The sequence below is a fragment of the Carlito syrichta genome, unplaced genomic scaffold (assembly GCF_000164805.1).
Source record: "Carlito syrichta isolate Samal-C Ts95f unplaced genomic scaffold, Tarsius_syrichta-2.0.1 Scaffold303625, whole genome shotgun sequence".
Taxonomy (NCBI): domain Eukaryota; kingdom Metazoa; phylum Chordata; class Mammalia; order Primates; family Tarsiidae; genus Carlito; species Carlito syrichta.
The window spans coordinates 1,299,026-1,371,114 of record NW_007247721.1 but is presented as its reverse complement, the minus strand read 5'-3'; positions in this window follow the sequence as shown (position 1 = coordinate 1,371,114).

The window sequence follows — 72,089 nt, the reverse complement described above, 5'->3', positions numbered from 1 at the left end:
AATCCCATTCTCCCATGCTCTCCCCCACCCCCAGTTTCCTGCTACTGACAATCCTTTTCTTATAGTATTACCATAGTTGTTCAAGGTCTGCTTATGAGTGAGAACATGTGATATTCAGTTCTTTGTTTATGTGAAAGATCACTCAGTATTATATGTAACTTCTATTTTAATAATTTTAACATCTGCACTAGTATAACTAAATTGACAACGGTTACTTGGACACATATCATTGGATTTTCTACACCATATGTTCCCCATTTTGGAGCTTTTTATCTTGATATAGCTATAATCCAGCTGAAGGGGATCTTGGGACATTTTTTCCAGGAAGGGCATAATGAGAGGTATGTCCACATAGTGAAATATTATACACTTGAGAACATCTTTCTGTGTTTTCATTCACTTTCATGACTTTGCATATGAATGACAACTTGGGTTACAATCTGTAGCACCCACAGGCCTCACACCACTGGTGTCTGGCTTGTAATTGAAGAGAAACCTGAAGCTAGATTTACTATATCCTTTGTAAGGAATATAAGGAAGTTTTTATTTTCACCTCAACGCTTATAAGACTTTTCCTTTGTAATGAAAATTAGTTCAATTACATTGAAGTTAATGCTTTCAATCTTTAGGACAAGTCTTTTTCAGCTTGAGAAAGGTCTCTTTAATTATTTCTTGCATAGTTGTGTCAACCTTAGTTTGCTCTCTCTTCTTCTGGAATTATTACCTGCATATTACATCACCTAGTTCTGTTTTCCAGATTTTTTTCCCTCATTATTTTTGTCTTTGTGTCCTGAGTTCTGGGAGAAATTTTCTTGGCTCATTTAAAAATTTGATTTATCGTAACATCCAATCTGCTGCTCATTGGTGCATTGTGGATTCAAAACTGGTCACTGTATTCTTTCATCTTCTTGCAGTTGTTTCTTGTTTCACAGATGTGATGTCAGTTTCAGTCTTGAAGACACAAATTAGAGAGTATACAATACCCTCACCCATTTCTTAGGAGACGTTCATTAAAATTCCTCAAACATACTCTTCTCATATAATGAATCCTTTCATGTGGCCAGCAATTTCTTGCAGCATCATCTTTACAGAGATAGATCTACTTGGCCAAGTATGGTGGGGAATTAAGTTGTGTTTCATCAAAGACTATGAGCCCAGTCAATATTTGGGTCCAGATACAGAAATGGGGAAGCTTAATTGTAGTATCTTCCAATATCTGAGAAATCAATCTGGTAGAAGCAGGAATGACAATAGGTTTAGCAAAGAGTTTTCTCTTTGGGCCAAAAGGTATTTTGTTTTTCCCCTGTGTTTGCCAGGTCAGACGTGAGAGTCAACTGAATTCATCATTCACTGTGGCCTTGATGGTGTCCTTTCTTGAGGCATTGATAGGATCCAGACGGCCCTCCCTCAGCCCCACTATCATATAGCCCGTCCTCAAGCTCCCATACTTTGGCTTGCCAAGGTCGAGTTGCTGGGGTGATTCTACTTATGACAACCCATCTTCCAGAAGAGTGGAAAGTGCAGAGGCTCCTACCTCCACATTCACTGGCAGAAATTCTTCAAAGCTTCTAGTATCAATGTAAGTTAAGAAAGAATAGTTTCATATCCCCCTGATCATCCACTTCTATGAGTGTCCAAAAGCATATTGGGCAAAGGAGGAGTAAACGTGATATGCTCTAGTTTCATTTTCCTATGAACCCTGCTCTTCTAGACATTTACTACTTATATGCACACACAGTAACCAATATAACAGTGCCTTACCACCCCACCCACCACTTAAGTTTCTCCAGGACCCAAACTTTACCTGTACAATGACCATTTGTACAGCTAATCCTGAATTGTACCCCACATCCTTAAGATAAAAAATTTAAAAATTGAAGACAAACATAATAAACATTATCATGAAAAGAAAAAAGCTTTTCCAGGAGGCAATTTTCAAAATGAGTGCATTCTCAGTTCTCTCTCTGGGAATCCCCAGAAAAGCATCAGCAAGTACTTTTGCTCAAGGAGCAGACTCATTTCCACTGGTGGATGTCTGAGCCTTACTCGGTCAATATCCCCCAGAGTCACAATCCCATCCTTCTCTCCATGGTCTGCCAGGATTGCCAGTGAGAAAAACTCAGTGCCAACGTTCCTGCCCCTTGCATGATCTAAAGGCTCTACCTTGCAAAAGGTTGGGAATTCCTGGTTTAAATCCTCTAGGCTAAGTGTAAACCAACCACCTTGGAACTTTGTTCACAAAAGGAGAAATGCTAGGGGATTCCAGAAGCACCTCTTAATAGTTTATGCTTCTTAATAGCTTCTCATAAATCATACTGATTCAGAAACAAGGACCTCATATTTTTATGAAAAATTTCTTTTCCACCAAAAGTAAAAGAAATGAAGGCCTAAAGAATCTCATTTCACAAATTTCTTCCCTAACCCATAAATGAAATATCACAGAATTGGAAGTGCTCACAGCTAACTTTCTACACAACCAGAGCCCTGCATATGGCATCTCTGAGAGGAGACACCCAGTGTGTTCTCCACTCTTTCTGTACTCCGGGGTCACTACCCCCGTAAGGAGGCTCATTCTATTTGAGGCAGTTTATTGTCATGCGGTTTATCCTTAAACCCTGTCCTTATCTGCCTCTCTGAAACCTCTGCCTATTGTTTTGAATTCTGTCCTTGGAAGCCACACAGAACAAGTGTCCCTCTTCTATACAGCAGTCCATTTATGTATCTGCAATCAACCACCAAACCTCCTTGGAGTCTTTATCGTCCTAAATTCCCATTGACAGCCAGCCTCCAAGTTGGCTTCCAATGACCCCTACCTCCTGGTCTTGATCTTGGTCTCGGTCTCTGTCTCTTTCTCTCATCATTCACTCTGGGGAAAGCTAGTTGCCAGGATGTCAGGATACTCAACAGAGAAGTCCATGTAGCAAGACAGGTCTCCAGGCAACAGCTATGTGAATGAGCCATTCTCCAGCCCCAGTCAAGCCTTCAGATGACAGTATAGTTCAAGGTGACATCTTGACAGGAACCTCAGTGAGAGACCCAGAACCTCCTACCTAACCTCCTACCTAAGCCACTTTTGAATTCCTCTCAGAACTAGTATGAGATAATTAATGTTTATTTATTTAGGTTGCTAAGCTTTAGGAGAATTTGTTACATAGAAATAAGTAATTATTTTGAGTTCCTATGTTCTGTAAGCAAGAAAATCTGTAAACCTATTACCTCAGGATAAATTCTGACTTTTTTTTAGTGCCCTTAAAATAGTCCACAGTATAACAATGACAGCAATAACAACAGTGACAACATTAACCAAATGTTTTGGGTATTGGCCTCTGTGCTAAAAGCTTTACACATATAATCTAAGTTAGTGCTTATAAAAGCCCTGTGACACGGGTTCTACTATTCTATCCATTTTACAGATGAGGAATACAGGTTTAGAGAGGTTTAGGGCCTTGCCTAAAGACACAGGGTTAGAAAGATGTAGAGAGGATATCCAAAATTAGGCAGTGTGACCCTGGAGCTCTTGCTCTAAATTTCTGGGTTATGGGGACAGAGCATGGTAGGAAAGCAACCTTCCATGACTTGATCTCTACACTAACATAACTTAAATCTCCAATTTTGCTAGAAGTCCTGGAATGCTGTTGGATTTATATAAGCTTGTGGTCAACTTAGGCTTCTGTTTTTTTCTCCACTTAAACTGTTGTCGAAATTAGCCTCATGTTCTAATTAAATAATTATTCTTGACCTAAATACCAGCTGTTAAACTGTTAAATGTGTCACTGCTCAATTTAACTTGGTTTGTTGGCTTCAATCCATTGTTCTAACTCAATGCTTTTTTTTTTCTCTCTTTTGAGTCTTTATTATTTTTAAATTATATATATCTATTGTAGAGATGGGGGTCTATGTTTCCCAGGTTGGTCTCAAAGTCCTGGTTTCAAGCAATTCTCCCTCCTTGACCTCCCAAAGTGCTGGGTTTGTAGGTGTGAGCCACTGCACCCAACTCTGAGTCTTTATTCTACCATCCAGTACTTTGGCTATCATTCCAGGCATTGTGTCACATCTAAATTTGATACATTTGTCTTACATGTCTTTCTTGGATTCACTCATAAAATTCTCAACAGGAAAGGAGAAATCCTGCTGGCACACCCAGGAGGCCCCTCTCCAGGTCAATATGAAAACATCAGTGATTATTTTCTGAAGATGCCCAGTTAAAAACTTCCCAAAAGCTCATAGGTGAACACATGTATGGTATGACTGGGGGGGGGTCTATTCATTTAAGGAGGTCACTGTCATTGTTTTATGTCATTGACAAGTCAACTGTGAACTCATAACTCATACTTTGATTTCGTCATGTGCCTTGCTGAAATCAGATTACGTTATCTTTTTTAAAAAATTTTATTTTTTGAGTTGGAGTCTCACTCTGTCACCCAGGCTGCAGTGCAGTGACATGCTCACGGGTTCTTTAAACATCTCTCCCCTCTTCATTTTCTCATGTACCCTCTGACGCTAGACTTAGAACTATTATGCACCTCCCAACCTGCCCAGGCCATATTTCCTTTTCAAATTCTACTTATGTAATCACATCTGGTTTTCCTCTGAATGTGTGACACTCTGGTTTCCTAAAGTTAAACTAGGCCTAGTGATTCCTTTTTTTACTGCTATAGACTTTAAATGTGCACGTAAGAATGCCAACTCGGTGTCCTTTCTGGTCAAGACGGCCTTCACAGAAGCTGGTGGCCCTGTTGTCTTCTTCATCTTCTGAGTGATGCCACCACCAACAGGCAGGCAGAACATTTTTCAGGTGTTCAGTTTGTGGTATGCTAAGATTTCCAGAAAATGTACAGATCTGAAGTTTGCTGTCAAGCCACATTCTATCCTTACGACGACTCTGCCATCAGGATCCAGACAGTTTTAATTGCTCAGATAAACCATCTCTCCACAGAATTAATCCAGGATGATAATTACTTTTGATATGCTCTTCTTTTCAACCTGAATCAAATGTCCATGTTTCTGCTGAGCATGTTTGTTGGCTTGGAGCTGCCCAGCAAACATTTCTTCACTTCTTAATGGCTCTCAGATTTTCTTTTGGGGGATTACTTCTTCCCCACAGGTCTACCCTGGCTTATCACCATGATCAGAATCCCTCTTCTCTCTTATGCCTTCTCTCCCTAGAATATGAATCTTGAGAAGAAAGACAACAGGATACACTGAGGGAGCTTATACATTGCAACCATGGCACATTGAATATGGTTTCTATTCTGAGATGGAATCTGTCGTTCCCGATTCCAGGCTCCCTAGACTCACCTGGGTTACTGTTCCTTTCCAGGTGTGATTCTCCAGCTTTCCTATGGATTCTATGGGCTCCAAATAGCCTCCCAACAAGTTTGCTTTTGTTCGTTACTGGAATTGATTGCTGCAACCAAAGGACCCCAACTGATGTACTCAGAGCAAAGTCTATTCTTCCAATGACATTACAATGTTGCTCCTTCTCACCAGCTCTCCAATGCCCACAGGGTCACAGAATCATCCATTCAGTTCGCTGCAATCATCTATTTACTTCAGTTAAAAAAACAAAAACAAACACGTTCTTAACAAGCCCAGCAGAAATTGGATCACAACTTCAACTTTCAGCTGTTCACTGCCCCTGAAGTGAGCTTGAAGTCTGTAGTGACGTAGGCCATATCGTTTATAGGAACGCTGTGTTCTGCGTCGTCACCACTCATCTTTCCTAATGCATGCTCGCCCTTCCTAAATGGGTAAACGTAACTTCATGACCCCTTTTAATGTTTTGTGAAATTAAGTTGTCCCAGTATCATATCCGAGGACTGAGAATCCATCCAAAGGGACTGAGCACTGCTTAGTTTTCAGACTACCCCTGTCGCCCTCCCCATAACTTTACCATTTGGAGCCTTTACCCTCTTTCCTCCAAATTTCTGTTTGAGGACATATTAATCAGATCAGTGGCTCTTTTGCCAAACATGTGAGTACTTCCCTGACTGTATACTACAGTTCATCTTTTGCTGCAATTGTATTTTTTTTTTTTGAGTTGGAGTCTCACTCTGTCGCCCAGACTGGAGTGCAGTGGCCGCTCCCGGCCACCACAGCCTCGACCTGCTGGGCTCCGGCGATCCTTCCGCCTCAGCCTTCCAAGTAGCTGGAACTACAGGCGCATGCTACCACGCCTGGCTGGGTTTTGATTTATTGCAGAGATGAGGTCTCCCCAAGTTGCCCAGGCAGGTCTTGAACCCGCGGGCTCAGGCAATCCACTCACCTCGGCCTCCCAAAGTGCTGGGATTACAGGCTGAGCCACCGAGCCCGGACTGCAATTGTATTAAGTATTATGTTTTAACAGGCAATAAGCCCGTTTTGATGGCTGTCTATGTTGGCCCTTCTCCATCATGTCTCAGATGAACAGTCAAGAAAGACCAGACTGGATAATATCCAGTCCATCATAAGAAAGGGTTTGGCAGTAGTGGGATGCTGCCAGGGGAAGAAAGGGGGACCTCATAACATCAATAAGGGCACCTGATCTCAAACCTGGTGAAGTGGGGACCAAAGGGAGGTCCAAACTTTATCTGTACGATGACCACTTGTCCATCTAATCCTGAATTATACATCTTTAAAATAAAAAATACATAAATAAATCAAATGATGAAGTATTAAAAAAAAAAGACAGCCAGAGATTTACTAACTAGTTGCATTAGGGGCAACACAATACCCTTCAGCAGAAAGTCACAGTTTGCAACCATATTGCCTCCTCCTGGAATTGAGGATTCTTAGGCTCTTCAATACTCCCAGGATCCAAGTGATGGAATTTAAAGGCAAAAGATCACATAGCAGCTGGGTGTGGTAGTTCATGCCTGTAATCCCACCGCTTTGGAAGGCCAAGGTGGGAGGATTGATTGAACCCAGGAGTTCAAGATCAGCCTGAGCAAACATAGCAAAACCTTGTCTCTAAAAAATAATAATAATAATAAACTAAAAAAAAAAAAAAAAAAAAAAGAGCCTTGTGTGGTGGAGCATGTCTGTAGTCCCAGCTACTCGGGAGGCTGAAGCAGAATCACCTGAGCCCAGGAGTTGAGGCCATAGTAGCCATGGTTGTGCTACTGCACCCTAGCCTGGGTAACAGAGGGAGACAACGAACTCTAAAAAAGAAAAAGAAAAAAATAAAAGCTCACATAGCAAATATTTTGTGTCCTGAATTCTACCCTGCCAAGTCAGGAAGTCTTTGTTTTCTATTGCCCACTGGAGTGGATCTATCCCTCACATACTCACTTGTGACATACCTTCTGCATATGGAGAGGGTCTATATTTTGTTTCAGTTAATGTAGCAAAAAATGCCCTCCTTAGACCTAGGTCTGGAGACCTAGATGGTAAAATAACGAACATTTTAATCTATTCCACAGTGACTCTTAAGGGAAGGAAGGGCACAGGAAACAAAGGCCGCCTTTGATTCTTGTTTGGATACCTCTACAATATACAGGAAGTTCCCAACATACAAATGAGTTTAGTTCTGAGAGCATGTTCATAAGTCCATTTGTTGTAAGTCCAGCAAAATTAGCCTAGGTACCCAACCAACACAATCAGCTATGTAGTACCATATGCATTTAACAGGCTATACTGACACCTGGTGGAGAGAAATAATATATAAAAATCTGCATGTGTGCATCGCAAAAGTTCATACATTGAAGGTTTGTATGTAGGGGACTTACTATACTCTTCTTGGAGTACAGAACCACAACCACAAGTACTTAAGCTCCCTCTCAAACACGTCTAAGCAAATTCCACTCAGGGTCTTGCAACTGCACCTCCACCTTTATTTAGTTCTTGTTCTTAAAAACTTTTAGAATTGCAAAAGCAGCATACTCAAAAAGGCAGAAAACTCAAGAAAGCACAAAGAAAGAAAAGCCCCAAATCACCTGAAAGCCCATCATTCACAGACAACCACTGTTAAAACTTTGAAATATAGCCTTTGTCTTTATTCTGTGCTTCACTGTGCCCTCAACAGGGAATAATATGATACCGTGCACGAACACTTCTCCAACTCAGTATTATATTACAGGCTGAGTGTCCCTTATCCTAAATGCTTGGTGCCAGAAGTGTTTCAGATTTAGAATTTTTTTCAGATTCTGAAATATCTGCATATATATACTGAGATATCTTGGGAACGGGACCGAAGCTTAAACAGGAAATTCATTTGTTACATACATTCCTCACACATATAATGTTATGACTATTTTAAATAATTGTATGCATGAAACAAAGTTTTAACTGTGTTTTGACTGCAACCCATCAAGAGGGAAGGAGTAAAATTTTCCACTTGTGATGTCAGTTTTTTTACATGATTGCTCACATTTGTATTTCAACTTTTGTTAATTAGCTGTTCATATCTTTTCCCTACTTTTCTAATTCATTCTTATTTAGTTGTAGGTGCTCTTTAAAATATTAACTCCGTGTCCTGTTATATATATTGCAAATAATTTGTTATAAATAATTGGAGCCCTTCCCTCCCTTAAGATTATATAAATATTTACCTATACTTCTAGTTTTACTGTTTATATATAATTCTAAACATCAATAGTTTATTTTAGTGTATAGTGTGTACTTAATTATTTTCTAAATAGCCATTCAATTATCCCAACTCCATTAATTGAATAGTTTATCATTTCCTTATTGATTTGAAACATTACCTGTATCGTATGCTAAATACTTACTTTCTGATCTATTTAGTTCCATTGTGATTCTATATTTTTTCTGTTCCAGTACCAAAGCATTTATTTGTTGTGACCTTGTGCTACGATCTAATATCTGGCAGTACAGATCTGTCATCTTCCCTTGCCCTCACCCCTCATTTTTGGAAAACAGTTTGAAAGTTCTCACCTGTTTATTTTTTTCCAGATGAACTTCAGAATCATTTATAAGCTCCCTCCTCCATATCCAAGTCTTTTGGGGACTGGTGTTATGATTATACATGGATTTAGGCATAACCTGCCCATTTATGATAAGTAGTTTTCGTAGTCACAAATATGCTATGCTTCTCCATTTATCTGAATTTCTGTTGTTTACTCCTGAAATAGAGATCCGGGGGAGTCCTACACACAACCACCAGTGCTGGATTGATTGTTTCTGTGTGATGCCATCAGCTTACTGGTACCCATCTCTGCTGAAAAGAGACAAGGCCTCCAGTCACCGTGGCCTTCTGCAACACCGTGTACTGGATTCTGGAAGGGCCTACGGGGCCAGGAGGCTGGCAACACAAAGGACACCAAGTTGGCAGCCTAGGCCCTAGTGGTGGCTCTGCCACACCCACTTTTGATGAGTGGCCAAGTCCCTCCCTTCTCTGAACCTCAGTTCATTCCTCTACAAGATGAGGGGTTCGGGCTATGTCGGCAACATTCTTTTAGACTAGAATTCTGATGCTGTCGAAAAGGAGAGAGTGAATGGGAGAGCCCTCTGAGGAGGACAGAACCCCATAAAAATTCAAGTGTTGTGTCTGTTATTTGTGGAATGCCTAGGCTCTGAGAAATAAAGAATGAAGGAATGATTGCTAAAATGCAGGTAGTCTAATCTGAGAAAACTTGGAGATGGTGAGCTTGTATGTGGGACTGTGAAAGGCACAGTAAGGCCGGGCATGGTGACTCACACCTGTAATTTCAGGAACTTGGGGAGGCCAAGTCAGGGAGATTGTTTGAGACCAGGTGTTTGAGATCAGCCTGGACAACGTGGCGAGAGCCTGTTTCTATTTCCAAAAAAAGAAGAAGAAAAGAAAGAAAGGCACAGCAAGCATATGGGATCAGTCTCCCCAAGTAGTGTGTGTGCCTAGGTGCAGAAGTAGGGTGGTGGGGGGGGTGGGGGAAGGGAGGTGAGATCTGATGCCACTGGAGAGGAGGAACCACAGTAGACTCTTGACTAGAAAGCAGCAATGCAGGAAAATGGGGCTTGAGCAAGTTTTATACATTTGTTTCTTTGAGTTCTGTCTTGGGTGGTAGTTCTATGGAGTCTACCCACTCAAAGCAGACGGGCCCAGTTGAAAAAGTTCAGCCTAGTCCTAAGACTTTCTTGGTCCACAGGATGATCTGAAAATCCAGACAAATTAACTCAGGGGTCTGCCCTTGACACAGACCTTTCCATGGGTTGAGAAGGCATGGGAAGTACAGAGTAAGATGATCTTTCCTGGTCCAGGGCTTAGAGACTGTTTGTGAAGGGCCAGGCATGAGATGCCCCTCCATTCCATACCCAGGGTGAGGCTCAGATTGGCGGTGCACCCAGAGCCGTGCCAGGGAGGCAGGGCCTCTGCCAGCAATCGCAGACACACGCGTCCTGATGCTCGGTGCTGCATGCCTGCTCCCCGGGGAGAAGGGCCTGGCTCTGGCCAAGGGCAGAGACTCCCTGGGCAGGTGAGCGCCTTCTCCCACCAGCTGTTAAAGAAGGTGGGCGTTGGAATGCTGCTCTGAGGCACCCTGGCCTCGCTCAACCTGGAGTTTCACACACCCATTCCTTAACCTCATTCTCTGCCTATTTCATTCCTCTTCCCACGCAGTGTTTACTAAAATCTCTCCTCCCCTCCAGACGAAGAAGCACGAGACCAGGATTCCCTGGGCTGTCTGGGGAATGTTCCCACAATGAAAACAAGCTGCTGGGCAGGGAACCTTTGGGGGTCACCATCCTAGACCAACCACTCAAGGTGGAGGGGCCCCAGACTACACCTCGGGGATCACGATTTACCCGGGGACAAGAAAACCTTCAGACAATGTCAGAGAGAGAGACTTTTCTTCTAGAGCTTACAAATAAAGAACAAAAAAGTCCTTAAAGGAAAAGGAGGATAAAGTCTCCAGTGACTTTGCTGTTTGTTTACAAAGCAGTCAGAGGACTAGTGAGAACTTGTGTGGCATTTTATATTCACTGCATGTACAGTTTCATGTCTAGCTGTATGTTGTCATCTATAGCCTAGGGTCTTGCTGCGCAAAGTGTGGTCCATAGGCAGGATTAGCGCTGCCCAGGAGTTTGTTAGAAATGCAGAGTGTCAGGCCCTGCCCCTAGGCTGCTAGATTCGAATCTGCCTTTTAACCAGACCTGTGCACACTGCAGGTTGAGGTGTGCTGCTTGTACGCTGCTTCTCAATCTTGGCACACATTGTAATCACTGGGAAAGTACCTGTGCCAGGGTCTACCCCCACATCCAGAGATAATGATTTAATTGTTCTGGGGTACAACCAAAACAATAGGATTTTTTTTAACTTCCCAGGTGGCTCTAATATGCATCAAAGTTTGAGAACCACTGATCTAGTATACATACACATGAATTAAAAGAAAAAAGGAAAAATTCCTTCTCAGACCATAAATTGAATCATAGAAAGTTTACAGACAACAATAGCAAATTTCAGCAAGAACAAACTGAACATATAACCACTGACTTGATGTCTTTACCATATAGTGTCAATAAATTACGTATCTGAGAAGAGAAAAATAACAACACTGGATTGCACTATTTGGTGAAGTTAAAAGATAACACTTCCTCTCTCCCATCCTCTTTCCAACGTGTGAATGCCTTAAAAACATCCTCCTCATATAAAAATTTTTCAAAACATGGCAAATGGAAATATTTTTGTGCTCAGTCTCCTTAGCACAATTTGATTTTTGCGTTGGAAATCTCGGTCTGATAATGTGCTTTGCACTACGGTTACATAAGCACAGTGGAAGTGCCTGTGTTCACTTGTAGAATACAGAGTTTCCTTTTACTCACATGCTCCTTTAATGTAACTGGACATCAATCTTTCTAGCTTAGAAAGAAGGTTTTATTTCACTGCCAAGGGACAGAACTTCCAAAAAACACAAATGTCTTTCAGCATCATGTTGAGTAAATAATCAAGGGGGTATGAATTGGTCTCTCTCTAACTTCCTGCCTTATTCTGCTTTCAACTCATAGGTGAGCTATGAAGAGACATGTGCCCTAACGTTCTAGCCACTGAGGCAGGATGTCAGCCCCAAAGACGAGTCTCAGCGTATGGTGCTTCCTGTGCTTTGCATGTTTATCTGGTCCTGGAGTCCACCAACAAAAAACAATGTGTAGCTATGTTGGTGGACCAATTAGCGCCTTTCCTTTCCATTCAAGTCATTCATCGAATTAACTCAGGAAAATAGAATGACTCTTGGTTCATGTTTCCCCAATCAGATCGGGTTTCATATAGGATATGGCCATATTCAGTGGGAACTGATAGCAGAAAAATGGTCAGTATCATGTATTCCAAGTTCAGAGGCACAGCACAGAGCTCACACATCCACCTGCTCGTTTTTAATTTAACTCCTAAAGAAAGCACTGTTAGCTCCCACGGCCCCACCAGAAACCCGGCAAGTCTGCTGAGAATGGGGCTGAAGACAATGAGTGGAGGCTCTGGAAGCTGGTTCCTTCAGGTTATTCAGCAGCTGAGTGTGCAGTGGCAGGAATAGGGCAAACCCTCAGGACAAACCCATGTTGAGGCAGGGCAGAGCGAGGTGTTGGGAGATTGGCCAGGACCAGTAGCTTTTAGTTCGGTCAAGTGCGGGAGACCAAGAGCCTTCCCGACTCAAACCAAATTTCTCAGCTCGACATGATCCAGGAGAATGTCTCCCCCCCAGGCGTGGGCAAGGAAAACTCGCTCTGCCCAAGATGACTCCACCCAAGGTGGCACCATCAAAGCCCACCTGGTTTCTATGAGTCTCCTTGGACTGTGAATTGGCCCACACGAAACTTGATTTTTAAAAATGCTCATTCCCTTTACCTTCTCGAAAATTCAAAAAGAACAAAAGTGTGCACTCTCATCCTGTTCCCAGCGAGTCAGGCCTCTTCCCTGAAGACAGTGGCATTACAGGGCCCCATGCACATGACTACTGGCCTGCCTTCTTTCTTAGAAGGGCTCTTCTCTGATGAGTGAAGGGCCCTCTTGGCTCTCCTCTGGCCCCCTAAGGAAAGGCTCACATACCATTTCCATGTGGAAGACTTCATGGCTCTGTCAGTTTCCTACCCTCATCCCTTGGGAAGTCTCAGGGTGCCTCTCCACATGATACGGAGAAAGAGTGTATAAAACCCAGTAAATGAGCTGCATGATGGTACATCTCCAGCTTCTTGTAGGTGGAGCCCTTAATTCTACAATTTTGGGGGGTTAAATATTAATTGAGCTCTTTCTCTGTGCAGGAAAACTTGCTAGATGCTACAGAAGAGAAAAACTATGAGCAAGTGATGCTCTACTTTTATAGGATCTTAGACCTGGGTGAGGTTAGGACTTACACTCCAATTTATAGTGATACAAGAGAGAGAAAAACAAAGGTATTGTGAAGGGAAGAAGACTACAGACAAAACCTTGGGATCATACACAGGCGGGGGCTTGAAGGGGAAAAAGAGAGAGCCAGCTTGTCCCATATTGGTTTGAGCCATTCCACAGGCCTCTAATTACAGCATAACAGGTCCCTGAACGTGGTATTTCTTTCTCCACACCTGGCCAAGGTGGAGCCAAGGGGAGAGGATTCTAGAACAGGAATTAATGGGCTCTGTCTTGGATCATGGTCAGTTGAGCATGGCCTTGGCATCTTCTCAGCTGAACTGTGGTCCCTTGAGGGCAGGCGTGGACCAGAAGAGTGGCTGCATGCCCCATTTCTCACCATCACCAGACAAGCAAGCATTATTTTAGCATTTCACAGACAAGGAAACAGCATCAAGAGGTTAAGGGGCTTGTCTGAAGGCACTCTGCTGTGGTGCCAGGGCCATGCCAGGGACCCAGGACTGCCTGTTGTCGAAGCCCAGGTTTGTTTTTCATCTCTCACTGTTCTAGGCTGTTTTGTTCACCTTGATGCTCCCTGACATCCCTTTTGATTACTGAACAGAATTTGTATAAAGAGGGGGTTTTCCATATTCCCATCTTTAACTTCAAAACACAGGTTCCATTTTACAACCTTTCCACACATTGGGTTAACAACTTATAACTATGACCCATCACATGTTTCTCAATCAATGACTGTGCTTCAGATGTGCTTTGAAAAACAAAGATGTCTTTCATACTATTCCCTGATAAAAAACCAAGCTGACAACTTGACTTCTGGTGTAAATGCTAAATTCCACAGCAATTTGTTCCTGATGGTTATATGATTCATTCTTATTTTTAAATGTAGCCCTTATTCCTTAGGCACATATACAAATTGGAAAACTATTTGTGTATATTTATCTTTAATATAGTCAAACTCAGACAGTAATAAATACTGATTATGGTTCTTGTGCTTATATATGGAAGAAAGAATTGCCTACATACCAAGTTATTAAACATGCCAGGCACCCTAGTATCAAGGGGTATCTCTCACCATTAACATTTTTGTTTCCATCAGCAACACTGTGGCTTTCTGGAAGTTGGAGAACAGACACAGAGAGCACTTGAGGAGACTGAAAGAGGCCCATCTTCCCTTCTGGGAAAATGACAAAGGAACTTGGGCTATTCTACCACATGGCTCTATTGTGATGCTATAGTTTCAGACTTCTCATTCTGTATGTGCAAAACCTTGCAGTGATTTGGAGTAGAAATCTGAGGGATCTTCTAGGACATCCTTCTAGAAAGACCTAGGACCGCCACGGGAGACTCTGTGAAGCCTCCATGCTCAACTTGTTATGGTTTTGATGGCGTCTCACCTCTGTGGATGCCTTCATTTGCCTCCATGGCACTCTCCAAAATGTTCCAGAATCCTCCATACAAGAAGTCACTACTCACCCAAGCACACAACTTAAAAAGGAAAATGCTGACAATAGTGTTAGCCAGCTCCCAAAACAAATAAACTGAAATCCATTCACCAGCCTCACCCATACCTATCTGTGTCATAACAATGATGTATCCAATGATGGTAAACAAATGCTTGAGAAGGAACAGAATTTTAGAGCAAGAAGGGGACCTTAGGGTGAAGAAAGCCAGAGTTCAAGAGGCAAATTCCTAAGATTGTGACTAGAATCCATTCTCTGAACTTCTCACTTAGCACAAATCTTTTCTTCCTTTTCCAAATGCAGTATTTTCCTATTGATGCTATAAAAGATTACCACAAATGTATGACTTAAAACCACCCGCATTTATTATCTTATAGTTTTGGACATCAGAAGTCTGAAATGAGTTTTATGGGGCTAAACTCAGGTGTTCTCACCAGCAGGGCTGGTCCCTTTCAGAGACTGTAGGGGAGAATCAGTCTCCTTACCATTTCCAGCTTCTAAAATCTGCCTGGATCCTTGGGCTCGGGCCGGCATCACTCTAGCCCCTGCTTCTCTCAGCACATCCTCAGTTCTGATTCTGACCCTCTTTCCTTCCTTTTATAAGGGTCTTTGTCCATACAGATAACCCAGGATACCCTCCCCAATTCGAGGTTCTTAGCCCCACCTGCAAAGTCCCTTTTGCTACATAAGGTAACATAGTCATGGCTTCTGGGGATTAGGAGCTGGGCATCTTTGAGGGGGCATTATTCAGCCTCCTGCACCGAACAAAAATAATTTCCTTCTGTTTGTTTGTTCAGTCATCTGTTGTCTGCAGAAAAATATTTTCCAGTTTGAGGTTCCTTCTAAAATGCAAGTCTAGGTAGAGCAGTAGGAAGAGGAAATCGACACAGTTTGCTCATACAGTCATAATCCACAGGCCAAGAGAAGTCAGAAATTCAAGCAAATACCTCTCTGTGTCACTTGAACTATAAACACACCTAAGCAGATGTGCAATGGCAAAGCTGTACATGAGAAACTTGGCCCCAAACTCAAAGCCACTTGGAAGATACAAACTTGAAAAATGTCCATCAAAATGGGGAAAAGAACCCCCCAAAATGATAAACCACTGAAAACATCCTTGCCAGTTACATGTATGCCTCATTCAACCCCAGTCAGTGACTTGAGCACGAGATGTTCTGTGTGGCCCAGTAATATCCACACAGGCCCTGGTCATCCATTCCCAAGCAATGCTAACTCTTCCCACCATCTCTTACCATTTCAGTGCTTGGAGTTTTCCCGATAAATATCTCACTGCAATGAACACTACCGTAGCTAAGTTTTGGCACAAATCCATCCATGCTTATTTCCTTAGGATAAATTCTTAGAAGTGGTATTTCTGGGTCAACGGGTAAGCGAGGCTTATTTTACAGTCTTATGATGAGTATTACCAAACAGTCCTCATAAAGTTGTACAATTTACACACCCCACAAGTCTCCAACCTTATCTGCTTTGTATATCGACACTTATTTTTATCTTTACTAAGTTAATCTATGAAGATGATCTCTCATATAATTTGTATTTCTTTGGTGATTATGAAGGCTGGACAACTTTTCTGTTTATTAGTCATTTGTGGTAGCTCTTTTGCGACTCACCTGTTCAAATAATTTGTTCATTCTCTTACTGGTGTGTGAAAATTGTTTTTACCGATTTGTAAGTGTACTTTATACATTAAGGATATAAATCCTCCTTAGGATTCATATACTGGCAAATATTGCCCATGGGTTTTATTTTTTTATTTTAATTTTTTTTAATTTTAAAGATGTGGAGTGTAAATCAGGGTTAGGTATACAAATATTCATTCTGCAGATACCCTTGTTAATGAGGTGTGCCATGGATTTTATTTATAGCTTCTTTGAGATAGTCAGAAAATTATAAATTATAATTTTTATGTATCTATTTTCCTTTATGATTTCTGTCTTCAGTGTTCTGATTAGCCCTCCTTTTGTACACTTATATTTTCTTGGAGAAATTTTATGCTTTCATTTTTAAAAATATTTCAGTTAGCTAGAACTTATTTTAGGATGTCATGAAGTTTTTAGATCTAAATTTGCTTTTTTTTTTTTTTTGAGTCAGAATCACTCTGTCACCCAGGCTGGAGTGCAATGACACCATCACAGCTACCGCAGCTTCGACCTGCTGGGCTCAGGCAATCCTTCCACCTCAGTCTTCCAAGCAGCTGGAACCACAAACATGCGCCACTACGCCTGGCTAATTTTTTGACTTATTGTAGAGATGAGGTCTCATCAAATTGCCCAGGCTGGTCTCAAACCCCTGGGTTCAGTCAATCCTCTTGCCTCTGCCAAAGTGCTGGCATTACAGACATGAACCACCATTCCTGGCTAAATTTCCTTCTTTTAAAATGTTTAGCCTCCCATCTCAGAATCAATTGTGATATGATCTGCTCTTTTCATACAGGTGAAATTACATTTATCACATGTCCACTTGTTACGGATAACTGAGTCTCTTTTGGAACTTTCCATGCTGGCTCATGAATGTATCTATTCTTGTGCCAGTGCGGCAATATTTTAATTATTTTAGCCTTTTAATGTTTGTTAATATTTGATGTTCAAATCCTTCCACATTTTAAGTCAACATTTTCTTGTGCCTTATTGTTACAGGTGAATGTTAGAATAATTGAGTTAAGTTCTCTGTATTATCCTGATCCTCTGGAAAGAGTAACGAGAACTATCTTAGGTTTCTAACGTAATAATGAGAAAAACAGTTTTAAATGATGCTCTCCCACTGAGGCACAGGTCTCTTTATTTGTCGAATTACTTTAAAAGAAAAGTGTTATGGTATTCTTCAAATAGATTCTGGCATATCTTTTGAAGATTATTCTTACTCAGGCTATAGTCTATATTTTATAACTATTTTGAAGATGAGCTTCTTCAGTATATATTTTTTACTGTTACTGCGAAAACTGTTGTTATTTTGGGAGGATTGGTTTTGCTCTCTTAAATTTTTAAGTGTACAGTGTAGTATTGCCAACAATAAGCAAAATGTTATATAGCAGGTCACTAGAACTTTTTAACCTTTCATAATTAAAACTTTATAAACATTGAACAATTCCTCATTCCTCTCCCTGCCAAGTATATTTTTAATTGATTATTTATGGTTTATAGGAAAACAACTGACTATTTTCTTACTTGCACCCTACTGGATACTCTTAATATTTCTAATAGGTATTCTGGTGGATTTCTTGGTAACTTTATAATTTGTAGAAACAGTGATTTCTCTCCTTTCTACCCAGTTTCCTGCACCAAGTAGTCTGGCTGCAGCAGAAATCTCAGCAACACTGCAATGCCGCCACTGCACCCACATGTGGGAACCTTGATGTTCCTGAGACTGGGGAATGTGGTGTTGTTAACCAGGCATGAGGGCTAATGCCTGCAATCCCAGTACTTTGGGAGACCGGAGCGAGAGGGTTGCTTGAGCCCAGAAGTTTGAGACCAGCCTAGGCAACAAGTAAGAAAAAAGAAAAAATTAGCTGGGTGTGGTGGCACACACCTGTAGTCCCAGTCACTCAAGAGGCAGAAGCAGAAGAATTACCTGAGCCCAGGAGGTTGAGGCTGCGATGAGCCGTGATCATGCCCCTACACTCCAGCCTGTGCAAAGAGTGAGACCTCAACTCAAAAATAAAACAAAAAAGGAGATGTTGTTACTGGAGCATCATTTTTGTTGTTTGAGCCTGACCCTGCTTTCCAGTTGCTGCCACAATTACTGTTTTCCCAAACTAGACTAGACTTTAAGACATGCATTATTCCCAATGAGAATCACCCATAATCTTCCTGCTCAAGCAGATGTCTTTGGCTCCCTCCAACGTATGCTTCTTCTACCAGAACACTTCCTGGTTTCCAGAACACAAGTTCTTTTGCAGAAAACAGCAGGAAAGGACCTATTCAAAGGCCATGAACAAAAAGTACTGAGTTACAGTAAAACAAAACAAAACAAAAACCCAAAATATTTCCTACCAATGTGCCCATGAAGATATACAAAAAGACAAAACCTTAAAATCGAAGCATAACTAAAACCAAACTTTTGCAGGCAGGTAGACCAGAGATCAGAACTTAGCTCTTTAATTCATACTAATTATGACCTTGAGCAATTCACTAAAACTCTCTGGGACTCAGTTTCCCCATGTATCAACAGGGAAAACTATAAGGAGACAGTGGGTGATATAAAGCACTGGGTATGGTACTTAGTATTTTTTCCTTCCTTCCTTCCTTCATTCACTCAACAAAATTCAAGTGTGCTGGGCACTGAGGATGCATGAATGAACTAAACTGACAAGGTTCCTGCCCTCAGAGAACTGAAGTCTACTGGAAGGGGCAGGCAAATTATAAGTAAATAAACGAAATCATTACAGACAGCACTGAGTGCCATGAAGGAAACACACAGGGATGTGATGAAGCCACCATGCAGGGAGGGCTTCTCTGAGATGGAGATACACATCTAAGACACAAAGGACACAAATAAGTCAGCTGTGGGGAAAACTGGGGAAAGAACATTCCAGAAGGAAGAACAAGTGCAAAAGCCAGAGAAGTCTGATGCATCTGGGAAAAAGAAGGGAGGCCATAGAGCACAGAAAGTAGGGAGGAGAAAGGTGTGAGCTACAGATGGTGAGGGAGGGAGCACTAAATCTGGCGGAGTCTCGCAGGGCAGGAAACAGCCTGGGCTTCACGCTGAGAGCCTGCTACTATGGCCATTGGTCTTATGTCGCTGATATGGGAGATATGCTATCGGGTTTGCCATTTAAACCAGTATCTTGTGTACATTTTCAAGCTCATATACGTTATTTCCTTTGCGGCAAAGCATCCCACGTAGATCTTACCTTAGGAGGATCATTTAAGATTGCTGAATATTTCTGTTCAATTCAGTTACTCAATTCAGCTATACAATGTCTACATTAGACCTAACGCCATGCACAGAACAATGAAAAGCACCTACTGTACCTACTGTGTGAGAGGCAGTGGGACAAGAAGAGCTCACACTGATGGTCCCTGACTACAAGAAGCTGAGCTCCTGGAATATCTCCTCTGGGCACATCATATTCCCACCCTGTCAACTTCTCATTAAGAAGCAAGTATGGAAACAAGGCAAAGGCTGATGGTAGGACAAAAGAACGCAGCCACCAGCAAGTAAGGAGGAGAAAGGTGTGAGCTACAGATGGTGAGGGAGGAGGAGGAGAAAGGTGTGAGCTACAGATGGTGAGGGAGGGGGCACTGCATCTAGCAGGGTCTTAGAGGACAGAAGCCAGCCTGGTCTTCACTATGAGAGGCTGCTACTATGGCCATCAATCTTGTAGTTGTTCATGTGGGAGACACGTTACTGGGTTTGTGTGGTTCTGTGACCTGCTGCTGGACATAAAATCTCCACTGCCAAGAATCTTGGCCATATCATGCTGACCAGTAAGAATCATTTTGAAGGACCTATCTCACGGCTGTCCAGGCTGAGGGAGTCTTTCCACCATTTTCTAAAGTCAATTTTTATCAAATGCACAAATCTGTGTTTTCATAACATGTATTACATTTATTTACCGTGAGATAGTCTTGCATTGTTCTGCCTTGAAGACTGTCAGGCACGAGAGGAAAACTAATTAAAAACAGCTTATTCCAGCAGTAACTCTTAGCTCTGCCAATGGAAGAAAGCCGATGTTGTATTCTATAAGCAAAGAAAACTGACTTTGAGGACAATGTCCAGTTTACTGAAATGTGGCATTCCAAGAGCTTGTTTGCCAATCAGTTGGTGAAATTTCAGAATCCATGTGAAACAATATTACAAAGAGTGGGTAAGAAAGCTAGACCAGCTCACAAAAGCAGGTCTTACCTACCACATACCTTACCTCTCAAAGTGCTGCTGTATCTGCCATGCCTGACAAATACCACTACAGACAGTGTATTGGGCACAAACGTCCTGAAAACATAGGCTCCCCATGCTGTTCAAGCCATCAGCAAGCAGGCACGGGGTTCCCTCAGGGCCAGATTGCTCAGTCTTTCTTGGCATGGGGCTGGGATGCCAGGTGGGGAACAGGCCACAGGAAGAGGCTGGAGATGGGCTTCCCCGAGGAAGGAGTGAGGGGGATGGGGCCCGGGAGAGACAACCTGAATGACAGCCTGAATAAAAACCCCAGGCTAAGGGTTTAGGAACAGGCTGGAGAGAGGAAACTTGAGACAAGAAAATGCTATTTTCTTTTCTTTCTCTGCTTTATCACCAAGACAAATGGGGAATGGGGAGGAGAGGGAGAAGGGACCACAGCTTACTGACTATAAAAGGTGGCAGGTGTAAAGGTGTGGTGGATGCTGCCCTTCCTCCTCTTGGCCTGGGCTGGGGCAGGGAGATCACGTCACACACAGAAGACACCTTGCACAGAGCCAGTATGCAGCAAAGTCCACACCTGCTAGTGTATAATGGTGGGTACTTGTTTTACACTGTAGTTGACAAATACTTTCACATCTGTTTGATCTTCACTGCCATCAATAGATATGCAAAGTGAGACGCAGTTTGTATTAGAGTCAGGATTCAAGGATCCTTGCTCTTTTCACCCACACCTGTGTTTTTCAGCCTTGACTGCATACTAGACTATCCCAGAGAGATTAAAAAAAAAACACTGAGGCCTGGACTCTATCTCCAGATCCTGTAAATTAGAATTTCTAGCCGGGCTTGGTGGCTCAGCCTGTAATCCCGCACCTTTGGGAGGCTGAGGTGAGTGGATTGCCTGAGCCCGCGGGTTTGAGACCCGCCTGGGCAGTGAGACCTCATCTCTACAATAAATCAAAGAATCAGCCGGGCGTGGTAGTGCATGCCTGTAATTCCGGCTACTTGGAAGGCTGAGGCGGAAGGATCGCCGGAGCCCAGCAGGTCGAGGCTGGGCGACAGAGTGAGACTCCAACTCAAAAAAAAAAAAAAAAAAAAGAATTTCTGGGGTGGCTCCAAGGCACCAATGTTTTTACAACTCCCCGGGTAATTTTTGCTGTTGTTAATTTGTGTGTGTGTGTGTGTGTGTGTGTGTGTGTGTGTGTGTGTGTGTATTTGAGTCAGGGTCTCACCCTATCACCCAGGCTGGAGTGCAGTGCCACAATCATGGCTCACTGCAGCTTTGACCTCCTGGGCTCAGGCAAGTCTTTTGCCTCAGTTTCCCAACTAGCTGGGACTACAGGTATGGGCCACCACATCCTGCTAACTTTTTTGATTTTTTGCAGAGACGAGGTCTCGCTATGTTGCCTAGGCTGGTCTCAAACTCCTAGGATCAAGCAATCTTCCTGTTTTGGCCTCCCTAAATGCTGGGATTTCAGGCATGAGCCACCGCATCCAGCCTAATTATTGAATCCAGGTAATTCTAACATGCAGTCAAAGTTGAGAAGCTCTGTCCTGCCCAATGATGCTCAAACTTAGGGTAAATGTGAACTTAGGGAATGAAAAATGTTAATTCCCAGGCCCAGGCTCAGAGATTTGCATTTGGCTTCTATAGCAGACATTCCTATCACTTACAAATTCATGCTTACCTCTACTTCCATGTACACAGAAGGCTTGGTCTTTCCCAGCCCTTTGGGGTTAGGTACAGTTGCATGAGTTACTTCAGGCAATGAAATGTGACCACTGAAAAGTGGCACATATCTAGGTGGGAGCATCTGACACTGGTACCCAACCTTACGTCCCACCAGCTCACACAGAGGTCTAACCTAACTGTTTCCCTGCAGCGTTACCTGTAACCCACCGTGGACATCGAGTGATCAGGAGTTAAACTTGCCAGTGAGATTTTGTTACTGCAGCATCACCTAACATCTCCTGCCTGAACCATTTAGTCTTGAGTAAATCCTAGGACTCTTAATTTTACAAGCATTGTGATTTTTTTGTTCATAGCCTGTGACCCACGCTTTTAGAAGCAAGCCCAATGCCACGGTAACTTTCTGTGCTTCATTTCTTTATAAAGAAGTTGGTGAGCTACAGAGAGCTATTATTCATTTACTCACATAACTTTTATTGTGTCTACTGTGTCAGGCATTGTGCTGGAGGCTCATCTTACATAGAGATGAACAAGCAGAATCTATTGTTCTCAAAGAACTTACCACAAGAGAGGAGACAGTTTTTGAAATATGTATTTCAAAAACAAGGGAACAGACAGAAGGACAATAAATTACCTTTGCCTGAAGAGGGTCAGGGAAGCTTTCTGAAGGAGTTGTGTGACCTGGATCTAAAAGGACAAGTCAACATTCCCTATGCAGAGCATTTTTACAAGTACAGGACACTAGAAAGCACTAGACAGCTGGGCTGGGGCACAATATTGGGATGAGACTGAGATAACTCCTGGGACTGGCATTTAGGGAGAAATCCCAGATGAAAGAAGGAATGTGAGAATACATGAGCTGCGTGCTGCAAGGTTCTAGAACTGTGAAAAAACGTGAGCTACATAAGTACTTCCACATTTTCTAGTAGCTACCTTTAGGGAAAAAGATGAACTCGATTTGAAAAATATAATGAAGCTAATATGGTCAAAACAGTGTCATTTTAATAAATGATCAATATAAACACAAGAAGACATCCATTTTTAAAAACAGTGTACTAAGTCTTCAGAATCTGGTACATAGTGTAGATTTTCAACACGTCTCACTTTGGGTTGGTCACGTGTCAAGCACTCACTTCACGGCCACGTGTGGCTGGCAGGTGGGCAGCACAGCTCTAGATGGAGCTGCCAGAGATTCTAGGGACATACTCTTTTCAAGGAAGACATATATGCAAGAGGCCTGGGTATCAGGAGCTCTTTCGCTTAAAAAGAAACCATTAACTGATGTCATTCCTATGCCAGATTTTTAATTGTGTCAGCCTTTGAACATCAATACTTCAAAATATTTCATTCAAAGCCCTCTCCCCAAGCAACATTCTGACTCAGGGGACATATATTTTCACTCACAAAGTTATACTACTTAAGCCAAATTAAAAAAAAAAAAACAAGTCAGACTCAATGGCAAAAACATACCTTTGGAGAATTCCTTTAGTTTAATCAGTCAGTACTGCTTTTTACAAGAGCAACTATGTGGAGAGTCCAGTAGTACCAACACTCTTCATCAAAGTTATTCATTTTAACTTGAAACGTGGTCTCAGCTCCTTCTCCCTGTAAGACAGGCCGTCTGGTACTGCCTCTGAGTGAAAGGGGCTCCCCTTCCTTCCAGAAGAGCCAGCCGCGGGCACACTCATGCTGAGCTGTTTGGGTTCCTCATGTAGGATGGCCCACAGACTTCTGCGTGACCTCTTCTTATTAGGGGGTTGTCTTCTAGCAGTTTCACATCTCACATTTAAGTCTTTCATCCATTCTGATTTTTATATATGGTATGAGAAAATAACTTTAAGTATGTAAAATAATGCAAGTGCCAGTTGGTTTGATTTAGCCATTCCCATCATGTACCAGAACACGCATACCATAAACAGAATTACTTGCCAATTTTATTTATTTATTTAGAGCCAGGGTCTTACTCTGTTGCCCAGGCTGGAGTGCAGTGTCATGATCATGACTCACTGCAGCCTCAGCTTCCTGGGCTCAGGTGATCCTTCTACCTCCTCCTCCTGAGTAGCTGGGACTACAGGCGTGTACCACCACACCCAGCTAATTTTTGATTTTTTGCAGAGACGAGGTCTCGCCATGCTGCCCAGTTGGTCTCAAGTCATCTTCCTGTCTCGGCTTCCCAAAATGCTGGGATTACAGGTGTGAGTCACTGCTCCCGGCCTTATGTGTGAATTTAAAAATTAAAAAAAAATCAAGAGCTATTTGTTCAAAGAGAACAAAAATTGCTCCTCCAGGGAGGCTTCTTCGGCATCCTTAGGGAAGAGTAGCCTGCAGTCAGCCCTTCCTGACACCAATTTGTTCATAACTCTTGCAGGTAGTCATTTCACTCAGGTAATGGTTTGAAGTTCCTCTCCTCACGTCCACTTAAAAGAGCCCAAGGACAACGACCATCCCCGGTCCATCCTGATACCCAGTACAGCCCTCTGCAGTAAGCCTTTCCATTAGAAAAAGTCAACTTTAATCAGTCCAAAGAGTCCTTCAGTATAACGATAACCTCTTTCTCCAAGGTACCAAGGAACTTTCTTTTTCTTTTTTTGAAAAAGTATGACTTTCTTTCATGTTGTCCCCCAGATGGTTAAGACTTTAACCCCAAATAGCTCTAGTTCCTCAATTAGGTGTACTCTCTGTTTCATGATCTAATTATTCCCCATCTTCACACATCTCCAACCTGTACTCCCACTTGGATTCTTACAGCATTCGCATCAAAAGAGAAATCAGGAGTGAACATCTCCTCCATAGAGCACTATGAATATCCCCCACCTGTGATGATCAACTTCTCCCGGAACCCTCCACACACAATGAGAGCAACCTGTCCGCATTTTAAGAAATGGTGTGAAAGGACTTCCGTGGCACAGCGAGACCGCAACTTCCTCAAGCACATGATGGTGCCATATTCACCTCTGAGCTCATAAGGTGCTGGGCACTGTTGCAGGGAGCTAACACCTTCCTTTGCCTCCTGTTCTGCCTTCCTGTGCCTTTGCTTCCTTGGTCTGTAGCCTTCCCTGTGGAATTCTGGCACTTCCCTCCCATTTCTCTATGTTCCTCCTGAATCTTGTTGTTGGGACTAGCCCAACATCCCACATAAGGAAGGGAGACCACTGAGGGGACAGATTATTTCTTCTCCTTCGCGTGTGCTGTCATTTTTTTTTTTTTTCCCTGCATCTCCTGGAATAGCAGGTTCTATAACACCACTTTCCAGGAGGCAAAGCAGGGCCTCTTTTGGTCTGTTCTTTAAGGGTCAAGGTGATACTCTTTGAGATACGCGATCTACCCAGTCAAGGTCCCACTTTAAACTCTAATCACGCCCCTACCACCAACTGGCTCAGGCCATCTTAGTATTTATTTCAGATATCATTTCTTACATGTATGCCATTGCTTTCTTACTTTCTGTCTTTGTAAATCTAAACAAAAAGATTTATGTAACAAATACTCATACCAGACTAGCTTGTGTCCTATGTAAGCCTGGCCCTGTTCTAAGCGCTTTACAACTATCATCTCATTTAATTCTCACAATGACCCTGAGAGGTCATTCTGTTGTGAGTTTTTTTTTCTCTCTCTCTCTCTCTCTATTTCAAATAGCTTTAGGAGGTACAGAGTTTTTGGTTACATGGATGTATTGTATAGAGGCAAAGAAGTCTCAGCGTTCTGTTGCTATCTCCACTTTAGATATAGAATAGTTAAGTGACTCACCTTAGGTACTCCAAGGGGTACAGTGAAGATGTGAACCCAGGTCATCTGGCTCTAGACTTTAACCATTATGTTATCAAGTACGGTTTTTACTTTTAGGCACTTTTTCTTTTTTTTTTTTGAGAAAGCAGGGTTTATTAAGAGGACAGAAAAGTTCCCACAGTGGGAGGGGACCCAAGGGGTTGCCTGGCACTTTTTCATTAAGACAAATTTAAATGATGAAAAAGAAATAATTCCCTTACCCACTAACGAGTAGTGGAAATCAAGTAAAGTGTAAGCTCTGACCTAGAGACCACCGCCACACTGGATACACACTCAAGGTAGCTAGCAAGCAGGGAACGCTGGGCACGTCATCAAGCTGGGAGTGGGAGGACTGTGTCTTTATCCCCACTGACTTGGTGACTTTGGAGTCCTATAGGTTCAACCCCCATGTCTCATAAGCCTACTAACCCAGTCATCTTCAAAAGGTTTCTGGCAAGAATCTTTTAGCACCTGGGACCAGATCTGTGCAAAAACATTTATAATAATGAAAATCCAGACAACTTAGAACAAAGTTCATCACGGAAACTGAGTCAGCCTTTTTGTATATAAGAATATATAAAGGAAGATTCCATAGTTTTGTGATAAGAAAGAAGATAACATTAAATAAAAGGTTATATATACATATATAGGCACACACAGGTACACCCACATGTATGCACATATATATGCACACATATACTTATGTAATTATATACACACACGCTTTGCTTTAAGATGTATGTCCGATTTTTAATGACATGGAGAATTAAAAACCCAAGAAAGTCGCTCCCAATCATCTTGGAGAAGGGGAAAAAAGAGAATTACAGTTATTTAATGCAAAGTGTTTATAAATATCCCATCGAATAATATGTTTGGTCTGAATAAGATATATGTGTATCTCTTTGCATATTTTCTTTTTTCTTTTTCTTTTTTTTATTTTAAGAGAGAAAGCAGGATTTATTGAGAGGACAGAAAAGCTCCCACAGAGAAAGGGGACCCGAAGGGGTTGCCCTGTGCATATTTTCTTAAACAATAGAGACAAGGTCTCACTCTGTCATCAGGTTGGAGTGAAGTGGTGTGGTTCTAATTCACTGCAACCTCAAACTCTTGGGCTCAAGTGATCTTCCTGCCTCCGCCTTCCAAGTAGAACTACAGGCATGCACCACCACACACAGTTAATTTAAAAAAAAAATTTTTTTTTTTGTAGAGGTAGGGTCTTGCTATGCTGCCCAGGCTGGTCTCAAACTTTTGGCCTCAAGTGATCCTCCTACCTTGGCCTTCCACAATGCTGAGATTACAGGTGTGAGCCACTGTATGTGTCCTGTGTGTATGTTCAAAGATAGTGGTGAAGCGCTTAGAACTTTGCAGGCCATCACCTGGGTTCAAATCCCAGCTCTGCCACTATCTCTGTGAACTTGAGCAAATTACTTAACTTCTCTGTGCCTCAATTTTGACAATTATAAAATGAAGCTGGCCAGGCTCGGTGGCTCAGCCTGTAATCCCAGCACTTTGGGAGGCCATGGTGAGTGGATTACCTGAGCCCGCGGGTTTGAGACCAGCCCGGGCAACTTGGTGAGAACTCTTCTCTACAATAAATCAAAAAATTAGCTGGGTGTGATAGTGCATGCCTGTAGTTCTGGCTACTTGGAAGGCTGAGGTGGAAGGATTGCTGGAACCCAGCAGGTAGATGCTGGGGTGGCCGTTGAGTGTGTCACCGCACTAGCCTTGGTGATGGAGTGAGACTCCAACTCAAAAAAAAAAAAAAAAAAATGAAGCTAATAATAGAACCTTCCTAGGGTTGTTGAAGGATTTAAACAAGGCTATATAGAACTGTGCCTACTATATAGTGAGTGCTCTATAAGTGTGAGTTCATATTTATAGTCACTCTCCTCCATACGATCCTTTAAGCTGCAAGCTTTCAAAGATGCACATGTTTGCATGTCCAGTCACTAAGTTCGTTCACAAGTCTGGAGTACAAAGTCTTAGTAATGGAGAGATCTGATGGAATGAAAAGCCCAGAGAAAGGATGAAAAGAGACAAGAGGAAGAAGTAACTGAAGAACTTAAGAGATTCATGATGCAGGAAATGGCAAGGGTATTTTCTTTATTTGAGGAGCCACTGTTAGTTTTGAGGCACAGGGCCTGAATGTAGAATGGTACACACGGGTTGCAGCAGCCATTCAGAGTGCAATCCAGTGCTACTGTGTCATCTGTGACGAGAAAAAAGAGCGACTACCCAGACACCACACATCGCCGAATCGTTTTTTTCCAAGAGAGTCGATAGAATTGAATCCAGCAAGGAACCAGAACCTGTGCCATCAATGTCAGGCGTGAGGGAAACTGCAGCTTGCCCTCTGTCTCCTACTGCTGAAGATCCTTCAGCTCTTCCATCTGCCATCCCCCTCCCTCCTCAAGTCAGTAACTCTTCTTGCCTGTTCACTTGATGCCAGCCCCTGTATGACAGCTGTTGCACTGTACTTTACTATAGTACTTTTCAAGGTACTGCACTGAAAGATGGAAAATATTTTATTTTTTGTTCATTTTTTATGTGTTATTTGTGTGAAAATTATTATAAACCTATTGCAGTATAGTGCTATATCGGCGACTGTGTAAGTTGGGTACCTAGACTAACTTTGTTGGACTTACGAACAAATTGAACTTACGAATGTGCTTGCAGAACGTAACTTGTTCATATGTAGGGGACTTCCTGTATTATTATGTGAATTCTATTGTGATTGATAAAATATAAACTCATTTTAAAGTGTCACTGAGTTCTCACAGCAGCTTTTGGCCATTATGTATACTAATTCATTTAATATAATTTGATATTAAAGGTACAACTACTATCTGTGGGGCCTCACACACTTTTGATGCTAAAAATGGATCTTTATTCTGAAAAAGGTTGGGAAGTACTGATTGAGGGTTAAATCCTTGGGAAATTGCCCACAACTACAACTACATTTGGTCAAATGTGCCTCTGTGTTTCTAGAACCTTCCATCGTGCTCAGCTGTGTTTATTTAACAGAATATCAGGTAGAAGTCCTGCTATAAACATAATTTTGTAGTGGCTCCCATGGAGCAATTCAAAATTATATTTCTGTTATGCAATTCAAAATTATATTTCTAATTGTCATACCTTAGAGTACCAGGAAAATTCATTTATGGCAGATTTTAGCAATATGTGACTTCTTTCACTTTTAAGATTTCAGACATACTTTCCCCAAACCTACTGTGTGAAGCAGGGAGAGATGTTTGTTATATTCCAAGTTCCAAAAATCAAGAAGAAAAAAAGACCCAGAAAGAGGGATTCCTTATCAGGCTGCTAAGTGACAACTGGAAAAAAACAAAAAAAACTTCAGGCTACATCACACCAGTCTGCAAGTTGAATCAAGGCCCTCCATTCTACTTCATCTTATCCATTTTCCCCTGTGCTTTGGTATGTGAGAAATATTTTAGTCAATGCAGTCTGGCGATAAAACGGCCAGATGTGTGAAATCACTTTTCATGACACATTCTGATAAGGGAATTGGGCCATAACTTTCCAGACAGGAAACTAAGAAGGGAGATTCAGAACAAATCCATAAAACAGTTGACAGAGCCTGCTAAGGGGGACATCCGAGTCTGCCTGGCTGAAAATAGCCAAAGGTCTCTTTGCTAGTGGGTCACCAGAAGCTCCAGGCTGATCCCCAAACTCAGAAGCTGGGGGTTTGGGCTTGCACTCCCGGGAAACAAAGCTGATGACTTCCCCGAAGCCACTGTTTTCATCGTTTCATCACAGCAAGGCCAACCGGAAAGAGGATGCTTTGAGGTGATGGCCCAAGCTCTGAGGTTCTGACTTCTCTTCATAAAGTCCTGAGTGAGTCCTGGAACGGCAGTCCCAGAACACGCACATATCTCAGCCTCCCAGCATCCGGCACTGTCCAGCTGAGGAGGAACGCGAGCTCCAGGGGTGGGGAAGTGCTGTCGCTTTCAGGTGACCGCATCTCAGCCTCGTCTTCCCATTGAGCACCCACAAAATGTGGCTAACAGCTAAAAATACAGATTTCTGGCTTGCACTCTGTGGGACCCAGGAATCTGCATTTTAACACAGTCAACAGGATGACTGTTACACACACTGAAATGTGAGAGCCCTGCCTTAGGACTTAACTCCAGGTGACAACAAGCACCATAAAGACACAGGTTTGCTTCACAATCGATGCATCACCACTAAGGATAGTAAGAGTAGTAGCAGCAGCTAACACTCAGCAGCTACTGTGTGTGTGAACAGCACCAAGTATTTATATGTATAATAGTAAACTCTTAACCCTCACAACAACCCTATGAGTACATACTATTACTATTCCCATTTTATAGATAAGGAAGCCAAGGCACAGAAAGGTTAAGTAACTTGCCCACGTTCTCACTAGTAAGTAGCAGAGCTAGAATTTGAATTCAGACTGTCTAGTTTGAGTCTTTCCATTTGAGAGACTGACCCTTGGGCTGGGTTCCCAGAAAGGCCCACCCTTAAAAGAACTTCAAATCCCTGCAAAGTAGATCAAGACTTAGGAGATATAAGGCCACTGAAGAAGAATTTGGATGGGCATACCCAGAACTCTGAAGTGAATTTGCCGTCGTTGGGGCCAGCCTATCTGCTGCTGTCCAGACAGTGAGGCCCCTGGGAGGGCGGCTGTGCAGAGGAGAGAGGCCTGGGTGCCAGGCTGCAGGAAAGAGAGCGGCCCTTATGCAAGGCCAGGGTGGCAGGTTCTCAAGTTCCAGAAATAGCAGTACTTCCTGCACCTCAGAAAAGTGGCCACTGCTGAACAGCAAGACTGAGGTGGCCTATACTTAGCACACGGTGACCAACAGACCTGCAGGGCAGCCAGTAGTCACCAGCTTCTCTCTCTCTCTCTCTCTCTCTCTTCCTCTCCCTCCCCTCCAATTCCCTCTTGCAATATTTAAATTGGCTCCTTTTCACAATAATGGACAATCACCTAACATCTGACTATTTTGTCAAAAAAGATCCCTACAAGTACAGGGCATATACAACTTTGAAGGTCTTGCTTACTAACACTAAGGAATTAAATTCACCGTGAATGCTAAGTTATTTCTTAGAAAGGTTATGCCCATACTTGTACCCATTAGCAATATATGTAGCTGTCTCAAGCCACACACACCAGTGTTCGGTATCGCTGCTTTCAAAAATATGCCTATTTTGAGAGATTAAAATGTCATATTATATCTATCATTCCAGGGGAGTATAAGGTCCTCGAGAACAGGGTCTTTGTTTTGATCAGGGCCTGGCACATAGTAAGTACTCAATGAATATTTGTGGCTTGAGTAATGGATTCAAATAAACAGTCTGGACCAGGGGTGCTGTTCTTCCCCCCTCTAGGTCTAATGGCCTAGTGAGGGAATCTGCCCTGTATGAGGCTTACGTTGCCTCTGGTACCTCATCACCTTGCAGCCTTCTTGCAACCACACCACAGCTGCCAGTGACCACTCGGCCAAAAAAGGCCAACTAATCTGATTCTTTCTCTTGCAACTCTGAGCTAAGAGGCACAGAAATGGGATGAGTTGGTATGAGAACTAGCCTCCTGGTAGGTACAGAGTAAATGGCCACAAACTGCTACAGTTGAGATGTCTGCAGTCGCTTTGACTCTGGCACTCTTTGGGGCCCGCTCGGCACCACTTCCTTGGCTTCTCTGAGGGCTGACTCCCTTTTCCCTAGGCTGATGTGTGGTTGGGTTCTGTTCTTGCAATACATGTTGCCTGGAAGAGATACATGCCTCTTTACCAATTTCACAGATAACAGTCACAGCTCAGAAGAATGACCAATCAGCTAGAAAACTGACCCAGCACCAAACTGGGCAAGACACCATTTAACAAAGAGAATAGAAAGTATGCAGTTGGGAACTGCGATTAAAAATGGAGTGTCTGGGCTCGGCAGAAGTGCAGTTTTCTTCTAAGAAATTCATCATGGTAGACCATGGCTTGGTCTTTGCTTACAATTTATCTTTGAGATGTCTAAATCATCGATGTTATCTGCCCGACCAGATGCCCTTGGATGGAAGGGCTCGTGTTTAACTCTCCTGTGTGACTCCAGGGTCCGAGCACCATGCCTGGTATGAGGTAGTACTTAATAAATGTGTGCTGAATAAATCTTGGAAACTAAAAGTGGGAGAACAGGAAGGCTTCTATAGACCTAGACTTTACAAAATCAATGAGTTTTATCCTTTGCCTCGCTTCTTTCAAAGATGGCAAGTGCCCTATTAACTGAGCTCCACTTAAACCAAGTCCCTAGTCCAATGTCCTCTGTAGGCAAAAGCTCAGTTAGTTGGCTACTCTGGTTTGCCAGCCTATTTCTGTTCTTCCCAGTCAGGCTGTATGTTTACCAAGAGGTCATGCATGTTTGTTCCCAAACCTGTTTATGTCAGTTGCACTCATTATTGTATTTATGTAACTTAACTACATATTATGTAAATTAATTAAATATTGATGCATAAGGAAAGAGCTGTTGTTTCTATAAGTTGAGTGTTTTGGAAAGACTTGATGAAGATGAGTACATTAGAAGAACTCCTGTCAAATTAGGGGTGGATAAGACAACTATAAAGACTAGGGGTGTGTGTGGGGAAAATGGACAGGTCTAGAAAGATTTATGGCACTTCACTCTGCAAGCATCTAAGGTCTTAAGAATAAATCAAGTCTGAAAGCTATAGAAGATGCAATATAGTGTAGTTCATACAAGTAAAGTGATGTGGAATGCCAGTATATGAATCTATTAATGACTAAAACAGAGTATCACAAATAGTATCTGTCCTTCCTCCACACAGTCCGAAGTTCTCCAAGCGATTCAATTCCACTTAAAAAAAATGTTGGTCATGAACCCACTACAGTGATTTGTAACTCACAGCTTGACAGGACACTGAGTTAATCCCACTCCTTCATTTTATTGATGGAGGAGCTGGGGTTCAGAAATATTTAAGAGCTCTATTCATCTCTGCCAGTCAGTGAGTCAGGATTATGATTTTTGATTCCATATTGTGTGTTCTGTCTAGTACCCAGAGCAGCCTCCGCTCAAAAAGCAACTGACCCAGCACAATTTCCTTTGCAAAAAGTATAGGGTGGAAAGATAAAGTCAACAAAGATCCATTCTGGACAGGGAAGGAGGACGCTCATCTTCTTCTAACACACTGCTAAGCATTCTCGAAAGCAAGCATGCACAGGTGTGTGTGGTTTCAACCCCAAACTAAGACATTCTGAGTCCCTTGTGTTATAGACACATATTTGGAACAGGTGAACCATATACCTGAGTAGAACACGTGAGCCTTCTAATTTTAGAATGACTTCAGCTCCATGTGGGAAACTCTAGACAATGGAACGGGGAAGCAGTTTGCAGTTCTGAAAAGCTTTTGTTAGGCGAGACAAGCAAGCATCAGATCCCGTGCTTGCTGGCTGACCAATGTTCTATCTATTTTCCAAACAAGTCAAGCCTTTTCCCTGTAATCTCATCTGCTTCCTTCTGTGCACCTCCAACCCAAACCGGCCATCTCAACAGATGTAAGCCCAGGGTCCCCCCAAGATCTGACCAACACCTCCCCAAGCCAGCTGCCAATGGTGACATTCCCTATGAATAACCCCACTGTGAATGTTCCATGTTCTTTCATCATCACCTCTGAAAAGGTCTCTCAGACACTAAATGAAGCCAGCCTTCCAACACGCCCCAATTCCAGGTGGGTGTCATTAGACACAGCCAAGAGGAAGGAGCTGAAGTTCAGAGGTTTAAAGAGCTGCCCTGAGTGCCCAGACCATGCAAGGCAGAGGGAAGCTTGGAGCCTGGTTCCCAGGCACCTGAGCAGGGCCCTTGCCACACCTCCTTGGTCATTAGCGTGAATCTCATGAAAATATGAGAACCAGATGGGCAGCCTGGAATGGTGCAACATTTTTGAGGGTTAAGCAAGCAGCCACCCAACAACTTCTTAACCAGGGTGCATTCTGTCCCTTTTAAGGAGCATGAAGACATGCCTTTTGAAGATAGGTCATAACTCCTTCCTTGGGAGGGTGTGGCAGGTGTTCTAAGCTGTAAGTACTGCCACCTCAGCCTGCCTCCAGCTGGTCTTTCTCTACATGCTTTTACAAATGGACAACCAACCAGATAAAAGTGTTCTGTCCCAAGCCAGACTATTGATTTCACTCCCATCGCAATTATTTTCTAGCTCATGCACTAAGCAGTCAGTGTCATCATGTTGCTCTTGTGATAGGACCCCATGCTGTCTTTTCACACCTGCACGGTGGGCTTCTTGAGGGAAAGACAGAGAAGGTTGCTTCTTTGTAAACTTCCAGTAACCAGACTATTCAAGCCAGAATGTAAAATAGCCTCTAGTTCCAAGAGAATTAAATATGTGGCAGTCCTACTACCATCTCCCTACTCTGGACCCAGGGCAGGCATCACCAATTGATCACTGCAGTACTTCCTAGAAACCTGAAGGCAGCCTTATAATCCTTCCCAACACAGCTCTCCAAGTCATCTCTATAAATCCACTGGACTGGCTATGTGAAAAATTTTACAAGCCATTTCTGATCAAGTTCAACAGATGAGGAAACGAATCCACACAAGAACCACACAGATAACTTGCCCAGGAACTTGACCAAACCGAGACCAAATGGGCCCAACATCCAGGGTGGGTTCCTGGTCTCCAGTCTAAGGCACCATATACCCCCACTGCCCCACCCAAATTATCTGAGAAGCATTTACTAATGACAATGCCAGTTTCCTATGACTCTGGCAGCATCCACCCTCCACATCTGGGAATCTAAGAGAAAGAAGAAAAGGAAGAAATCAATGAAACCTCAATAAGAAAGGCCAAAGGCAGGCTGGGCACAGTGGCTCATCATGCTTGTAATCCTAGCACTTTGGGCGGCCGAGGTGAGAGAATTGCCTGAGCCCAGAGGATCAAGACCAGTCTGGGAAACTTGACGAGACCTCATCTCTATGATAAATAAAAAAATTAGCCAGGCGTGGTGGTAAATGCCTATGGTTCCAGTTACTTAGAAGGCTGAGACAGAAGGATTGCCTGAACTCAGGAAGTCGAGGGTGCAGTAGCTGTGAGTGTGCCACTGCCCTCTAATCTGAGTGACAGAGACTCCAACTCAAAAAACAAAACAAGAAAACAACAAAGGCCAAGGCAATTGTCAAGTAACAAGAACATGGAACTTTTTTTCCCCCCAAAATGCACAAGAAAGCCACATGGAATCAACCCTATGTTCTTTCAGCCCACACATGTAGCTTGCAGTTTTCTCTGCACGATGCTTTGTTTAAACGTTGGTGCTTCCCAGAGTGTTTCAGTAGCCACCTGCTCTAGTGCTGTCACTCAGGAACATATCAAAACCTATCCTCTACCCTTGATTAGTTCTCATTCCTGTCAACCCTTAGTGTCAAAGGCCTGAATATTTATGTCATGGGCAAAGCCTTTATTGCTTTTGCCCTAAAATTATCCATTTTCACACCTAAATGGTGTGGATGGTTTCACACTATTGACATGTTTCTGGTTGGTTTGGTTCTGGGATTGTGTAAATGAGCCCCTGACATCTAGAGCAGGAGGAGTCACCCAGCAGGCAGATGAATACATTTTATGAAAACAGTGCTCCTCTGATAAGAAATATAAGTAGATAGCAAGGTATGAAAACATTAGTCACTGCAAATTAAAGTGACAAACCAGAGTTAAACACAGCATCCTTCCATATGTGAGGATCTAACAAAAAGGAATTATGATGACTATTCCTGCCATGCCTTTGCTGATGTGGTAATGAAATTGCAGTTGTGTTTTTAAAAGCCTTTAACTGTTAGATACACATATTAAAGTGTGACAAGTGAAATGGGCTCTGCTGCAAAATACCCCAGCAAAGGGAAAAATAAAAAAGGTAGAGGACTCGATGAAATAAAAACGACAGAGTAACGCAAATGTCCAAGCTGGGTGATGGGTCTACAGGAATTGATTTCACTTACTTCCCTTCTATGGATGGAGATCTCTCTAACACTAAGTTAACAGACAGCTTTTCTTATTCAGTTAGCCTTGAGTTTCTCTCTCTCTCTTCTCTCTCTCTCTCTCACATACACACACACACACACACACACACACTCACTCACATGCCAGGATAGTGAGAGTGGCCAGTGGGGGTTGGTCCCTAGTTTGAGCTGTGCCCACCACAGAAGTTCAGTTCCGTCTGGTGAGGACAGAGAGGTGGGGGTGGTAAGGCCTACCAGGGCCTGGGCAGTCTTCAAGGAGATGGAGAGTTCACCCGAAAAGAAAGAAAGTTAAGCAAACAAGCCTGATTCAGTCGCTAAGCCCTACCCATTGGAGGAGTGACTATAATGTGGTCACCACCATTTGAACTTGTCTCCTTGGACTTGTCTCAGGATTCATGTCTGGGTCTCATGGAGCAGGGCAGAGAGTTAAGTAAAAATGGAAAGAATTGCTTCATTAATCTCTTAAGACCCTGGGGTGCAAGTTCCTTAGCTAAGTAAACCCATTGGAGAGTGAGAGTGTCAGATGGGCAGCCTACCTCCCTTCTCCAGACTGCGAGCCTGGACATCGAGGCTCCATGGGCATTATAGTTGTGGCACTGCCTCTGCTCTCATGTACCACCTTGGGCCACAGAGTGGTACTCAGACAGTTACAGGGTAATGTGCAACACAGCAGGAGCTCATTGCTATTTTCTGATCATAAGTCACAATGAGGGAAAGTAAACCTCAGATCCTTGTCAGTGTCAGAGACATTCTCATAGATGGAAGTACAGAAAGGAAGGATGGAACAGAGCTTGGTCACCACAGCAGCAAGGACAGTCCTCTTCTGGACAAGTGTATCAGGTCTGCCCATGTGGTCCTAGAATACCCTAAGGGGCACAGGTGGGAGCCATGTCAGGCCCCTGAGGGAACAGGCTCAGGCACAGCTTTTCCTTAGGCTTTTCTTGTCTGCAGGAATGCTTAGAGACTCAGGGGAGAGGGTAAAATAATCAGGCGCACCCTTTCTCTGAGAATGGTAGCATCAGCATTTGCCATCATTGCAACCTGTCCCCTGAAGATGTCTAAGCAGAGAATGTGGCTCTTGGTCTACCATGTCCTGGGGTGAGGACCAGGAGGAGTGGGAGGGAGGGTTCCACCAGAGAGCAGGGGACTAGGGATAGAGGCCCAGGCCCAGGCCTCCATCTCACCCATCTGGCCTCACTTCAAGGTTTTTATGCTTTAGCCACCCAGTTTGGCCTAGAAGGGTGCAGGAAGGGCAAGGAAAGTACAGGGAACATCTCAACCGACTGGCTTCTCAGAGATAATAGGGACACATATCAGGACATGTGGTAACCCCTTAATTGCCCAGTGTCCAGGTTCTCTCAGATGATATCCAGTGTGTAAGTGTTGCTGGAATATCCGTCCTTTTTAGTGTTTGGGAAGGTTACCAGAGGTCTATCTGCAGGAGGGGCTGGAGATGCCCCTTGGAGGCAAGTGTAACCTAGGAAGGGGGTTGGGGCAACTCTGAAAGCAGCATGATGGCTATCCTCCCCTTCTCCACATGCTCATATCTGAGCTCTTTGTGGTGTGGGAGGTAATTCAAAAGGGGAAGAACTACTTCACAGAAACCCTGGTAGACTCCGGACTCCAGAAGTACTGCTTTGGGGTGGACACACTCAAACCCTTCTGCCTGCAGCTCCAGCAAAGCATGACATAGAGAAGAGGCCATTTTCTTCATGGACCATCAAGGGGCTTGAGCACCCTAAGGGTCAAGTGCATCGAGGATAACCATACCAAAGGGGGACCACGGAACTGCAGAAGCAGTGATACCTAGTGGAATGACAGCCTTGCCGCCAGTGGTCTTGGAGGGAAAGGTCTGGAAGAGGAGAAGGGTAAAGTACAAGGACATTGTGTGGGTGATTGGCTAAAGAAGTTATAAATGTGTAAGAAGTCTGCCCTTCCCACTGGAAGCTCCCCGAAACAAGCAGGGAGGCACGGCAGGGGCTAGTGCAGAAGAAGATGGGAGTGGAAGTCAGTGGCACACACTCCGCACCGACAAGAGAATCGTGAAACTGGCACACTCATGCGTTGTTGGCAAATCAGCACGATTCACCTGGAAAGCTATTTAACTGTTTGTACCAAGGGTCATAGATGTATTTATTTTCCTGCTCCTGGAGACATAGCCCAAGGAAATAATCCAAAAGAAGGAAAAACCTTCTAGGCACAGAGATGTAGCATCTGACTGAAGAAACCAGAAGCACCATGAATACTCAACAGGGAATGTTTTGTTAAATGACACACGTCCATTTTAACAGGACATTGTGACATTTCAAAAGGATAGATTCCAAGACTTTCCAGCAGCATGGAAAAATGCACAACTTTGATGCCTGAGTTTAAAAAGAAGGAATCAAAATAGTCCCCCCCCCAGGACTAATTGTATAAAAATATTAACACACAGGACAAGGGCTAACAGCAACGTGCCAATGTGACAGCGGCTGCTTCCCGGCAGTGTGATAATCGTGGGTGGTTTGGGTGGTTTGCCTCCTACGCTTTCCAAGCTCTTCAATATGTGATCTAGTAGCTTTTTTTTTTTTTTAGAAAGTAGGATTTATTGAGAAGACAGAAAAACTCCCATAGCAGGAGGGGACCTGAGGGGGCTGCCCATCTAGTACCTTAAAATAAAATAAAAAAAAGAAAGGAACTAGTATTACGAGTATCAACACAGAAGTCAGAAAGTAGCTCAACAAAAATCACTAGACAGAAACAGACAAGGGCATTCAGGAATCTGGGTTCTTCTTTAGAGGGACTATTACGAGAGCTGGAAGGATATGGCTGGTTCTGAGTGCTCGGGTCCTGCAGGCCCTGTTTTCCAGCACATGTGTTTGCCCACATGAATATCTGAACAATTGGAGAGAGATGGGAAAGGGTGGCTCCTGAGGGAGCCAGGAAAACAGCCCCCCTCAGGCCTACAGTTAAGACCTTCCAACGAGTGCCACCTTAGCCCGTGAGGAGGGTGCAGAGAGGGCTCGGGGCACAGGCGTGTGCTCTGCGGGCAGGTGGCCAAGGAGGGAGCTCTCGGGCTCCACACAGCAGCAGGCCTGTTCCCTTCCCACACACCACCCACGCCACACACCCAGGGTAGCCGCACTCACCACTCAGGGGGGACGTGCTGTTCTCTAGGGCTTGGCACGCGGCCAACACGATACCTGTAAGGGGGAGAAGACAGAAAAGGTGAGTCTGCGCAGCAAGCCACATCCACAGAGGCTTCAAGGGCAGGCCCTTGATAGGCAAAGATGGTAGTTTACACAGTGACCAACAGATAGGCCTGGGTCCATCATTTGTGAGGGTCAGTGCAAATAACACAGGACCCCTTGTTCAAAAAGCAGGAAGAAGGTATCCACCAAAATATAAAGCTTTTCCCTTTCTTCCATACTCTCTCTCTCCATCTGTCATGGTATTTTTTTGCTTTTGTTTTTTTACACACCTTATATTTTCAGAGTGGGGAAATACATATAACATAAAATTATCATCTTAACCGTTTTTAAGTGTATGTTTCAGTGATATAAAGTACATCACATTGCTGGGAATGTCATCACGTTTTTTATTTGTTGTTTATGTCATTGCTCTCCTTTGGGCATGAGAATTCTTATAGGGTAAGTGCAGCCCGTCATAGGTACATGGGGACCCCAGTGACAAAGTGTGCAAGTGAACAAGGGACTGACTAACTCTGGGTTTTTCCCTCCAGCCCAGCAGCTGGACCAATGTGCTGTGACTCAGCTGGGGGCAGGAAAGTCTATTCAGGTATCTCTTCTTCCCAGGGACTGGCTGCCTCAATCCAAGGTGGATGGATGACCCTCAAGGTATTGTGTCCTTCATGCTAGGATATGATACTAGGTACCTGGATCAGGAGAGGTGACACGGCTCACCCCTCTCTAGTTGCCCACTAAACATGTCTTGAGGCTGCCAGTTCAAGATGGGGACAGCTGCCCACCATACCCCGCCCTGAGATGCCACGGGGCACATGCACCTAATGCCAACCTATTGTGTGTTCAGACCTCACCTGGGGCAGAACATGGCAGCAGCAACAACCCACCTAGGGGAGCCAGAGAGGTGGGGGTGGGTAGAACCACGGGAATTAAGGCTCCAAGCCCCCAGTGGGACACTCGATTGTCCCACTGGACTTCACTTGCAAGATACACATTCAAAAGTGAAACTGTAAGAATTTCGAGACTGCAACTACAGAGCATTAAACCTTGAGCTCAGGGCCCTTGAGAGCATGGGGCTCTGTGACTGCACAGGTTGTATGCCCATGAAACCAGCCCAGCCAACAGATGACCTTCTGTGCCCTCACGTTACAGCACTGGAGGTTTCTGAAACAGAGCAGCAAACTTCCAGTGAAGAAGGAACCTCTCATGAGTTATGCAATCTACATGAAGTAAACTAGAATTACTTCCCAAAACTGAAATGCAAAAAGATGTCACAGCGGCCATGCAGAGGGGCTGGGCCTCAACCAGGTTAGCCCAGAGGGCAGATGAATCAAGTTGGTACAAGAAACAAGCAACATTCTACCTGTTACGGGACGGATGCAAGCCCCCACTCTGCAGGCTGTGAGAGCTCCCGGCCCCCTCTCACTTGGGGTATAGACACAGACGTCCTACTCTCTAAGGAAAAACACCCTTGGAACAGATAAAGCAATCATGTCTACAACTTTGCTTTCGACTTTTGAAATGAGAAACACTTTAAGAACTTCAGACTGCTGTTACTGGAGGCCTGGCATGGACTTTCCAAAGACTGACACAGAATCTTGAACCAGACATAATGGGGGCAGGGTGGGGGAGTGGGGAGAGGAAATTAGTAAAATCATACACTTCTTCCCTGTGCAATTCTTTCTGCACAATAGGTGCTAGTTTTGGAAGCAAGGCTCCTAGGGTTCCTCTGGACACGGTGAGTACCTGCAATCCACCCATCAAGGGGTAAAGTGAGGCATTCCCGCACAAGCCAGGAAGAGTCTCAGTGGTTGCACATTCAAAGCTGGGGAACAGTCATGTTCCATCTGCGCTGGCACTACCAGAAAACACTCTGGGCTAAAGTCAGCAAACGACCTGTAATAACACCAAATGATGACACTCAGGGATGTTTTGCATACCTTTCGAGGGGAAGCATGACAGGCCTGTCATAAACTGTCCCTGAACAAATGAATTATCTTGATGCCTCACTCCCTGCCCCATACCCTGTCAGTCAGGGCCAACATGGCCAGCTCAGTTCCTGGACTCCATGTTGGCCTCTGCTTAAGTAAAGCCAAGCCAAGAAAGCAAATACATCCAGGACAGAGCACAGACACCTCTCTGGGAAGATGGAGGCGTGTGTGGGGGCTTGCTCCCCCAGCCTCGGGGCAAGTTAGGTCCCTCCATGCCTCACCTGTGAGCTAGCAATTGTCAAAATCATGAAGGTGTTCTGGGAATGAATTAAAGTTTGCAAAACCACCATGTTCCACAGATGAAAGACATAGGGTTTTAAATTCATCATTTGAGCAAAAAGAGAAGAATAGTCCCTTTCTGTGCCCTCACATTCTCATGGAAAACAACTTCTTGATGCCTGGGGCTTCACTCTGATCTCGATTCATGTGCAATTTCAGTGGCAGCCCTGTGACAGAGAGGAGGCCTCTGCTCTCTCTTCACTGCATGGTGAGTTTCCTACGAGGACCCTGAGCCAAGAAGGCAGGGGTCAGGCCTCGCACTGCTCAGGTAGGCATTCGCCACTTACCGGGCATGTGCTAGTTCCAAGCTGGGCACTGAGGTTTTGCATGTGTTCTCAACTCAGTCCTTGTGATAACCCATGACACAGGCACCGCCCAGTCTCCCTACCTTCTGGTCCAGCTTTAGAGATACCCAATTGTGCAGGTGAAGAAGCTGAGGCTTAGAGAGGTTAGAAAACTTGCCTAAGTTCCTGAGGCCAAATTCAAACTTGAGGCCGTCCAACTCCCAGGCTCAACAGTGTTTAATTACCACACAAAATGGGCTTCCGACACAGCCCATCATGAAACACTAGGAGGCGTGAGTTCATCAGCTGCAATCGCCAAAAAGAGTCCAAATAATAGACCCAGTATGTGCAGTGGTTGAAGCACGATCTGTCTCTTCTGGAAGTCACATCCTTTGCTTCTTGGACTTCCCCACGGCCTCCACTCTGTCTCCCATGGGCAAGGTCTGCTGGGGGACAAAGGTGTGAGTGTCCAAGCTCGCTAGCTGCCCAACCCGCTTAAAGCCCAGGTGCCCAGACCTCTGGCCACACGACTGTGCTTGGAAGTCGGGCTGTGGGAAGGCCCTCCAGGAACATGTGGCTTTGGTAGGCACTGAGGCTTGTCAGGAACAGAGGAAAGATGAGGAAAGTACAGTCAAAGGGATGCAGTGGCTCAAGGTGACACACAGGCACAGGCTTGGTGGCCCATAGACACAGGATCTTCCCACCTGAGCTGCAAAGCTAGCCCTTGCCTGCCACAGGCCTTTGGGATGGGAAGGCAGATCACTCTCAGCCACTCTTTCCAGAATTCCAGTTCTGTTTAAATCGCTCCCAAGAGGGGAATCCCAAGGCTGTGGACTTCAAAAAGAAAAAAAAGAAGAGAAGGGGGTGGTGTTGAGGGGAAAACCCATGCAACGGAAGAAAAACCTTATGAAAGGCTGATCCCCCACCGCTCAAAATAGAGTGGGAACCCAGGCCTACCCTCCAGGAAGGACAGGAATTGCCCTGCTTATAATTTAGGTGTTTGGGACTCAGATAAAAGTTTTCAATGGAAACAACGTATAAAGAGAGGCTAGCCTAATTATTGGGTGAGTTCCTAAAACCCAACCACCGATGTGCCCACGGAAAATGCTGTTAAGAAAGCTGGCACCCCTCTCCTCTGGGCCTCCTAGCACGGTGCCCACCCCCATTCCAGCCCCTGGGACTGGTAATTCTGGAAGGAGACCCAGGCTGTGCCTTTGGCATGGGACACTCTCTGTCCTCAACCATCCGTCAGCCTGGTGACCATTTCTGTGGACACTTGGCTGCAGTACCGGGACCTGGGAAGAGCATCCTCGGGCCTCCGGCCATCCCAGCAGAGTAGGCTACGTCCTGCTCCGGCCTATGCTGTGGTTAGTATTTGCTTCCAGCTTCCCACCTGCTCCCCTGTGTGCATCCGTTGCTCCCTCTAGAATACCAAGAGCTCTACCTCTCATTCATTCCAGGATCCCCCAAGCCAAGCTTCCTGAGTGAAGGGGGAGGCTTTATTGTCAGGGAGAAGTGGGGAGGACGGAGAGAGGTGGCAGCAGGCCTTTTGGATGAAGGGTGCTCTGGACTCAGAGGAGGTGGTGAGGAAAGGCCTTCGGATGAAGAAAACATTCAAGGCGGGAGAGACAGGAGGCATGCTGCAGAGTAGGGCAGGAGGGAGTGTGGATATTCGGGGGGCAGCCAGGTTTCCCCCTTCCCCTCCTACCATGCTTAGAGCTGAGGAACAGGGCCAAGAGCTCAGGAAGCAGTGAGTAGAAGTCCTGCAGTTCAGCGAGGGGTCTGCAGGGTACCCCAGCAGACACAAGCATTAATAAGTAATTGTGTCACATAGAATCCAGGGTCGTTTGGTACAGTCTCATGGCATCTTCCCTTATGAATTATATCCCAACATTTGACTTTTGTCTGCAAATATGGCAGGACTTTAACTGCATAGCAAACATTGCTAAATTGTATGACTTTCATCAGTGCTTTTAAATCCAAGAAGTTGATAGCCGGGTGAAGATACTGGCTGCAGGGTAAGAAGGAAAAAGAGAAGGCATTGAGGAGAAGGAACATGAGGGAGCTGGTAAGACCAGCCTTTGCCTTCGAGAAGCTGATTAGGATATGAAGGCCAAAAGCGGCCCTGTGGCATTCCCACTGGAGGACAGACCTCAGAGAGGTCCCGTTGTCTCTCCTGGGAAGAGGTGACAGTTCTCATTTGCCCCTGCTCACAGCGATGCCAGCACACTGGCTACAGAGGACGTCAGGCAAAGCTTCAGAGGAATTTGTGGAGGAACTGGATGGACGGGATCAGAAAAACCCTGGGAATGGCAAGGAGCAGAGTGTAGAAACATGTTACATGGAAGAAATCACTCTGGGCAGATGGGCCCATGGGACAGAGGGTCCTTTTTGTCACCACTCCAGCCTCGGGAATGCTGATTTCAAAACACAAGTTGGACCCTGCTACCCCAGGACAGTCTTATGGAGAAACAGCTTGAAAAGGTTAGTGTTGGGTTTCAGGTGGTCAGTCCTGACACTCAGGGAGGGGGCAGCTTTTAGTTACAAATACAGCGAGGGCCTCATCCTCACTCCCAAACACAGCCACGACATTGCACAAGCAAACTAGGAAAAAGTGTCTGTGCTGGGGAAGGAGCCTGACGGGTCTCGAGCTTCCCCTTTGCACCGTTCAGTCATGGGCTTACTATTGTGGCCAATACCATGATTAATCCATACCATGATTAGCCATGGGAGCAGCAACATTGTTTGGGCACTTGCCCAGTGCCCTGCATCAGCTCATTCGATACTCAAAGTACAAATTGCTGCTATCATGCTCCCATTTTAGAGGTTAGAAAGTAGAGGTACAGGAGCTAAGCAACCTGCCCAGGGTCACCCAGTTTATCAGTAACGATATGGCGAGCTCACATTACAAGGTCCAACTGGCCCCACTTTGCTTCAGTTTACACAGGCATGTTAAAAAAGATCTCCTCCTCCTTTCTCTCCTGGTTATAAGCTAGATATACATAGTAATATAGGAACGCAGGCTAACAGGGGAGCCAAGGGACTAAGGTCGTCTAAGAATGGTATTACTGTTAGCAAGCCATTTCACCTCTTTCAATCTTAGGCTCTTTAGCTAAATGGCAAATTTGGCCAGAAGATCTGCTAAATCCTTAAAGTTCAGGCACCTGTGAAGACACAGAGTTGTTCACGTTCTTCAACCATCTAGCCATGGGCATACTGGCCTGTTCCGACCCCTTGGAGGTGGGCTGAACAGGATCAGGCAATTGAAGGCTGCGTGTCATTGTCTCAATGAGAGTAGACTTGGTATATTACAATTTTATCTTTCAGTTTAAAAGGGCATTGTTATCAAGTATCAGAAGATGAACCAGGGCACTTTCCAGTTCTACATTTTCAATGCAGTCTTAACGTTGGCTTGCTAATACATTCCAAGGGCACAAGGGAATGCATTTAGGCCTGTGAGCTTGGGACCCTCAGCTACCCTCTTAACGATCCCCCAGATGGCCACAAGCAGCAAATTCCAACTTGATGAGTCTCAAGCAATACCTCATGATGATGATATCATAGGAAATAAGCCAGCATTACCTGAAAGCTCATGGGAATTTTCCATATCCATCTAAACATATCTGAAAATGGGAAAAAAAGTTCAGAATGAACCTTCAGGACCAGGGAGGCAGGAAAGACGGGCAGATGGGCACCTGCCTCACAACCCTCTACCACTGTCTACTCTGTCACAGCAGAGCAGAAAGCAACTTTGTTATCAAAGGCTGGGTTCCATCTTGCTCTGTTGCTCCTCAACTGTGAGATCCTGGCTCCATTAGTTAACCTCGTTGAGCCTGACTGCTCTCATCCATAAAATAAGAATAGCATCTCTTCGCAGGACCATTAAAAGGATGACATGAAACCACTGTGAGCACCCTAAGCATGGAACTGATGGTGCTTCTCTCTCGTTTCCCTCCTTGTCTTGTTTCATCATAACTTCCAGGAAGTTCAGGATGAGAAGGAGATGGGCATGATTCCCCTTCCCCAACTTTTCTCTGGAACTCACCCAGAAGACTTGAACAAAGGGGGTTCCCTTGAGGCCCCAAGGTTGCTCAGCTGCAGGCCACTGATGTTCCATGGACCAACCTTAAATGATTATGCCTTTTGAGCATTTAAAAAAGTTGCTATTTACTTATGTTAATCAATCCAATGTTTATTGAGCACTTACCTACTGTGAGCCAATTTAAAAGAAAAAAAGAAATCTGAGACCTGTGACTTGTTCTTGAAATGTCCAAGCCATGTGGGACAGCGACAATATCCACGCTAACAGAGGAAGATGGAATCTTCCAGACTACAGCAAAGGCCGAAACATGTGGGCTGCTGAAGTCGCCGTTATAGCCCACCAAAGGAACTGGGCGGGTCCTACGTCCCTGTAGATGCTTCCCCTGCTTCCATGTCGCAAACACCATCCCCAGATCTCCAGTCTGACCACTCTCCTGAGGCCTGCATCCTGAGTCATGTGCTCAAAAACCACCTCCTCCTTGGTTCTGGGCAGGGCTGAAGACCCAACACCCATTGTCAGCTCCTCCTGTTCCTTTACCTCATGCCCAAGCCAAGCCCTCCCACATACTCAGCCTCCACAAAGTCCATCTTATCCATGCCCCTGCATCCCTGCTGCCATTACCCCAATTCAGGCCTCATCATCTCTTGCTGGGCTATCCCAATAGTTGCTGGACTGGTTTTCTTGCCAACAGTTTTTTTTTTTTTAAATAACCTTTGCTCCTGCTGCTGGAGTGAGTTTGCTAGACCAAATCACCCCTTTCCTCTAAACCCTCCAGGGGTTCCACATCACTTACAGAATCCAGTGCAGGCACAGCACCCAGTCCAAAGACCTGAGCAGAGACTGGAAATGCAAGAACCTTGTCCCAGACCCCTTTTCCACCTAAACTCCTCCTACGCCCTTCTGTCAGGCATGCTGACCCCAGCTGCCTGGCACTGCTCCTTTCCCTGCACACAAACAGTGCACCCCTCCCTCAGCTCAGTGCCTTGGGCTCATGCCACTCAGATCCTGACCCAAGTCCTTGTAGCTCGTTGATCTGTGTTGAGCTGTCTGCGCTTCTGTATCCTTTGCTATAAAAGGAGATAAAGATATCCATCTGCCACACAGGGCTGTTCCAACAATTAAATGAGGGGACACATTAGAAACGTGTGGTGTATTGAGTGGCATACCATAAACATGCAACAAACGGTAGCTGTTAATACCGATAGCTTTCATTCACATGATGCTGATCTTTCAAACTGGCAAGCTCTGTTCTCTATCCATGGGAATCAAGTTTACCTCTCAAGCCCTGCTCACATGGCAGAAATAATCATTTCTTCCTCAGAGCAGTCCTTACCTTATTCTACCTTGTAATTCGGAAGTTTCCATGTCTCCGCCCTCTGGTGTGGTCAGGAACCGTGGCATAGTCATCTCTAGCCTCACACCTGGCATAATGCTATGGCACCCACTTAATACGTGTACATTGAGCTGAATTTCTCTAAGAGGTCACCAACTTGAGAATGGAGCTGGGGGAGTATTGAGCGTTTACAGATGGGGAGTGGGCAAACCAGCTGATCCTCAGGAATTCCTTTCTCACCACTATTCTAGATTTCTGGCGTGACAGTTCTAGATCTTGGTTCCCATACCAGTTTCAGTGGAGATGGAGAATGCTTGAATCTTGACATTCATTCATTCAACAAGTGCTTACTGAGCACCTGCTGTGCCATAAGGCAGACATTGTTCTAGTGCTGGAGAGAGAGTGATGGCTCCCTATGAGAAGTAATCCTTCCAACTCTTAAAAACCATTACGCTGAACTTCATTATAAATATCACCCACCATTCAGTTGAGTGATAAGTTAAAAGTGTGACAAGTATTTAAATAAGGATATTAAATAGTCCTATTAGAACACAGAAAAATTCACGAGGAGTGAAGAAAATGTCATCCTTATCTGAAGCTTAGAGCTGAGTCTGCTGAATTGCCAACTTGATCTTGAGTTGCTCGATCATCTGATGCAATGACCCCTGAAATGTTCTTGTTTCCTCACCTTTAATTTATTCTGTTCACTTTTCCTAAAATTTGTATGAGAAAACAAAGACCTGTACCCAGTGATCCCAAAGAGGCCTGACCATATCTCAAGGAGGATAGGATAGAGGGAGAGAAAAGGGGCCCAGAGCTCACTAGATGACTTTGCAGCAGGAGGTTACCCAGCGCAAAGTGTATCCTGAGTACTATGTGTCTGAGGGCTCTTCAAGCAAAGGCAGGACTCGCCACAAGGAGCTTACAGCCTAGATGAGGAGACAAAATGAGGCAAACACACTCAGTGGGGTTCCTGTCAGCATCGCTGATAGTTCTCATTCAAGCACTTTCTTCTACTCAGATGGATTCATCTGGTCCAGTTCTTCTAAATACACAAACGCCTGCTTTCCTGTGTAGAAAATCCTCCTCACTGTCCAAACTCATTTCTACCCAATCTCCCAGGTCCAGGTCAATCCCCAAGTCCTCTACGACACGCCCTGACCATATTGGTGGGCAGAGCTCTCTCCTTGCAGCTCCTGATACCCATCAGCCTCAGGCTGGGTGCAGCTCTTACTCCGGTCACCCATATGGACCAATATCCCCTGTCACTCCCTCTCTCAGCCCAGACATCATTTCCCACCATCTCTGATTCAGGAGAACTGAGGACTGTCTTTCTTTTCCTACTTCAAGAGACAAATGAGAATATTTGCAAAGTGCTTTGAGCTCTTTAAATGTGAGGCCCTACTAAGTGACCAGGATTGACACCATATGCACAGAATCATCAGGAGATGTGACACACCTGCAAAAGGAGATGACGTGTTCTTCATGACATCTGGAAAAGCATGCAAAAGACAAACACCTAAATAAAAAAGCCACAGAGACCCTTGCAGGAGGAACTAGGTGCTGCCTGTTGAGACATTTTTGTTTCTAAGGCCTGGCAGGTGTGATGCAACGCCTTCCACTGCAACACAGACATCTTCCTCTACCCTCCCCAACACGTTACCCACTACAAAGCCTTAGAGAATAAGGCTGCCTACTGATATAGTAGTCTGAGAGGACCTATTCCTATAACATAGAGCAAATAGCGTTCAGGGTAAAACATCTTCAGTCAACAATCAGTAAGTTAACTAGGATGCGTGGAACATCTGTAAGGGGTGAGGACGGCCCTGTGCTGGCTCCCACCTGCACAAATCTCCGCCACGCCCTTTTTTTTGCTAAGAGGAAGCCGTTGTCTCTTCTGCAAAGTTAAAGCCTTATCCAAAACCTGGACCAGGGGCTGGGTACTGACTCAGACTTCCTCTTCCCCCAGGCCTGCTTCTGGTTGGCTGGCTGAAGGCCCCCATCCAAGTTCCTGGAATTACAAGGCAACAAGGTGAGTATCGCCAAGTCCTCTCAGGCTGGCTGGAGTTCCCCAGCTGCTGAATCACCAACAGGCTCTACCGGGGTCAACTCTGAGGCTGCAGAGACGCCATGTCAAACTGAGGTGTTCCAAAAACCTGTTTCAGCTGACACTGTGATTCGAGCCCCGAGGTGTCTCTGGAAAGGGCTACACTTGATCTTTCCAGCGTCCCAGAGGAAGGAAGAAGGATGAAGGGGAGGGCTCGAGACAGGGCTGGGGATAGAGCAGCAGCTCTATCCACAGGGTTCCAGCACCCTCAGCACTGTGAACCTGCTGAGCAGACAGTGTCTGGCTGCCAGGTGGTACAGGAACCAAATGCCAGCTCTGGAAGAGTCCACAGGGATGTGACAAGCCCCTTCCCATCTGTGAAGAAGGTCCACTCACCCCACCTCAGCTTCCCTGGCCGTGGTGGCCCCAGAACTGCCACACTCTGGGCCCAGCTTAGCAGTGGTTTTGCTGGTGTGGACAGCAGAGTCAGCCTCTCAGTAGCCCCAATCAAGTCAAGCCCATCCCCTCAGGTCAGTCAAGGTCATATGTAGACATCACTCACAGGCTTGGAAGTAGAGTGTGAGCGGGGAGGAGATAAAAATAAGCAGTCCTTGAACTCTGCCCCACTTCCTCCATGTCAGTAGCTTGGGGATGACAAACTCATCCCTTCCCCCTGCTCAGGACACCCCGAAGCACCCTGCAGAAGGCATTGTGAGGCTTCGGGTTTGGGCCAACATAAATACCAGTGTGACTTGGCAGAATCTCAGATCAAGGCAGCATCAGACTGGGGACGAGGACGGGGGAGGGGACAGGCTGCACCAATGCTAATCACTACCATCCACCAGGGGGGCTACACTCCCTCTAGGAGCTCTCATTTGACTGGCTGATTAAGAAGCAAGGTCAGAGGGGGAAGCAGATCACCAGAACTCCAGGTTTTCAAGTTAAGGGGAAAACACCCTTCAGTTCTTATGGCCCCACATCTCTCAACCCACATCACACTGCAGGCTGACACCATCTCTAAGTTCTCTTCTGTGGGTCCCAGAAGCAAGGGGCAGGAGGAAGGAGAAAAGGAGAGTAGGTGAGAAAGGCCTCGGTGCCAAGTGCAGGCTTCAGGAGGAGTGGGCAGGAGGGGGGCATTCAGATTCACTCTCTCTCACTGGGACACCCAGACCAGACCACCCCCAGCCTAGGGGGTTCTCACCACTGGTAGCGCCCCCTAGGGGCATCTGAGAACCCGCGGGGATAGTTTTTTGATGGTCACAGGACTAGGGGGGCACTCCTGGTATTTTATGGGTGGGGCCAGGGATGCTAAATTTTGGTAGTGCACAGGACTTTGCCCTACTTAAGCCAGCAGTCGTACATCCTGTTGAGAAATTCTGGACCCCAACAAGGAAAGTCCCTCCAACCGCAGGTCACTCCATTTCCAACTGCATATGGGCAGATGTACTCAAAACTCAGGGGAAATGGAACAAGCTGGTCATCACATGAGCTGGCAGGGCCGCCCGTTAGAGTCTCGCACATGGTTGCAGTGGGACTGCGGTGATCTGACCTACCCTTGCTTACCTGGGATGCTTCCCTGTCAGCTCTTCCCCTCTGTTCTTCTGTTCATCTGTCCATGCCTGTCTGTCTCTTTATATTAACCAAAGCACTCAGGTTGCACAACATGAAGCCTATTTATAAAGGAACAAGACTGACACGTCACAAACAAACCCACTCCTGGTGGTTTATAGTCATGGGGCTCCAGTGAAACTCAGGAGCCCCAAGAGGGAGGGAACACACAGAGGTCATTTGGTCTTGGTCTGCTACCCGATTTTAGGGTCCCTGATGTGTCTCTCTTGTGGGCCAGTGTGTGTTCTTATGGCCACATGTAGCAATGCTGTTCAGGAGGAGGGAACTCAGATTCACTCCCCTTCACTGGAACACCCAGACCAGACCATTCCCAGATCAGACCATGCCCGTGTGCACTTAGTCAGATGGGCAGAATCTCACTTGCTGACTCTGGAGGCATGCCAGTAAGGAGGGAGGCATATGCTGTCCCAGGGTCTCAAGGCAGAGAGCTCATGTACCTTTCAGTGGTGTCAATTTAAAGCCTTTTTCTCCTTTTCTTTTTTTTTTTGGAGACAGGGTCTTGCTCTGTCACCCAGGCTGGAGTGCAATGACATGATCATGGCTCACCGAAGCCTCAGCCTCCTGGGCTTACGTGAACCTCCCATCTCAATCACCCGAGTAGCTGGGACTACAGGCACATGCCACAATATCTAGCTAATTTTTAAATTTTTTTTGTAGAGACAAGATCTCACTATGTTGCCCAAGTGCTGGTTTTGAACTCCTGGGCCCAAGCGATCTTCTTACCTTGGCTTTCCAAAGTGCCAGGATTACAGGTGTGAGCCACCGCACCTGGCAATTTAAAGCATCTTAAAGGAAAACAAAAACTTTGGGGTAGAAACAATAGCTCTTTTATAGGAAAATGGGAGCAGGATCTCCCTACCAACCCTGCTCTGGCCCATTTCCCTACTTGCCCTTTAGATTTTTGTTGAGAAAAAGGCAGAAATGAGAAGCAAAAAGGAAGAGAGCACATGGGGAGGAGGAAGTATTCTGCTGGGATGTTTTAGCTCTAGCAAGAAGAGGAGGATCGGCAGACAACCCACAGAAAGAAGAATAAAGGTGGCTATGCTTCATGTTTAAGACCCATATGAGAGTGCAGTGAGAAAAGGGTCTCAGATTTTTAATACTCAGTATATTTCTGAAGCATTTCCTAGGAAAATCAGACCCATCCAAATGAAAGTGGTTCAGGAATCAAAATCAGCAGATGAAGTGGCACTGACACCTTGGAAGATACTTTGGCAGTTTCTAACAGAACTAAACACACTCTTATCATCTGATCCAGCAATAGCACTTCTTGGTGTTCACCCAAATTACTTATAAACTTACGCCCATAGAAAATCCTGCATACAGATGTGTATAGCAGCTTTATTCATAACTGCCAAAGCTTGGAGGCAATGAACAAATCCTTCAAGAGGTGAATGAATGAACAAACCGTAGTACATTCATACAATGGGAAATGATAGAGCAAGAAAAAGAAATAAGACATCAAGTCGTGAAAAAGCATGGAGGAATCTTAAATGTGTATTACTACACGAAAAAAGCTAATCCAAAAAGCCTACATCCTGCATGATTCCAATGATATGACATTCTGGGAAAGGGGAAACGTGGAGACAGTAAGAAGATCGGTGGTTGCCAGGGGCTGGGGTCAGGGGAGGGATAAACAGAGCACAGAGGATTTTTAGGGCAGTAAATCTACTGTGTTTGATACTACAATGGTGAATACCTGTCATTAAAAGTCTGTCCAGACCCACAGAAAGTACAGCCCCAAGAGTGAACCCTAATGTAAACCAGGGGCTTTAGTTTATATCTAACTTTAGTTAAATAATATTAACTTTAGTTAATAATGGACCAAGATCAGCTCATCAATTTTAACAAACATACCGCACCCCTGCCAGATGTTAATAACAGCAGAAACTACAGAGTGAGATAAGGGAGTATATGGGAACTTTCTGTGCTTCCTGCTTAATTTTTCTATAAACCTGAAACTACTTTTAAAAAATAGTCTATGTACAGCTGATGACAACTATAGCGTTATGGAGCCAAACTATATTACTCTACACTGAACTGTCCAGTCATACTGTTCAAGTAAAATGTCCTTCTCCTAGGAAGGCCACGGCAGGAGCAGCTTGAGTTGGACATTTCTGGAAATGTAGAGACACTGCTCAGGCATGGACCAAAAGCCTTTTGCGGAGCCCCGTGGCTGTCAGTGTCCTCCATTGCCCAGTTGGCTCAGTCGAATATAAAAACAGACAAAGTGCCTCCCAGGCAGCTTTTGCCATCACCATGAATTCTAACTGGTTGGAAACTCAGTGGACAAGAGCAAAGTCATGTCTCCCCTGTGAAGAAACTTGTTGGAGGGCTCCGTTCAGTAACCATGTATGGACAGCAGCTCCCAGGGAGATTCAACAAAACCACCTTTGGTCAGTGGTTGATCTCACCGGGCTGCGTCACCTTTACGCCGAGCCTCACTCTCAAACTGGGAGCATGTCAGATGAGAGGGAGCCAAGGGACGCAACTATCCCTGTGGAAATAGGCCATAGGAAAGGCAGGGGAGGGAACAGGAGGAGGGCAAAGGACAGAAGGTTGTGTGAGGGGTCTTCCAGAGAACTCTTCCTATAGAGAAGCTGGCAGGCACACAGTGAGGAATCTGGGCAAGGAATCTTAGGAAACAGCCAAGAAAACCCAGTATCCTGGTTTTGGGGCAACCGACCTTACTTGTGTGACTTCCCACATAAAATAGATGATGTATCTTAGGTGTGCCGTCCCTCATCTAGGGACAAGTTATCAATTCAATCTTCTATGTTGTCAGTGAGCTCTGTGATCAAGGGAGCAGAACGCAAGAGTTACTAGAAGGGTGGTTTAATTTAACGTCTCGACCCTCCAGCGACACCAAGAGAGAGCCTGCAAGTGAGTTCACAACTCAGAGGTGTCACGCACATTCTTTATCACAAATGGAAGCTACAGCTACAGAGAACTCTTCCGTTCTCCCTGTCCATCTTAGACCCCAGGCAGGAAAGGAACAAGAGGGTGCTGGGGGCCTTTTAACTGTCCAGCAACATTCTTCTGTGTAAAGGTTGCACAAGGTCATGAGGCAAGTGGTTCACTCCCCACCCTTGACATTTTGTTGTATATTTATTTATTTTCTGTCTCCTTGGGACCAGAAGGGTTGGGTGGGGTGGTGGGGGTGGGGGTGTTTGGTTTCACTGTATTCTCAGTGCCCAGAACAGTGCCTGACACACAGACAGCTCTTCACAAATACTAGATGAGTGAATTGTTCCTTTTTAAGCCAAGCCTGCCAGGCAGCTCCGCAAAGTCATAGAACAAAAGAAGGGAATCCGAATGAAAGAAAACAGTACTTGAACTCCAATTTGAGCAGGAGCACATTATAGGGACCTTGTGGAATCCAGAGAACTTTATTCTGGAGTAAGAAGATACTGTTAGAACTTTTCCGTAATGACAGTTCTCCACAAAATAACACAAACCCTGGAGCACTTTCTTCATTGTGAACAAGTGTAGATAGATAAATAGCATCACCATGAATGCCCTTTCTGAACAGGAGACATCAGACAGAGACCTGAGTAAAATGAGGAAGTCAGTCCTGAAAATATCTGAGGGAAGAGCATCGAAGGCAGAAAGAAAAGCACGTGCATAGGTCCTGAGGTGGGAATGAACTTAGCTAGTCCCAGAAAGAGCAAGCAGCTGGTATGGTTGAGGCAGGGCATGCTGAGAAAAGAGGCTGGAGAGATCAAGGGCAGACACCTTTGGGGGGAAGCACTAGGAGTTGGGACTTCATTCCAAGCTGGGCAGCCACTGGACAGTTTTGAGCAGGGTAGCAATGGCATCTGATCTAAGCGTTAGAAGAGTCACCCAGGGTGCTGAGGACAGAAGAGGCCTTAAGGAGGCACGAACAGAAACTGGAAGAATGGGGTGAGAGCACCTTGGAAGTCCAGTGAAAGACGCGGAGGACATAAGAAGTCGGCAGATGTAGAACAGAAACAGAGGCGCCAGGACTTGTTGATGGACCAAACATAGGGGTGCTGTGGCCTGAATTCACTGATGGACTAAACCTGGGGGTGCACTCTGGTCTCTTGCTTCCCTCTGCTTCTACCTGTATTCCCCCTTCTCTCTCTTCACCCTCCATGTTCAACCTTCAAGGCCAGTTCAGGTATCAGTGTCTTCAAAAACCTTTCCTAACTACCTCAGATGGGGGATCCTGGCTCCCTCAAAACATTGAAAAGCAAGCCCATGAATAAATAAAAATACAGGCACCTATTCACAGGCTCAACTTTCTAAAACTTCTCTGAAGAGCTTTCATCATGGGTACCCTTCCAGGGCTGCCCACTGTCCCTGAGATACTTCAGGAATGATCAAGGGGGAAATGAAGGCTTTGTCCCTGGTCATCCCCAGACAGGCCCTAGGAATCTCAGTGTAAGGTAACCCCTGGCTTGCGGCTTGCTAATGAGACATTATGTTAAGCAACCAGGATAAGTTAGTGTCCAGATGACAATGGCTGTGCCCAAGGTTTTCTGGAAGCTCACGGGGTATCTCATCCTGCTCAGCATGTATCCCGGCACTACCACCTGGGGGCTGGCCTGACATCCCAGGCTCAGAGGTGACGGGCCCACAAGGAGCAAAGCAAACAGGTTCCATGTTGGCCTGTGACCAGAGCACGTACAAGCTGAAAATGCACAAACCCAGAGGCTCTGCTCTGCTCTAGATTTTTATGCCCTAGCCGGGCTCCGTGGCTCAGCCTGTAATCCCGCGCTTTGGGAGGCTGAGGTGAGTGGATTACCTCAGCTCGTGGGTTTGAGACCCGCCCGGGCAACTTGGCAAGACCTCATCTCTACAATAAATGAAAAAATCAGCCGGGCGTGGTAGCACATGCCTGTAATTCTGGCTACTCGGAAGGCTGAGGTGGAAGGATCGCAGGAGCCCAGCAGGTTGACAGAGTAGCTGGGCGACAGAGTAAGACTCCAACTCAAAAAAAAAAAAAGATTTCTATGCCCTAAATATACCACCTCTGTAGCAACCCCCCTGGGCCCCAGGTCTCCTCTTTCCTTCATATCCCACCTCCTGAGTGCCTGTGAGAGAGACTTTAACAGAGATGGTGCCCCCCCCATAATCCTGAGATGGATACTGGGGCAGGAACACTGAGACATGCCATATATCCTCTGGAGAAAGAAGTCCTTTCCTCTAAAAAATAGTAGAAGGCAGTGTTCTTTCTTACTGGAAGCCAGAACATTCCTCTTAATAACTCTACAAGGCCTCAAGAGTGGCAAACTTAAACCTCACAGCATTTTGTTATCCAGCATTAGCTGTGCTCTTTTCCTCCTTACTTTGAGAGAGACAGATAACACAGTGTGTCCCGAAGGATGACAAGGCATACCGGTCCACACCCTTATGGGATGCCAACCCTGTCTTAACAGGACTCAGCAGTCCTTCTACATGGCTATGGTATTAGGTTTATGGAACACCCTTTAAAAACCCAAGTACTGTTTTTTTTTTTAATAAGGGCACAAAATATAAGAAACATAAGTGGGAACATCTTCAACTAATTCTTGGAAACACATTTTTTTCCTCATTCTTAAGAAAAACTGTTCACCATCTTAAGCAAGACTACAAATACACTGCACTTGTATCACCAGCTCCTACTGAACCCACAGCAGACATAACTAATTGATCACAGCACTACTTCCCACTGAACTCAGATGCAGCCTCCAAGTCCTTCTCAAATAGCCACTTCCAAGTGATCACAGTTGGCCTGGAAGTTGGCCTGCTGCTATGTCAATGATGTGAGGGGAAGGAAGGAAAGATGGACGTGAAGAGAGACTCTGAGTGTGAATTACTGGGCATCAATAAAATATATTGGTCAACCACTGAATGTTACTGCAGAAGCTGAACACAAGGGCTTGAGGAAAGGTAAAATGAAAAGTCCATGAGGTAGGAAACAAAACCTCTGGGTAAAACACACGCATACTCTCACATATACAAAAGTATTGCCAGGGAGCAAGATGTCCTCCAGAGACACCACTGGTATGACTTAAAGATGGAAGTGGGTTCTCCCTCGTGCCCAAGAATATCAATAGCTATTTATGCCAATTTCCCCACCTCCTTAAAGCAAAAGGTTTCTATATAAACAGAGACCCAGATTTTCAGAAAATTTCTGCCTGTGAAGCTTCTGAAAATAGCTCATCAGGTGATAAACAGCCCAGGTGAAAACAACTGAGCCATTTATGGAAGGAGCTAAAACAAAGACCGAAACTAACACGCGGCTAGGTTCATTTGGAACAATCCAGAATTCTTTAGTGCTTTCTAATTATCTTATTAGGAGCCTAAACATGCTTTTTCACAAAAGTGAACGACTTTATCTTCGAGGTCAAACAGGGAGGCCATTTGTCCATTTTTGTTCGGCTCCCAGCAGAGTCAGATGACGTCATGCCCCAGAGGAATCTTCGGGTGAGCCAGACCAGCCTCCGGTGCCTTGGCAACCTCAGGGAAGGGGGCCGCGCACACTGATGGGGTGAACCTTCCAACCCCATCTTCCGCTCCATTCACAAGGGCAGCTGGGGCCTGCCTTGTTTAGACCAGTATCTTCAGGAAAGATGCATATCATGTCTTGTTTTCTGGGATAAAAAGCATGCCCATGCCTGCAGTTCATTTCTCAAGGTTGGGAGCTCAGATAAACCATTCATCCTCTCTCAGACCGCCTGTCTCCATCCTTGGCCTGCAAATAGTCACCTGCTGCAGCAGAATCCTCTCCCGGCTTTGGACGGTTCCACAGAGGAACCAGAAACAGCTAGAAAGTGCCGTTCCCTGACTGTAGGTGAAGCACATCTATGAATAATTACTTTTTTTTTTTACCGCTGGAAAACAGCAAGGCTTCTTTCACTCAAGCCTTTCCTTCTTATCATTCAACAGCTCTGTGCAATGTGGGTTCTTGGGTTCTCGGGTACGTGCTGAAAAGGTGAAGAAATTTCCATCCAAGGGACTGCTCTGTTCTAAAAGGTTAAAACTTTTTTTCCCTCCTCCTGCTGAATGTTACAAGAAAAGCACATCAATCAGACGAGGAAAAAATGCTAGACTGTGGGCCACTGACAGATTAGGCAACCCAGGCTGGGCATGGTGGCTCATGCCTATAATCCTATCCTAGTACTTTGTGAGGTTGAGGCAGGAGAATCACTTGAGCCCAACCTGGGCAACATAGTGAGATCCTGTCTCTACAAAAATAAAAAATTAGCTGAGCATGGTGGTGCCCGCCTATAGTCCCAGCTATTCCAGCGGTGGAGGCAGAAGGACCACCTGAGCCTGGGAGGTTGAGGCTTCGGTAAGTCATGATCGTGCCACTGCACTCCAGTCTGGGCGACAGAGTGAGATCTCAACTCAAAAATAAAAAAATAATAAAATAAAAAAATCAGGCGACCCAGATGGAGATCAAGGAATCCTAGAGGACAATGTGGAAAGAACCTGCAGAACATTTTAGGAGGACCTCTGCTCTGAGAGCAATAAAATTTTCCTAAGGAGTGCTGTGTGTTCGTATCTCAGGAAAGAAGTTAGTTTCTTGGTTCCTGAAAACAACTCTTCCATCCCAAGGACCAGCAGGATGGGTTTTTTACACAGTCACCAACTAGTCAACGGTTTTTAGGGGGTAGGAACTGCAATGGGTATAATCTTCTTTAAGCAATCCAGAGATGTGAATGATTTAGATATACAAACAAATTAAGGGGAGATTATTCTAAGAAATGGTCATCATATAAGGCTCTTTAAATAAGACGCAGAGGTTAAAACCTACTTTTTTTTTCTTTTCCCAGCTCACTCATTGCAAAGAGGTTAGTCCCACTGGCTCTTTCGTGTGTTAATAATACAGTGTTTGCCAGCGTGGTCAACACGCTTACCTTCACCTAAAGGAAAACAACAACAGCAGCAACAAACGTCTTTAACAAACATTTGCAGAATGCCCATGCTATGGCCCTGCTCTCACACCTGGAGAGCGAGACCTGAACCAGATAGGGAAGCATCTGTCTATTCAGAGATACAAAGTCCACCAAACAAAGCTGCCAGCGGAATGACGTTCCTACACACAAGTAAAAGAGCAAATGCTATTTTTGTTCTCATCTGCTGTTCTATCAGGTGGGTAGAAATGTCTGTGCTTTTTGCAGGTACATGTCATCGCTCAAGTTGGGAGAGACAGCCTGAGAGTAAGCCAGCTATTAGCAGATGTGCTAATGCAGGTTCTCTCTTGAGCTGGACTGTGAAGAGCTAAAAGTGTTAAAGCAAAGGTGTTAAAGACTCCACTGCCTTCCGTCATTATTTAGGATAAATGTGGACTGGGGGGCCTAGAAGTAGGGTGAGGATGAGGTGATGCTGGCACCCCAGCAGAGGGCTGCCAAAGCTGCAGCTCACATGCTTGATAACATTCAGGCATGGCACCCACTGGGGACAGACTGCTGCATCAACAGAAGAGATAGCCTTTTTTTTTTTTTTTGAGTTGAGTTCTCCTCTGTCACCCAGTCTGGAATGCAGTGGCCTGCTCATGGCTGCCCCAGCTTTGACCCGCTGGCTCAGGTGATTTTTCTACCTCAACCTTCCAAGGAGCTGGAACCACAGGTGCACACCAACATGTTTGGCTCATTTTTTGATTTATTGTAGAGACAAGGTCTCTCCAAGTTGTCCAGGCTGGTTTTAAACTCCCAGGCTCAGTCAATCCTCTTACCTCTGCCTCCCAAAGTGCTGAGATTACAGGTGTGAGCCACCACACCTGACTGAAATAGCCTTTTATTTTTAATTTATTTTTAATTAATTAATTTTTTTTTTGAGTTGGAGTCTCACTCCGTCACCCAAACTGGAGTGCAGTGGCCACTCCTGGCCACTGCAGCCTCGCCTGCTGGGCTCTAGCGATCCTTCCGCCTCAGCCTTCCAAGTAGCTAGAACTACAGGTGCGCACTACCACGCCTAGCTAATTTTTTGATTTACTGTAGAGATGAGGTCTTGCCAAGTTGCCCAGGTGGGTCTTGAACCCACGGGCTCAGGCAATCCACTCACCTCAGCCTCCCAAAGCATGGGATTACAGGCTGAGCCACCGAGCCTGGCTTTTAAATCAAACATTAAAAAAAAAATTTATGGTAGGCTGAGCGTGGTGGCTCACACCTGTAATCCCAGGACTTAGGGAGGCAGTGGTGGAAGGAATGTTTGAGCCCAGAAGTTTGAGACCAACCTAGGCAACATAGTGAGACCTCGTCTCTACAAAAAATAAAATAAAATAAAATGCATAAAATAAAATAAAAATTAGCCAGGTGTGGTAGTGTGCACCTGTAGTTCTAGCTACTTGGGAGGCTGAGGTGAAAGGATTGCCTGAGCCCAGGAGGTCGAGGCTGCAGTGAGCTGTGACTGTGCCACTGCACTTGAGCCTTTGAGTGAGATACCCAAATCAAAGGAAAAAAAAATTACGATAGGATAGCAAAAAGGCCCCCCATTAACAAATTTATTATTAGAGCCTCTTTGGTTGCAACAAAGTTATGTCAAATAGCACACCCCATGTGGTTATCTATCTTCGGAACATCTGAACTCTTGACTGAAGGAGGGAAAAATCACCCTACCTACCATACCTGTTTCTTTGTGCTATTTCACAGCACGGGGAAGGGCAGGATTCCTTGTTAACCAGCATGACACTTGCATGCATGGAAATTACTCTCAATATGGTGACTACTTAGGGGAGTGGCTGTCTGAACGTCTGATTGCATTTAGCCCACTGTCTGCTTCACAGTGATGCCCTCACACACGAACGACACCAGGCACCTCAGTACCCACAGCCTTTCATGGCAAGGGTCCTGGGTTCAAATCTTCATTATGGTACTTGCTGGCTGAGAGAGTCTGGGCAAGTCACCTAACATTTTTGTGCTTCAGTTTTCTCATCTGTAACATGGGGATACTCACCACATTGCACATGATAGCTAGGTGGGTTGAAGGTGTTTGTGCCACATGTAAGGCATGTGAAGAACTTACTATGAGCCAGGCACCCTTCCAACGGTTGGCCATTATCTCCTCAAAGAAAGTACCCCTGCCCCATCATACCAAGAACCTTCCTTTTGAGCCTAAGGTGCCCAACTGGGTACCTCATGTCATATCATGCATTAATATCACCAAAACCAGCAGAGTATTTGATACAGTTAAATGTCAGGTGAAGTGAACAATTCATAAAATAACCTAAATAAATATATAGATACAAAGTGTCCTTCACTTTGTGCCGATAGGTCTTATTTTTGTTATTTATCTCATCGGCTCCATAATACAGCATCAAGTGAATGAAGTAGATACTTTGGGTGAATGAAGACCCAAATGTTGCATTCGGACTAGTTCACAAAAGTAACAACTACTGTTAGATCACATAGATATATCCTACATGGGATAATAGCTGAGATATCCCAGATACCTCTGTTCTTACTGTTAAAAGAAAATTCCCTGCCTTTTATCTGAAACTCCCAAAATCCAATTAAGGTGAAAGGACTGTTTTGTTTATTTTTCCCTCTGCTGCACAGGATGGGAAAGAGACACTTCACAAGAACATAAGCTCATCTTACACAGTGAGTCAATGCTGTTTTCCGAAGCGTAAACCTCTAACTTTCAAGCAGTTTACTGGTGCATAGTCAGCCCGTTAGCCCAAATCTTCTACAAACCATAGAGTGTTCAAAAAACAGCTTATTTGAAAGGATGACCTCACTAAAAGAAAGTCCCACTATCTTGACCCTAATAGAGGACTTGTCCAAGGCATTGGGGGAATACTTTTTTTTCTCCATAAAGAAAGTAAACAGAGCAGAGTTCTGTTTAAGTCAGGAAGGAAACTGTACTCATTGAAATTTCCCATTCACAGGTAATAACTTTGTGTCAACTACAGGTACCACATGGAGATAAAGAATTTATTAGTAATGACCTTTAGGCAATAAAAGACCCTGAAATAGCTTCTGAATCTTAATGAATGATGGAATTATATAATAATCCTTAATGTGTACATGTGCCTAGCAGCAGCATCAAAATTCATGAAGCAAAATTCATAGCACAGCAAGGGGAAAGAGATGAAGCCACTACCATGGCTGAGGACTAACATCCCGCTATCAGAAATGATTAGATCCAAAGCAGGTAGAAATCAGTAGGAACATAGCTGAACTCTGGCAACAGCAGAATCCACACACTTTTCGAGTTCATGTGGAACATTCGCCAAGATGGGCCACACTCTTAGCCATAAAAATACCTTAAGAAATTTAAAGGAATAGAGATATATGCTCTCAGTCCACAATGGAATTAAACTAAAAATCAAAATACTGGAAACTAAACAACACACTCTAAATAACACATGGGTCAGAGAAGGAATCCCAAGAGTAGTTTAAACATATTCTGAACTAAATGAAAATAAAAATACAACTTCTCAAAATTTATGGGATGCAGCAAAAGTGGTGTTTAGAGGGATATTTATAGTATTGAAATGATATACTACAAAGAAGATCTAAAATCAATCATCTAAACTTCCACTTTAGGAAACTAGAAAAGGAAAAATTCAATACAAAGTAAACAAAAGAATGACGAAGCTACCCATTTTTGTTACTGTTTTGTTTCATGCTAAGTATCTGAAAATCCTTTTTTTTTTACTGTACTTGAGTTTTTGTTTGTTTACTAATCAAAGGTTTGCTGCATCCATAGCACCACTTTTCTGACAGCATGTGCTCACTTCCTGTCTGTGTGTCGCATTTTGATAATTCTCACCATATTTCAAAAATTTTCATTGTTATGATATCTGTCAGTGATCTTTGATGGTACCATTGTAATTGTTTTGAGGCACCATGAACTGTGCACATAGAAGACAGCAAATGATTCAATAAATGTGAGTTCTGACTGCTCCACCAATCAGCCTTTTCCTTAATTCTCTCCCCTCTCTTCAGGCCTCCCTATTCCCTGTGATACACCAATATTAAAATTAGGCCAGAGTATGGCCTCTAAGTATTGAAGTGAAAGGAAGAGTCGCATGTCATTCACTTTAAATCAAAAGCTAGAAATGATTATACTTAGTGAGGGCACGCCAAATGCCAAGATACACCAAAAGGTAGGCCTCTTGTACCAGTTAGCCACATTGCAAACGAGAAGAAAAGTTCTTGAAGGAAATTAAGAGTGCTATACCAATGAATACACAAATGATAATAAAGAGAAACAGCCTCATTGCTCATATGGAGAAAGTTTTAGAGGTCTGGATAGAAGGTCAAACCAGACACAACATTCCCCTAAATCAAAGCCTAATCCAGAACAAGGCCCTAACTCTTCAATTCAGTGAAGGTTAAGAGAAGTGAGGAAGCTGCAGAAGAGTTTGGTTCAAGATGTTTAAGGAGAGAAGCTGTCTCCATAACATAAACATGCAAGGTGAAGTAGCAATTGCTGATGGAGAAGCTGCAGCAAGTTATTCAAAAAATGTAGCTAAGATCATTGATGAAGGTGGTAACCCTAAACAACTGATTTTCAATATAGATGAACTGCCTTCATCTACAGAAGATGCCATCTAGGACTTCCATAGCTAGAGAGAAACCAACACCAGCTTCAAAGCTTCAAAGAACAGGCTGATTCTCTTGTTGTGCCTAATGCAACTGGTGACTTTAAGTTGAAGCTAGAACTCATGTGCCATTCTGAAAATCCTAAGGCTTTTAATAAAGATGCTAAATCTACTCTGTCTGTACTCTAAAAATGGAACAAGGCTGAGATGACAGCACATCTGTTTACAGCATGATTTACTGAATATTTTAAGACCACTGTTGAGACCTGCTACTCAGAAAAAAATAACTTCTTTCAAAAATATTACTGCTCATTAATAATGCACCTGGTCACCCAAGGGCTCTGATGGAGAAGCACACAACGCTTACTGTTGTTTTCATGCCCGTTAACACAACATCCATTCTACAGCATATGGACTTGTATTTCAAGTCTATGAGGAAACACATTTTACAAGGCCATAGCTGCCATAGATAGTGATTCCTCTAACAGATCTAGGCAAAGTAAATTGAAAACCTTCTGGAAAGGAGTCACCATTTTAGATGTCATTAAGAACATTGTGATTCATGGAAGGAGATAAAAGTATCAACATTAACAGGAGTTTAGAAGAAGTTGAGTCCAACCCTCATGGATGACTTTGAGAGGTTCAGTGGAGGAAATAATTGCAGATGTGGTGGAAATAAGAGAACTAGAATTGGAACCAGGAGATGTGACTGAATTGTTGCAATCTCATACTACAACTTGAACAAACGAGGAGTTGCTTCCTAGGGATGAGAAAAGAAGGCGGTTTCCTGAGATGAAATCTACTCCTGGTGATGATGGGGTAAACATCGCGAAAATGAAAACAAAGGATTTATGACATCAACATAGCTGATAAAGCAGCAGCAGGGTTTGGGAGGATTGACTCCAATTTTGAAAGAAGTTCTACTATAGTTAAAATGCTACCCAATAGCATCACATGCTATACAGAAATCTTTCATGAAAGGAAGAGTCAATGTAAGTGACAGATTTCACTGTTGTCTTATTTTTAAAAGTTGCCCTAGCCTCCAGAAATCACCATCCTGATCAGTCTGAAGCCATCAACATCAAGGCAAGACTCTTCACCAAGAAAAAAGATGACGACTCACTGAAGGCTCAGATGATCATTAGCATTTTGTAGCAATAAAGTATTTTTAAGTACGTATATTGTTTTAGACATACTGCTACTGCACACTTAATAGATCACCATGCAATGTAAACATAACTCTTATATACTCTGGGAAACAAAAAAATTCATGTGCCTTGCTTTATTATGGTAGTTTGAACTGAACCTGCAGCATCTCTGAAGTATGCCTGTACTTCTCATACTTTTCCACCAAAACAGTGAAGAGAGTAAATCCATTCCTGTCTTTCTAGCCTGAGAGCACAGTTGAAACAATCTAATGATGGAAAAATAATTTATGTACAGTCTTATGTTTACCCTAAAAATTAATTTTGCTATCACAGTCTTGCATCCTATTTACTAACATGCCCAAGTTTGTTTTAACATAGAATAAAATGACTTGCCAGTTAGGATCCTTTTTAACTCCCAAGTTGCTCCCTGTGCCAGGATTGCTCTATAGTTCCATGTATGCCATGACATACCCCACAGTGGTACTCCCACTTGAGAAGGGGACATGAAAATATACAGCGTCAGTTCATGAGAATGTCCCATGGAGACTGCAGACCTGCCTTGGGATGCCCAGTTCCTGGAGAGAACCTAAGCAGGTTCTCCATGCCTTTCAATACAGCGAGGCTCAATGCTCAGGTTCTAGGGAGTGAGGCAAGTCACACTTTTTCTCCAGGGAGAGAAACACAGTAAGTAATTCTTCCTTGCAACACTCCCTAGGTGAGAGGGAAGTAGCAGTTTCATCACGGGGTTAGAAGTCAGGGATATCCACTGTAATGCATTGTTTATCTTCCTGGTTCTGAATATTTTCTGCTCCAATTTCCTGATGCAATGACATGTTCCAACCCATAAGAGTGTTTGATTACAGCCAGGATCCTCAGACCTATAGATCAGAGCAGAAACTCCATCCACAGCCCAAATACTCCTAAGAATGTGTCAAGTGCCAAAGTGAGATTTGGAGTCAGTGGGTGGAGAATAAATTATTCAACAAATGATATTAGAATAACTGAATCCGTATTTGACCAAAAGACAAATTAGATCTTTATCTCACATCGTACCCCAAAAATACATTCCCGAAGAATTTAGATTTGTTTTTAAAATTATTTTATTTTTAAAATCTGGGGTACAAATGAGGGTTAGGTACACATGTAGTCATCATACAGGTAAAGTGTGGGTACTCTTATTGATATTATGTGCCCTCCCTTCCCCTAGCAGCATTTCACTTTTGCCAATCCATTTCTTATGATATTATGACAAATGTTCAAGATTCACTTATGAGTGAGTACATGTACTCAGATCTCGGTTTCTGTGATAAATCACTGAGTATTATAGATTCTAATTCCATTCACGTTGCTGCAAAGTTCATCATTTTATTTTTCTTTATGGCTGCATACTATTCCTTCATGTAAATGTACCACATTTTCTTTACCCACTCCACTTTCGATGGGCAGCATGGTTGGTTTCATGTTTTTGCTATTGTGAATAATGCTGCAATAAACACGCATGTGCAGGTATCTTTATTATAGGGTGATCTGAGTTCCTCCAGGTATATTGACAAAAGGGGGATTGCTGGGTCGTATGGAAGGTTGATTTTCAGATTTTTTAGAAATCACTATACTGTTTTCCACAGGGGTTGTACTAGTTTACGTTCCCACCAATAATGTAAAAGTGTTCCCCTTTCCCCACATCCTCTCCAGCATCTGTTGTTTTTTGAGTTATTGATGATGGTCATCCTGACTGGAGTTAAGTGGTATCTCAGTGAGGTTTTAATTTGTATTTCTTTGATAATTAGTGAGGCTGAGCATTTTTTCATGTATCTCTTGGCTGCTCATAAGTCTTCTTCTGAGAAGTGTCTATTCATAGAATTTAAATTTGAAAAGTCACAACATAAAAGTACAAGGGGGAAATTAGAGACCAAAGAGTCATGGAAAAATCTCTTTCTGTCTATGAAGTATTACACAAAAGTAGAAATCACAAAGGAAGTATGGACAGATTTTAAGTCGTTAAAAGTTAAAAACCAAATCCCACTTCTGTAAACCCAAACACAACTCACAAATATTTAAAAGGAAAAATGACAAAATATTTTCAGTGTATAACATATTTTAAAGACTGTTTACAAAGTAATAAGACAATAACTAACCTACCCAAAATATGGTCTAAGAACACAAATAGATAAGGAAACAAATTCAAATATTCAAACATGAAAAACTATCTAATCTTACTAAAAACCAAAGAAATTCAAATTAAGACGAGATACCATTTTGTCAACATAATTAGCATGGTCTAGACAATGATAATATTCACCACAGACAAATTTGCCAATAAAGAGGTATTCACACTAGGTGACAGCAGTATAGATTCGTACAGCTTTTCTGGAGGCCAAGTTGTCAAAGCATATTAAGAGGTAAAAAGGCATGAGCATTTTGACCTAGTAATCCATTTCTGGAGCTCTATCCATAAAAAAGATGCTGGTAATAATTTAACTGCAAGAATCTGCGTTTCAGGTTTGAATATTTAATAGTTTGAAGCAATCTATATCTCCAGCAATAAGGGACGAAGAAACAATAGTTGTATAACAGAAGACATTATAGTCATTACAAAATAATACATTTATAGAAATGGTTATATGTTTGCCACAGAAATATTGTCCCCAAATACCATAAGTGAAAAGCAGATTTTAAGACAGAATCTAAACAGGGCCTTGTGGCACTTGCTTGTAGTCCCAGCTACTCTGGAGGCGGAGGTATGAGGCTGAGGTAGAAAGACTGAGTTCAGGAGTTTGAGACCAGAGTGGGCAACATAGTGAAACCCCAACTCCATTTTAAAAACAACAACCCAAATGCCATTTTTAAAAAGAAAATAGTGACAATACAAATATCTGTATTTATGGCCAGAAAGAAGAACGAGGACATCTGGTAGACAAATCTTGCAAGACAATGCTTCTGGTGAGTCACATTTGAGGGTGCTTTTAAAACTCTTTTGTTCATAGATCCTGATTTCTGTTTTATTTTGGGAAAAGAATGAGTAAGATTTAACCCAGGCTTGTGGGAAAGGAGTGTTTCCTTAACAGCCCACACAGGGAGGTGGCCGCCAGTGGGGGCGTGTGTTCTAGGGACACTAAGTGGCCAGCACAAGCTATGTGTTTGTTTTTTGGAGATTTCGTTGTAGGGGGAGGGGAGTAGCTGATGAAGTTCAGGGAGAGTCCAGATCCAGAAGGATTCCTCATTTATGTGATCTATGACTTTACCTCACATCCCTAAAAAACTGCTCAGGTCCCAGGCTTGCTTTCATTCCAGTTCAGGGACCTATGAGTCATCCCCTAAAGCCCTAATTATAACACCTAAGGTCTGCTATGTGCCAAAAAACATCTGTCATTGTTTAAATTTGCTGGCAAGGAGTGTGTACAGCAAGAAGACTGGCCTGACAATATGCTTCTCCAATGCAAAACTTAGAGCTCAGAAAACATCTCAAGGTGAGGAGGGTTCAAGCCCAGATTCCAACTGAGCTCAGTGACAGATAAGGTGAACAGGTTATGTCCCCCATAATTCATATGCCAATTCCGCAGAGCTATTGTCATGGTAGAAGTTACAAGTCTTAAGCTCTTTTTGTTGACCAAACAAAGGGTCCTAAATCTGAGTTTTCCTTGTTGGTTGCCAAGGCCTGGTAGAGGGAAGGGAACAAAGCGTGTAATTGCAAACCTCTCACTTATCAGCTGTGGAGGCTTTTGTGTCACCACATTACGTGTACCATTTAGCCAGTTAATCTCCTGTGCCTCTTGGAAGTAGTCATTACACAGAGAATGCCTCAGACCTTGCAAGGGATGACGAAAGAGCCGTAAAGGTACATTTATCCTCTAGGCACCCAGGAGAATTGTTTACTGACCTCATTCAATCTCAGATTTAAGACCCGAGAGTACCCAAGCTGAAAATATGGCCATTTTGTAAGAATGTAATATTTTTACCCAGGTGTGTACTGATCTTAAAAACAAACAAAAAAATAGACCACACACACACACACACACACACACACAAAAAAAACCAACAAAAAATTCTCTCACACAAGCATTGGCTGTGCTACGGTAGCATCTAATGGACGCAATCGTGTATTTGGAAGGTTTTAAGCTTTTTAAGGCTAGAAAGCATCAGGACTCTGATTAGCAGCCTCTGCTGGAAATCACAACGCCATGTACCCTCCAAGTCAGAAATGGCATTACTATAACAGCCGTGGTATATGCAGTTATGCAAACAGACTAAAGTTATTTACTTGGGCTTATGGAAATATGATTACTTATGAAACTTGCCCTTCAATTTTATCTAATAATTTAAAAGAAGTACCTTTTCCCCCCTAAATATCATCATCAGGAAAATCTTTGAAATATATTTGGTTTGGGGACTCTTGGTACTTACTTTATTTCACATTTATTAAAGTCACATTAACTGGGGCCACAGATGAAAAAGAAAGTTTTAATTGAAAGAAGATCATTTATAAATCTATGGCAAAATTTTAGAAATCTGAGTTGAATAGATTATAAGTAAAATATATAATGACCAAAACCAACTCAAGGAGTAGAAAACTTGACCACTAAAAAAGGATCAGGTCCAGAAGATTCATAAGCAATTTCTTTGAAGCCTTCAGAGAACCATTGGTTTCCATGATATTTTAACTATACAAGCATAAAAAAAGATGAGATGCTTTAAACATTTATTTTATTTTTATTTTTTATTTTTTTAGTTTTTTTGAGAAATCTCCATACAGTTTTCCATAGTGGCTGTATTAAGCTAAATTCCTATCAACAGTGTATAAATTTATTCTTTTTTTTTCTTTGAGTTAGAGTCTCACTCTGTTACCCAGACTGGAGTGCAGTAGCCGCTCCCGGCCACTGCAGCCTCAACCTGCTGGGCTCTGGCAATCCTTCCGTCTCAGCCTTCCAAGTAGCTGGAACTACAGGCACATGCTATCACGCCCGGCTAATTTTTTGATTTATTGTAGAGATGAGGTCTCGCCAAGTTGCCCAGATGGGTCTTGAACCCATGGGCTCAGGCAATCCACTTACCTCAGCCTCCCAAAGGTACGGGATTATAGGCTGAGCCACCGAGCCCAGCTAACATTTAATTTATAAAGCTGACATAAAGCTGATATCATAACCTAAAAAAGAAAACAAGGCCCTAAACACTTCTCAGTGGATCAAGTCTAGCAGAATATACAGAGAATAATACCACACAGCCAAGAAGGGTTTATTTCAAGAATTTAAAGGTGGCTTGAACAGAACTGAGTCAATTAATGTCCTCAAAACATTTAGGGGTTAAAAAAAAAAATCCCATACACATCTCCTCCTACTTTAAAAAACTTACAAAACAAAATGCCAAATCTATTAGTAACTTATGAAGAGAAGTATATTTTATCAACATCATAAAGAATATATGTGCATACACACACACACACATCCAAAAAGTCAGCCCCATAGTTAACTGTTATTAACTTTATTGATAATGCACAAACATTATCAATAAAGCTGTGAAAAATGCAAGGATATCTATGACCTTTTAAAAAATATTGCTCTTGACTGGGCTCAGTGGCTCCGCCTGTAGTCCCAGCACTTTGGGAGGCCAAGGCAAATGGATTGCCTGAGCCTGTGAGTTCGAGACCAGCTCGGGCAACTTGGCCAGACCTCGTCTCTAGATAAATAAAAAAATTAGCTGGGTATGGTAGCGCATGCCTGTAGTTCGGGTTACTTGGAAGACTGAGGCGGCAGGATCGCCAGAGCCCAGTAGGTCGAGGCTGCAGTGGCCGGGAGTGTACTACTGCACTCCAGCCACGACGGAGTGAGACTCCAACTCAAAAAGTAAATTAAAAAAAAATATTGTTCTTGAAGTTCTAGCCAGCACTATGAGAAAAATAAGAGATAAAAAATATTAAAAGGAAGGAGGTAAAGTTACCACTATTCAAGATTACACAATCATTTACCTAAAAAACCGAAGAGAATCAACTGGGGGACCACTGGAATTAACAAAACTCATTAAAATACGAATATGAAAAACACTTTTATATACCAGCAACAGCCAATTAGAATAGATGGCAGGAGGAAATGTCTCACCACAAGAACAGCAGTCCCCAACCTTTTAGGCTTTTGTGGAAGACACTTTTGGGGGGCGGGGGTGGGAGGAGGGGAGGATGGGCAGTTAAATTTCACTGCTAGTGTTAATCTGTATCTGAAGCCTCTCCCCAGTGCTAGTATCACTGCCTCAGCTCCACCTCAGATCCATCAGGTATTAGATTCTCATAAGGAGTGTGTAACCTAGATCCCTCGCAAATGCAGTTCATGATTGGGTTTGGGCTCCTGTGAGAATCTAATGCCACTGCTGATGTGACAGAAGGCGGAGCTCAGGCAGTAATGTGAGCAATGGGGAGAAGCTGTAAATACAGATGAAGCTTCCCTCACTCACCTGCCCCTCACCTCCTGCTGTGCAGCCTGGTTCCTAACAGGCCATGGACTGATGGCCTGGGGGTTGGGGGTCCCTTCCCTAGAATGCAGGTGCATGAGAACAGGAACTCTGCCACCAGGTTGATTCCATAGCATCTAGAAGTGGTCCCAGCACAAAGCTCAACAATACTCAATAAATATTTTTAGAATAAATGAATGAACTAATTCACAATAAGAGCAAAAATGCAAAATAATAGAACCAAACTTAATTTTCACAAACAGATTCAAGTACTTATAAGAATTTAGCATCTGATCAAAATGGGATTTCAGACCATAGGGAGAAGGATAGAGCAATTGAAGCTACTCGAGTAGTAAGTGAAACTACTAACCAGTGGATTGTTTTAAAAAATGAAAAATAAGTTGTATCTCATACCATACCCTAGAATAAGTTGGAGACAAAATATTTCAACATGCTATATGAGACCGCTAAAGGATCAGAAGAAAAAAAAGAAAATATTTGCCTTGTCTTAGAATAAGGAAAGGTTTTTCTAAATATATAAGCAAAGGTAGAAAACTTAAGGGGCAAGGTTTATACTTTATGCAACATAAAAATAAAAAACCTTAGTTATATTAAAATATCATGAGCAAGACAGTAAAAGATAAACAATAAATGGGGGGAAATACTTACAATGACTTCAAAAGGATAAACATTCTTTTTATATAAATGTTGTTCTAAAACTCCAAGAAAGGGATGATCCATCCATCAGTAAGAAAAAAATGTTTTAAAGGTTAAGATACAAATAATGAAATGGCAAACAGTCAACAAATTTACTCAAATAATAAATATGAAACCTGGGCCAAGATCATTTTTCTCCAATCAACGTGGCAAACGTTAAACCTAATTTACAGTGTTATAGAAGATTCTAGAAAGTGAAAGGGTCAATTTCTAGACAGTTATCCTAAATGATCAAAGACGTGCAATCATTATGTGCAAGAATGTCTGTTGTATTATTTTCCTTGCCTTTAAGTATTACACATTTAATAAATGCTTGTTTTCAAAAAAACAACCAATTCAGACCAAGGCAGTTCTGGGATCTGCCCATTTAAATGTAGCATATCATGAAAACCTTTTAAATAGCTACATGGCAACTGGGCACAGTGGCTCAAGCCTGTAATCCCAGCATTTTGGGAGGCTGAGGCAGGGAGATTGCTTGAGCTCA